Raw genomic sequence first — 72,089 nt, forward strand, 5'->3', positions numbered from 1 at the left:
TCGGCGGTCTCTTGGGGGATTCCTCCCCAGGGGGGAGTTCTCTCTGCTCTGCTCTGCTCTGCTCTGCTCTCTACAAAACCCCGCAACTCGGACTCGGGACTCCGGTTACTCCGGCAATTCCGGCAACCGCCTTGTTCTGCTCTGCCCACCTGCCCACTGCCCGCTTGCTTGGTGCGGAGGAGGAGAGGCTGTGCGGTGCGGGGGGGGGAAAGTGTAGCTGTGTACTGGGGGCCTTTCTACTTGTCACCCCCACTCATCATCATCGACCATTGACCAGCGACCATCAGTGAGGCACAAGGTCTTTCAGGGGAAGGCGAGTGTACAATCGCGAGCGCGGCTGCCGGTAGAGGCGGCCGCAAAGTAAGAGCCCAGGGGGGTCTGACAGGCAGTCCGACTAGGTCTTACTGACCCACGGCCCCTTTTCCGTGCTCCGCTCCGCTCACTTCCAACCAGCTCATATCTAGCCAGCATAGCTAGCCAGCTTTTCGGTAAAGCCACTCACAACAAGCCCTCTGCCGCGATCTCTGTTACATCTCCACCACATCTATACACCATCTATACACCAGTGGCTAGCATACTATTAGCCTCATCTGCTAGAGAGTCTCAGGTGCGGGAGCTCCCTCACGGGTCCTACAGCCCTCGTTGCATCGTGCTAGCGCGCTCAACCTAGCGGCTGCTAGCCCACGTTTCCAGTAGAGGAGAGGAGAGAGAGGAGACAGCTGCTCCACAGAGAGAGCGGGACGGCACCTTCAACTCTCAGACATAAAACAAGAGAGTCTACTATCATCGCTACTAACAACATGAGGTCAGGAAAGGTCAGGGGACCCCTGGAAGCTAAACCAAAGCCCACAGCAAAAATGGACGTAAAACTGGGAAATGGGAAAGGGCACAAGAAAAAGAAAAGGAAAACGAACGCAAATTCGACCACCGGCACGGAGCCGAATCTCTCTACATCAGAGCACGATCTGGGGCAGAGCTATAATACAACAGAGCAGGGATCTCTAATGGCCTTGATACCAGAGATCGTAGCAAGCGCTCCACAAACTGTTAAAAAACTCTATCAGCCTAAAATATACTCAAAGTTTGAATTCCTAAAGGACGCGGGTGCAGCTATATTTTCGAACAACGGTCATCTGCCCGGCCTGCAAACACCACTGCTTCCCGCTGCCTTGGGACCAGCTTGCTCTTCACCACCTCTGCATACATCTGCAAGTCCGTCGCGCCTAGGGGGCGTTACGTCGAATTTTGCGCAGAGCTGCACCTTAGGGCATGGGAACACGAGCATTCCTCTGGAGGCCTCAAGTGTAAGAGGGAAACCTCTTAACACTGTAGTTTTTAACCAGAACCCTCTACCTGCTCATTCAGCTGGCTTGGCCTCTTGCAGCCGGGAAAATACCTTACTACCCCCACTGGAAGATCTTAAAGCTAATGTGAACGAGGAACTCATCTTAGCGCAAAAACCAGCTGATAAACCAGACAGCTGCCCAATTGAAAGGGTTTCTGGGGTAGGCCTAGAGACATCAACGCCGGCTTTAATAAAAGAAACAGCACCCAGTCCAGCGCTGGACTCGCAACCTATGAGCTACATCTATAGCACACCCATCAAGTCTCATCTAACGGATGAATGCACTCCACCATCTATAGACCAGGAAACCCTCGACTTACCAAGAAGCGTCTTAGGCAGGGAGGCAGCAAGTCCCCACGACTCTAGCAGCAGCAAAGCCGAAGCAAGGGCATTAGTGTCCTACCTCAACACACAAGAATGGGAAGTCATGTTAGCCACTTACACACCTGATCAAAAAAAGACCCAGGCCCCCGAATCACCTTTGGTAGCTAAAAACATAAACACGCCCGCCAACGACTATTAAGATAATGAGCGGAGAAAGGAACAAAACATCGGAACGTGGAATTCACTGCTAAACACAATCCAACTAGCAGTAGATACCCTGCAATACCAATCAGAGAAAATGGAGCTTCAACTTAATCTTCTCAATACCTTGGCAGTCTTCACAGCTGGCATTGACGACAAGCTAGGCAACCTAAACAACCTGATACTGAGGGCACAATCAAACACCTACCTGAGCTGCAACTGCAGCCAGGCATTAGCCAAATTAGCCACATTTCCTTCAATGCTAACTGAACTAATAGGAGAAATAAAGATTCTACACAGAGGATACGCAACTAAAGAAATGGGCTCTACCAGCCCTGAAGAAGGAGACATCAGGAGCGAAGCATCCGGAAATATAGCAGAGCCAACCGACCATCTTGTATCCACAAATGAAGAGACAAGCCACACGGTACAGGAGTATTCGCAAAACCTCAACGCCAAACAACGGCGTCAACAAAAAAGAAAAGGGCGTAAGCAAAAATCTGCAACATCTACGTCTAAATACTTCTCCATCTTCTACGACATAAAGGAGAATTTCTTGGATGACACTAACAATGCTAATCCCACAGATAGTGAAAACCACTTTCCCTTAGGCTCAAACTTGCAGCCGCACAAAACAAATAACAGCCAGCAGAATCAAGAAGGGCAAGGGCCCCAGGATCACCGGCAAGAGACTGAACGGAACAAACAGACGGAGACAGAGAGGCAGCAGTAAAGCTCATACATCTTACACTACCAAACTGTGCCAAGATCAAGAACGTAAGGGCCTCTGATGATCAAGCGGGAGACTCAATGCTACAAAACAAGGAGCCCCCTCTCGTAATGGAAAGGGTAACGTCAGAACCAACTACCAACCTAGATTTATCATCAATAGATGCAAGCGACCATCCACTCAGGTCAAACTGTGAGGCAGGGAACAGGACTGGAAAACTCGGTTCAATACCAAGCCAAACTCATGAAGCCCATGCTACTGACACATTGGACTTTACTATCCACCCTGTCTCTAGTCAATCTGAGCGTCCCCAAGCTAAACGGCCATTTGAACCAAGATCAACATCAAAGCAAACACCTTCTCTTACAGCATCATCACTCATCGCCAATAAGCCAGGTGAAGGCTCTACCCCGGCATCTCATAAAACCCTTACAGGTCATGGCTCAACAGCTCAAGTACATCACTTATCAAAAAAATATAATGAGGCAGGAAGTACTAAACAATCAACAGAGATGCTGGTCTTTCTTCCGGAATACAAGTCACAAGGGCAGCACGACACACTGAATCGTGGCAATATTCTCAAACTAATGGAACATATTCCCAGGCCTGGAGGGGATAAGCACTAAGGACTTAATCTCGGTTGAATTTTTGCCTGCCGTTAACCCAAACAGCCCAGAGGGGACCAAGCCCACCTGGTCTTCTAATAATGTTGTAGATTCTATTGCAGCAGAAGCAGAGCAATTTAAGATCAGGGGCATTAAGCTAGCCCCCATATTAAAATCAGCTTACCCCTCTCCCCTTCAGAGGAGGACAATCTCAAAATCAGAGGCTAGACAGGCAAACACCTTTAGCGTTCTCAAAGGTGCCTTGGGAGGGAAACATCACTTACAACGCAACTTTTACAACGACATACCATTACAACGCAACTTTTACATCGCAAAAACTTTTACAACGCATGTATTTACAACGAATGTTTTTACAACGCAGGTACCTTTACAACGCATACCATTACAACGTAAGTATTGGTAAGTATATAAATATTTTGTATATGTTATATGTTGGGGTAAAGGGGTATTTTTAGGGTTCAGGGTCAGTTTTGGGTTTTTGGGTAAAGGGGTATTTTTGGGGTTCAGGGTCAGTTTTGGGTTTTTGGGTAAAGGGGTATTTTTGGGGTTCAGGGTCAGTTTTTAGTTTTTGGGTAAAGGGGTATTTTTGGGGTTCAGGGTCAGTTTTTAGTTTTTGGGAAAAGGGATATTTTTGGGGTTCAGGGTCAGTTTTTAGTTTTTGGGTAAAGGGGTATTTTTGGGGTTCAGGGTCAGTTTTTAGTTTTTGGGAAAAGGAGTATTTTTGGGGTTCAGGGTCAGTTTTTAGTTTTTGGGTAAAGGGGTATTTTTGGGGTTCAGGGTCAGTTTTTAGTTTTTGGGAAAAGGGGTATTTTTGGGGTTCAGGGTCAGTTTTTAGTTTTTGGGTAAAGGGGTATTTTTGGGGTTCAGGGTCAGTTTTTAGTTTTTGGGAAAAGGAGTATTTTTGGGGTTCAGGGTCAGTTTTTAGTTTTTGGGTAAAGGGGTATTTTTGGGGTTCAGGGTCAGTTTTTAGTTTTTGGGTAAAGGGGTATTTTTGGGGTTCAGGGTCAGTTTTTAGTTTTTGGGTAAAGGGGTATTTTTGGGGTTCAGGGTCAGTTTTTAGTTTTTGGGTAAAGGGTTTTTTTTGGGGTTCAGGGTCAGTTTTGGGTTTTGGGGGTACAGGGGTAAAGGGTAAAAATAAATTAAAATTAAATTTAAATTAAATTACATTACATTATATTTTTTAAAATTAATTTACGATTATAAAATTAACATATACTTACCAATACTTACGTTGTAATGGTATGCGTTGTGAAGGTACCTGCATTGTAAAAACATTCGTTGTAAATACATGCGTTGTAAACGTTTTTGCGTTGTAAAAATTGCGTTGTAAAAGCATGCGTTGTAATAACATGCGTTGTATCAACATAGATCCGCCTTGGGATGCTCGCCCAAAAAAAGAGAAAATATACCCTGGCAACAAAGAACAGGCTGAGGGCGGCAGCTGTTTTTCGAATCAGCGCCCACAATAAGTGGGAGAAGCCCAGTGCTAAAGGACCATCAGATCCTTACGCTTACCACTAGCAAGTCCCTGAAAGGAAGCCTGCCAAATAAAAAAACACGCAGCCCCCGGGGATGGACAGAAGCGAGCACAAGGGGTGCGCCACATCAAAATCGAGCATCAACAAGAGAAACTCTCTCTCAAATGATTTTCATACGTCCTGAAGAGGACTGATGCCATCAACAAATGAGAGACAATATAAAGGGTAGGGTGCCAACCATAGGCATTTGCTCTTGGAATATAAATGGCCTAACTTCAAAAATGGACGACCCAGACTTTCAGAAGTACATCTCTCAATTTGACATAGTAATGCTGCAGGAAACCTGGCTTACTTCCACACAACATATTACGGGTTTTACCTGCTACTCAACAGCAGCAGTCAGAACCAACAGATTTGACCACCAGTCAGGAGGCTTAGCTACATACATATCTAACACAACAATATTCTCGGCAGATCTCATGAACTCCTCCACGTCCTCAACCTTAACAGTAAAAATAAAACAAAAACTCTGTAACAAAGAAGAAGAGATATGCCTTGTTAATGCATATGTCCATCCTAAACACAGAGGCAACGACTCCAAAATAATTACCAAACAACTTGAGGAGTATATGACTCAGATGGAAAAGCCACTCTTCCTCCTGTCAGGGGACTTCAACTAAAACCTGCTTGGTTCATCAGCAGAAGAAGAGGTCCTGGCTCTAAACATAATGTATACGATACCACCACAAAGCTCCCTGCGACACAGGAGAAAGCATCCACTTAATGCCCTACTTAATGACTTAGAACATCTAAATCTTCAGGCATTAAACGGAAGATTCATGACAGATCGACCTCCAGTAGAAACATTCTACTCACAAACAGCTAGCTCCATCTTGGACTATACATTCGTCAGTCTGGCACTTTTCCCCCACATCTTGGAATTTAGAATGGGGGATAAAGGCGAAAGCGACCACCGCCCCCAGGAATGCTATCTGACAACAAAGTCGCCTACTGCAATCAGGCCAGACAAAACGTTAGGGGCAATCTATTCCATCAATCAAAAAAGGATCAAATGCACGCCAACCAACTTAACAACTTTGGCTGATATTGCCCTCCAACGATATAACACACAAAAAACAAATGCAGCTTGGCATATCCCCCACTGGGAGCAATACACAAGATCTTTGCTAAAAGAACTGGCAACTAGGATTCCCCCAAAAATTAACTTGCATAAAGAAATGAGTAAAACCAACTTAAAAAAAGGACCAAAAGCAGAATTAAGGCAGCACAAAAGATTAGTAAATTCGACCCTACGAAAGCTAAGATCAGCCCCCGACAACGCACAGCTTCGGACAGTGCTGAAGAAACAAAGAACTGAGCTCAAATGCATAAAATGGAACATAAAAAAAGATGCTGAAAATGAGACATGGGCAAAATTATTACATGACATCAAAAGCAGTAACAGCTCACGCTTCTGGCAATCAGTACACAGGATCCTATGACCACAGCATAAAGATCTAGGCTCGCACATTGTGGAAGAGTTATGGATTAATTATCTCTCTAGCCACTTCAATGACTTACCAGAATGCGCAGGAGCGCAAAAAACGAACATCACAGAGCCCAACTCCATAAAGCTCACGCTGAAGACCCTGACCAAGAGAGAGCAAGGCCTACCCAAAAACATACCGGATATAACAGCCGGCCAGCAAATAGCATTAATAAAAAAGCAGATTCGTAAGGGCAGGAAGGAAGGTGCTCCGGGACCAAATGGCATTCCGCCAGCCCTAATCAAGGAAACGATCACAGAATAGGCTATCAACATGCAACCGCTATTCTCGGAAGTCAGAATCTTAAATAAAGTCCCAGAATCTTGGAAAGGGTCAACGATTGTCCCTATATTTAAAAAACGTGACAAAATAGACCCAAACAACTACCGACTAGTAGCCCTCCTCGATAATGATGCAAAATACTTTGCGGGAACCCTCTTAGAGGAGATCGTGCTTTGGGCGGATTCAAATCAGATCACACCATTGAACCAGACCGGTTTCCGGAAAAATACTGGCCATCTCTCTAATGATCGATGCAGCAAAAATAAAAAAACTGCCGCTGCACATGTGCTACATTGATTTTAGTGCAGCGTTTGACAACATTGAGAGAGGCAGACTTTGGGGGTAACTGGCTCAATGGGGATTACCGCAGCCGATTCTAAGCATGCTGAAGCTTCTACACTCTGATACCTGGGTGCAGGTGAAGCTAGGAGGCGGCACACATCTGTCATCTAAAGTTCGCACCACTAAAGGCCTCAAGCAAGGGTGCGTGCTTGCCCCGACACTGTTTAATCTGTTTATGGCGGATCTATCAGGTTTACTCAACACATGCAACTCCCATTCCCCGAGGTTGGGAGGGAAAACCTTGAGTAACCTGCGGATGACGTTGTGTTACTCAGCCACACTTACATCGGCCTCCAGCATCTTCTGACCCAAATGAACAGCTACGCTACGGAAAACAAACTTAAAATAAATCTGAGCAAGACACGCACCATGTCTGCACTCGTCTACAAATACCTGGGAGTCCTCTTTAATAGAGATGACACTTTTGCACAGCAAAAGGTGGAAGCAAAAAGGAGAGGGGCGTGCATTGTCGTCACACTAAAAAACATAGCCAATCAATTGATGGGGCCAATTTTAACCCCCTATCTGAGAGCTATTCAGGCTAAGCTACTCCCTTCTATCTGCTACGGCAGCGAGGCGCTTAATGGGAGAGACTCCAAGAACCTGGACATAATCCAGACAAAAGCCTATAGAATAATGTTTTCGCTCCCGTCCTATACATCGCCTGCCCAACTCAGGCTGGAATTTGGTTTGCAAAAGCAAGTTGTTGCCAGACAGGGAGCATACATCATCTGCTGCCACAAACTTCGTTCGGCTACCACCAACACTCTAAACTCGCTGCTATGGCAAGATATTCAAAACAGAGACACATCTCAGGCAAGATCCTACCTGCAGGAAGCCCTGGGGGCCACCAATCTAACTGCGATTTGGGACATGCAACTTGGGCACAACCAATTAAAAAAACTAGTCTGGAAAACTGTCAAAACTCTATCCTTACTAGAGGATAAGGCCACATTCGCCAAAAGAAAACATGCTTGGATGACATTAAATTCGTATAAATCGTTGACATCACAACCATACTTCAGTCAGGGTTATCCTAAGACCACAAAACTGAAGTTCTTGAAATAGAGACTAGGGGTCTTGCCAAGCAGCGAGCATCTACCACCATTGCTCAGGAGCAATGACCACGAGGTTTGTCCGTTTTGCAACATAGACAAGGGCGACATACTCCATCTGACCTGTCTTTGTGAAGAGCTACAGCCAGCCCGCCAACAGCTTTTAAAGGACCAGTTCAAGCAGCTAGGGACTTGCACGAGAAGGCAAGCGGTGTTCGCCTGCCTGAACCCTTTGAACACGCAACTGAATATGTTAAGTTCCTTCAATGATCGAGCAAAAACTGTTAAAACAAAAACTTTCGATCATTGACATAGGCAACATGCTGCCCCGCCATAGGATAAATATTTTCGGTCAATCAGACTGGGTTCTTTAGTGCAAGCTCATTATTGATGATTACAATGTACACATTTTATGATATTTTAAAGTCTTTTTCTACTGTTTTGTATAATGTTTTTTGCACTGGTTTTAATTAACTATGCATAATAAACTTACTTACTTGTCATTACTGCTGTTCCCAATTCCCCATGGGGAGGCAATCGAGAGCGGATCCTGAGACATCTTGAGGCAAAAATGATCTTAGGGTTAGATAGCAAACATCCCAGGGGTCTTAACAACACTGAAGACCTCCACAATGTTTTGTAATGCATTGTACAATAAGCTGTATTTCTCTACTAACACTGAATATTACATGTTATATTTCTTTCCCCAGCTGTAATTTACCCTGCCCGTTCCCCCCATCTTCAATTTCTCTTAGACAATTTTAACATCCTTCGGTGAAGATTTTAATAATAGTATTTTGCACATTTGCACATAACTAGAACACTTTAAGCCAGTGCATTGCACACCATAGCTTCCAGAAACAGGATGCTATCTAATTGTTTACATGACTATATATTTGCTGAATTGGCACAATTCTATAGATTTATTGTCATTGTACATTCCATAGTAGATAATATTAATTTATTCAGAAACAGTTGAAATAAGGCTACAGGGGGACACTCTTGCTTATTTTGCACATGCAATTATCAATGAATGATTTTTAGCTATTTAAAATCTATTTACTGTTTTAGTATCATATATTTGATAGGGAAAAACATATACCCTTTTATTTATTATGTCCAGTATTTTTTCTGTAATTTATTGAAATAATACACCCTTGAAAAATAGCCATACTGATGTCAAAAACCATTATGATATCAATCATGCATTATTGCAGTCAAATATTTTTCATATACAAGCATTATGGCTTTTCAACAATGTATGTTTTTACTGAATTACATATTTTATGAACAAACCATGTACAAACATCATATATTGCAACTAAGACTCTTACCTGTACCGCAAACCAACTTGGTGAACAAAAGTATAGCGAGGCGCACTCATGCTAGTATGGTTTCCATGTCTATTGAAACTATGTGACACAGAAACTACCATAGAGTTTTTCACTTTCTGCACAAACACTGTGGGTATTTAAATAACTTGTGGATAGCGTTTCTGCATGTGAGCAAGGTTACAGAGGTAACCGAAACGCGTCATAGCTGCTGGAACAATAAAGACCTGATTTCCACAAAAAAATTGGTGTCCGTATCCTGTTTCCCTTTCACGACCGGCTGGCAGTGTAAGGAACGGAACTCTTTGTGCACATATATATATATATATATATATATATATATATATATATATATATATATATATATATATATATATATACATATATATTACCTACTGGCGGTCGCCAGTAGGTAGTTATAGTTAGGATTATTTTGTATAGGGAATTCGCAACATTCTATTGGGAATAACTTTGGCGCCGGTAGAGGAATCTGCCTGAAATTTTCCTCAAATTTGCCTCGCGGCGCTCCGCTCCTTCCCTGGAAGCTTGGGGGGGATTCGACAAGCGGGGGCCGAGATAAAAGGGGGGTCCCAAAACGTGTTTTCCCCATGTTAATTTCCATAGGGCGGTCAAACTCACTTTTAGCCCGAACAGATGAATAGATTTCCACCAAACTTGGCAAAATTGTAGGGACTGGTAGCCCGATGTGCCTTTGCTATGTCTCAAGATATGTGCTCCAGTGGATTTTGAGTAATTTAGGTTAAAAAAATATATATATCTATAAGTGCGCCCCGGTACGCGCACCGGGGCGCGAACCAGCGCGCTACACGAGTTCGCGCACGGAAAGCTGATTGGCTCTTTGGTGTCTGTCAACATTCCAAACAGTCCGGAGCGGCCCCCATCTTGTGTCTTGGTAGGATCGAGACACAAGAGGTGGAAAAAACAAAGGGGGAATGACCAAAAGGGGGCAAAGTAGACCCCCCCTAACCCCCTAGGTTTGATGTGGGGCCCTTAAAAGGGCCCCACGGGGCAAAATACATTTTTTTTTTCGATTTGCGCAGGGGGAGCGCCCAGTACGCGCACCGGGGAGCGTACCGGGGAGCGTACCATAGGGAAAAAAGAATGACAGAGTTTTTAAAAAATTTAGCTTTTTTTATAAATTGGAAATAGTTCTAAAAAGAACAGTTTTTTTTCTTCTTTTTGTTGTTTTATATTTGTTTATTGTTTTTTTGAACATTTTGTACTTTTTTTGGCTTTTATGAACAATTCTTTTTTTTTTGTTATTTTTATGGGGAGAAACAAAAAACAGGGAATTGTAAAAGGCTCAACTGGAGCAAAAAAAATCAAGAAAAAATTAAGGTTTTTTGGGGCAACTGCGGTTGTCACCAGCACGGTTGATGAGCTTTATGCTTTGCTCACCATAGGTAATTGTTTTACCACAAAAAATACAACTGATTTTGTATTCTCCAAACTGGGGTTGTATGTTTGGGACCATCTCCCTTGTCTCTGGTCCCGATGGAGTGGGTTGCTTTCTTTTGGAGGTGCTGGGTGAAGATTGGGGAGGTTTGCTGGCCAGTTCTCTCACCTCTGCCGCAGCATAGTTGTTAGGATGCCGGCGTTGCATGTGGCGAATCATGGTGTTATTGCCAAAAGAGTATTTCTTGTTAGGGTTCCCCCTTGAAAGTTCAGTGCCACAGATTAGGCAAGTAACCCTTTGCGCATTCACTTTTTTGAGGTCCTTTCGGATTGAAAAAAACTCCCAGATAATGTGCTGCTTTGGCCTATATGGGGTATTATCTTCTGGCAGGAACGTCATCCCCTCCTCCTCCTCCTCCTCTTCTTCATCTCCACCACTGTGGTGTTGTGGTGGTCCTCTTGGTGGTGGTGGTGGTGGTGGTGGCTGAGATGCTCCTGCTGCTGCTGCTACTGAAGCCATTTTTCAGTCCAAAAAGGTACAGAGAGGTCTATCAACAGGTCTTCTTCACTCAAAGTACAAAGTGAGAATGAGGAAAAAAGGTGGGGGCTTTCATCATTAGGAAAAAAAAACTGTCCTGAACCAATGAAAAGTGTTATTTTCAGGTCACATGACCAGGGCTTTCATCATTTGGAAACCAAAACTGTCCTGAACCAATAAAAAGTGTTATTTTTAGGTCACATGACCCGATGCGCTTACGCTACGCGCCCCAGGGCGCGCCCCGGGGCGCGTCGGATGCTTACGTTGCGCGATTGTATGCGCTCGAGTGCTTCCGGGTGCGTTTACGCCGTGCGTATCACGCGGACGCGGCTACGCGATACGTCACAATGATGTTTTCGTTTGCGGCAATAGCGCTATCGGGACGCTCACCGGTACGCGCCCTGGGGCGCGCCGCAAGACTGTGCTTACCGGTGCGCTCACCGGGACGCGCCCCGGGAGCGCTCTAGGGCAAAAAAATAAAAAATAAATAAACCATGAACAATATACATAAAAAAATAGTATTACATAAATATACAATATAGGATTCAATATAAAAAATATTACATTTCATAGCTATAGAAATTTGCTATTAAAAAACCTTTGAAATTCACTGAAAAAACCATAGGTTTCACACCAGTTATAGTTAGGAATTAGCATTTAAAAAACCTATGAAATTCACTGAAAAAACCATAGGTTTCACACCAGTTATAGTTAGGAATTAGCATTTAAAAAACCTATTAAATTCACTGAAAAAAACATAGGTTTCACACCAGGTATAGTTAGCTGGAAATTTTACTGACATAAAATCATTGAAATTCCCACGTTATAGTTAGTTGGACTCACTATAACTTGCGCGCCTGCAATGCACTGCTGATGACGTCACATATTACATCACTCATGACATGGTCAGTGACATCACTCATGACATCACTGATGACACCATCCAGTGAATATGTGTCTTTCTGAAAAATAAATATGTTTTAAATATGTATATGTAAAGGTCGATGGAAGAATAAATGTTTAAATAAGTGTCTAAATGGATTTTTAAAAAAACCAATACTAATGGTGCTATAAAGTGATACACTCATAGAACTCTTATAGTTGTATAATTACTCGGGATTTTTGTGCCTAAGAGTTACTTACATTATTTTTTGTAGGTGCACTGTAATGTTAAATAGTTTTGATTTTAACCCCTTCGCTGCGGCGGCTATTCCGCCGCAGCGCTAAAGGGGCGGGGCGGCCGCGCGGCGGCCGCATGCTGGTGACAGAACCACTCCGTCACCAGCCGCGGTTGAGCTATGCTGGTGACGGAGCGGTTCCGTCATGACCCGCCCCGCTCTTTAGAACGCCCGCGCAGGCGCGAAATCAGCGCCGCGCAGGTGCGGCGGCTGGGCCATGACGGAACCGCTCCGTCATCAGCACAGCGCACCCGCAGCTGATGACGGAGCGGTTCCGTCATCAGCATGCAAAGGGTTAAAATCTTCTCTAAGCAGATGATTATCACACTAAATAATAGTCAAAGGTCAGAAAAAGAAGACGTATACACACAGTTATTTTTTTAATTATCTTTTATTAAAACAGAAATAAATAAATAGAAACGTAACGTTAATAGAACAGTATAATAAACAAAACAGGAGATGGACTCCAGTGGTAGCAGCGTAGGTAACCTGCAAAAAAAAATGAAACATGAGTTCTTAAAATTAGATTGATGTGATTGAATGAGGTGAGAGATTACATCATTATGGAAGGCAAGATAATTTTTTCTCACATGCACGTGCACCCCACCCCTCCCACAGAATCACCCTCAACAGGAGTCTTTACGGCAGCGCTGCTCGTAGGCTTAGGCCTATGTTATGGTATACATGGTGCCCTAGCAGGGGAAGCGGAAGCCGCCAACGACCAAATCGCGACCGGAGGCGCTTAAAGCTGCACTGAGCCCCGGTGAAGCCGGGCAATCCTACGGTCGCTACCTGCATTGTTGGTGGGGACACTGATTGTGCCATCGTTGCTGCAGCCTGTTGCCTGCGCCCTACGTCTTCCGTCGCCGCCGCCTCTGCCGCAGCCACCATCATCGCGGCGCGGCCACGGAGGGAGGACTGCATCACCCAGGTGCCCTAGCGGCGGAAGCAGAAGCAGCCAACGGCCAAATCGCGTCCAGAGGCGTTTAAAGCTGCACTGAGCCCCGGTGAAGAGGGGGAATCCTACAGTCGCTACCTGCATTGTTGGTGGGGACACTGATTGTGCCATCGTTGCTGCAGCCTGTTGCCTGCGTCCTACGTCTTCCCTCGCCGCCGCCTCTGCCGCAGCCACCATCATCGTGGCGCGGCCACGGAGGGAGGGCTGCATCACCCAGGTGCCCTAGTGGCGGAAGCGGAAGCCGCCAATGAGCAAATCGCGCCCATAGGCGCTTAAAGCTGCACTGAGCCCCGGTGAAGCAGGGGAATCCTACGGTCGCTACCTGCATTGTTGGTGGGGACACTGACTGTGCCATCGGTGCTGCAGCCCGTTGCCTGCGCCCTACGTCTTTCCTCAACGCCGCCTCTGCCGCAGCCACCATCATCGTGGCACAGCCACCATCATCGTAGCGCAGCCACCATCATCGTGGCGCAGCCACGGAGGGAGGACTGCATCACCCAGGTGCCCTAGCGGCGAAAGCGGAAGCCGCCAACGACCAAATTGTGCCCGGAGGCGCTTAAAGCTGCACTGAGCCCCCGCGTCACGGGATCGCGTGCGGAACGTGCCGGGAGAAGCCCGGGACAAGGGCGGGACCGTCTGAGGCCGTCAGAGGACGGAAGTGGACGGGACGGGCCACCCCCCTTACATGCTTGTCTACTATTGCTCCCATTTCCTCTCTTGGGGCTAGGAGGGAGCGCTCATTAGGCAGGGACTACCCCTCTTTATTTCTTACCTGTAAAAATGAGCCTCACGGGTAAAAAGCAAAAACCCGTTGCACCTCGTCCCAATACCAGGCTTCAGGCAGCAACACCACAACCACTTCCTAGCCTAACGGCTATGTTGCAAAAAACTATCAGGGTTGTGGTAACCGCAATTGAAAATACAGAGAGAAGACTATCAATTACTCCGGCTATTTCCCTGCCCGAACAAGTGGGGAATTACTCAGCTATTGTAATTAATCACCCTGATTCAAGCTCCTTCCTTACATCGTCCTTTGCCGAGCTGCCTTGTGCCCAGGCTCCTATAGAGGCCCCTATAGATATAGAGGTTAGGTCGCCTGTTGTGAGTTCTCCTCTTCCCCCGGTAATCACTTTAGTAAACAAACCACACCCCAGAAGCAAGAAAGTCAGACTATCAAAAAAACGAGGTAAAAGGAGTATGCCTAAACATGACTTTGTAACAGATACTGTTAGCACTTCCCTACCGACTGTGGGCGTACTGGTCTGGGCTGCTAACTTGGTCTCTGACCTTCAGGCCCATATGGAACAGATTATTGCCACACACATTAAACCTTTGGCATCTAAGATAGATAGACTAGTTTCTACCCTTAACAATAGGGGTGTAGGGATAGTACAGCCTGCAAATCCAATGGGGAACCTTGCTCCTAGCGAGCTTGGTGGTACAGCAAAGAATAAATCAAATGATAGGGCAGCGCCACCCAAAAATGGTGTTATACGTAATAATAGTACAAGTGTTCCATCAGCTAATATTGAGCCTGCATGTGACCCGTTTAGCCCCCTACTTAACACTATTACACTTGCTCAAAACCATCAGGTAGTCGGAAATCCTATCCCCACTTCTGATAAAACCAAATCTACGCCCAGGGAGGGAAAAATAGGAAGTGAAGCAAACTAGTGAGGGAGGTACCTGCACAACGAAACATAACCAACAGAAATGGACCATCTAAAGTTATTCCATCGTAGTTGCCTATTATCAATCTCCCCCTGAATCCCTAATCTATGTCGTAGTACTTACAGGAATTCCGCCCTTAAGCCAGGGAAAAAGAGAAGACCACACCGATTTAAAAGACAAGTGTATACAATGGCTCAAATTAATAGGCCCTTACCTCCAAATGTTTCTGGGGAAATACTTACTGTTAGAAGAATAGAATGGATCGGGAGAGGACCCAAAACAATTGTAGGAGATAGCGTAGTAATAAACTTTAGGGACACCTCCGCTGTGGAATACATTTGTAGTACATCTCCCAATAGACCGAACAGCCAAATCCTCCCATTCCACTTGTCTTATTTCTACCCAGTTCCTCACTCGAGGTCAACCTATTCTAAAAGTGTCCATTATAGTGAGGGCCACAGGGGTCCACCACATAGAATGCAACAGGGGCAAACAACTTGGGTGGACACATATCCATATAATTCCTCACTCTCATTGTTAACTCACAGGAATAGTTTCAGTCTGGTGGAGGAGGTAGATTGACGCCTAGCGAATGAGAATTCTCCACTAAAAAGTGTTAGTGGAAAATTTATAACAGTAACTACACTGGAGGAAAATGACACAACTACTTCCCCCGGAGAAGACATAATACCCCAATCCTTGATTAGGGAGGGAAGTGGAGAAAAGGGGGAACTGGAGTATCAGTCAGGCAGCTCGAAATTCCATGGGGGATGTTCCTAGTATGGAAATAATGGATGTATTTAGTATGGAAAAAAGGGATGAGAACACTCAGTTAAGGGCTGCTGGTAGCGATAGCCCCCCTGTAAAAGGAATAGGGAAACCACAAGCTAATATTGAGGTTGCTGATGGATGTCTAAAAATCCTCTCGTGGAACATAGCTGGGTTGAAAAATAAATTGCTCATACCCGAGTAGGGCTCCTTCATGTCAACACACGACATTTGCCTGATGCAGGAAACTTGGGCACTAGAGGAGAGTGTTAGCCCAGGCTATGCAACCTTCGATATCCTGGCTGTAACTAGGGGTGGAGGCCGCCCATCAGGTGGTCTATCGATTTGGATAGGCACTCATTTGGGCATTCAGGCTACCCAAATACAAACCAATTCTCCAGATGTCCAATGCGTGCTATTATCACCACAAAACAAGCCTCAAATAGCTATAATAAATACCATAGGTTTCACACCAGGTATAGTTAGCTGGAAATTTTACTGACATAATATCATTGAAATTCCCACGTTATAGTTAGTTGGACTCACTATAACTTGCGCGCCTGCAATGCACTGCTGATGACGTCACATATTACATCACTCATGACATGGTCAGTGACATCACTCATGACATCACTGATGACACCATCCAGTGAATATGTGTCTTTCTGAAAAATAAATATGTTTAAAATATGTATATGTAAAGGTCGATGGAAGAATAAATGTTTAAATAAGTGTCTAAATGGATTTTTAAAAAAACCAATACTAATGGTGCTATAAAGTGATACACTCATAGAACTCTTATAGTTGTATAATTACTCGGGAATTTTGTGCCTAAGAGTTACTTACATTATTTTTTGTAGGTGCACTGTAATGTTAAATAGTTTTGATTTTAAAATCTTCTCTAAGCAGATGATTATCACACTAAATAATAGTCAAGGGTCAGAAAAAGAAGACGTATACACACAGTTATTTTTTTAATTATCTTTTATTAAAACAGAAATAAATAAATAGAAACGTAACGTTAATAGAACAGTATAATAAACAAAACAGGAGATGGACTCCAGTGGTAGCAGCATAGATAACCTGCAAAAAAAAATGAAACATGAGTTCTTAAAATTAGATTGATGTGATTGAATGAGGTGAGAGATTACATCATTATGGAAGGCAAGATCATTTTTTCTCACATGCAAGTGCACCGCACCCCTCCCACAGAATCACCCTCAACAGGAGTCTTTACGGCAGCGCTGCTCGTAGGCTTAGGCCTATGTTATGGTATACATGGTGCCCTAGCGGCGGAAGCGGAAGCCGCCAACGACCAAATCGCGACCGGAGGCGCTTAAAGCTGCACTGAGCCCCGGTGAAGCCGGGCAATCCTACAGTCGCTACCTGCATTGTTGGTGGGGACACTGATTGTGCCATCGTTGCTGCAGCCTGTTGCCTGCGTCCTACGTCTTCCCTCGCCGCCGCCTCTGCCGCAGCCACCATCATCGTGGCGCGGCCACGGAGGGAGGGCTGCATCACCCAGGTGCCCTAGTGGTGGAAGCGGAAGCCGCCAATGAGCAAATTGCGCCCATAGGTGCTTAAAGCTGCACTGAGCCCCGGTGAAGCGGGGGAATCCTACGGTCGCTACCTGCATTGTTGGTGGGGACACTGACTGTGCCATCGGTGCTGCAGCCCGTTGCCTGCGCCCTACGTCTTTCCTCACCGCCGCCTCTGCCGCAGCCACCATCATCGTGGCACAGCCACCATCATCGTGGCGCAGCCACGGAGGGAGGACTGCATCACCCAGGTGCCCTAGCGGTGAAAGCGGAAGCCGCCAACGACCAAATCGTGCCCGGAGGCGCTTAAAGCTGCACTGAGCCCCCGCGTCACGGGATCGCGTGCGGAACGTGCCGGGAGAAGCCCGGGACAAGGGCGGGACCGTCTGAGGCCGTCAGAGGACGGAAGTGGACGGGACGGGCCACCCCCCTTACATGCTTGTCTACTATTGCTCCCATTTCCTCTCTTGGGGCTAGGAGGGAGCGCTCATTAGGCAGGGACTACCCCTCTTTATTTCTTACCTGTAAAAATGAGCCACACGGGTAAAAAGCAAAAACCCGTTGCACCTCGTCCCAATACCAGGCTTCAGGCAGCAACACCACAACCTCTTCCTAGCCTAACGGCTATGTTGCAAAAAACTATCAGGGTTGTGGTAACCGCAATTGAAAATACAGAGAGAATACTATCAATTACTCCGGCTATTTCCCTGCCCGAACAAGTGGGGAATTACTCAGCTATTGTAATTAATCACCCTGATTCAAGCTCCTTCCTTACATCGTCCTTTGCCGAGCTGCCCTGTGCCCAGGCTCCTATAGAGGCCCCTATAGATATAGAGGTTAGGTCGCCTGTTGTGAGTTCTCCCCTTCCCCCGGTAATCACTTTAGTAAACAAACCACACCCCAGAAGCAAGAAAGTCAGACTATCAAAAAAACGAGGTAAAAGGAGTATGCCTAAACATGACTTTGTAACAGATACTGTTAGCACTTCCCTACCGACTGTGGGCGTACTGGTCTGGGCTGCTAACTTGGTCTCTGACCTTCAGGCCCATATGGAACAGATTATTGCCACACACATTAAACCTTTGGCATCTAAGATAGATAGACTAGTTTCTACCCTTAACAATAGGGGTGTAGGGATAGTACAGCCTGCAAATCCAATGGGGAACCTTGCTCCTAGCGAGCTTGGTGGTACAGCAAAGAATAAATCAAATGATAGGGCAGCGCCACCCAAAAATGGTGTTATACGTAATAATAGTACAAGTGTTCCATCAGCTAATATTGAGCCTGCATGTGACCCGTTTAGCCCCCTACTTAACACTATTACACTTGCTCAAAACCATCAGGTAGTCGGAAATCCTATCCCCACTTCTGATAAAACCAAATCTACGCCCAGGGAGGGAAAAATAGGAAGTGAAGCAAACTAGTGAGGGAGGTACCTGCACAACGAAACATAACCAACAGAAATGGACCATCTAAAGTTATTCCATCGGAGTTGCCTATTATCAATCTCCCCCTGAATCCCTAATCTATGTCATAGTACTTACAGGAATTCCGCCCTTAAGCCAGGGAAAAAGAGAAGACCACACCGATTTAAAAGACAAGTGTATACAATGGCTCAAATTAATAGGCCCTTACCTCCAAATGTTTCTGGGGAAATACTTACTGTTAGAAGAATAGAATGGATCGGGAGAGGACCCAAAACAATTGTAGGAGATAGCGTAGTAATAAACTTTAGGGACACCTCCGCTGTGGAATACATTTGTAGTACATCTCCCAATAGACCGAACAGCCAAATCCTCCCATTCCACTTGTCTTATTTCTACCCAGTTCCTCACTCGAGGTCAACCTATTCTAAAAGTGTCCATTATAGTGAGGGCCACAGGGGTCCACCACATAGAATGCAACAGGGGCAAACAACTTGGGTGGACACATATCCATATAATTCCTCACTCTCATTGTTAACTCACAGGAATAGTTTCAGTCTGGTGGAGGAGGTAGATTGACGCCTAGCGAATGAGAATTCTCCACTAAAAAGTGTTAGTGGAAAATTTATAACAGTAACTACACTGGAGGAAAATGACACAACTACTTCCCCCGGAGAAGACATAATACCCCAATCCTTGATTAGGGAGGGAAGTGGAGAAAAGGGGGAACTGGAGTATCAGTCAGGCAGCTCGAAATCCCATGGGGGATGCTCCTAGTATGGAAATAATGGATGTATTTAGTATGGAAAAAAGGGATGAGAACACTCAGTTAAGGGCTGCTGGTAGCGATAGCCCCCCTGTAAAAGGAATAGGGAAACCACAAGCTAATATTGAGGTTGCTGATGGATGTCTAAAAATCCTCTCGTGGAACATAGCTGGGTTGAAAAATAAATTGCTCATACCCGAGTAGGGCTCCTTCATGTCAACACACGACATTTGCCTGATGCAGGAAACTTGGGCACTAGAGGAGAGTGTTAGCCCAGGCTATGCAACCTTCGATATCCTGGCTGTAACTAGGGGTGGAGGCCGCCCATCAGGTGGTCTATCGATTTGGATAGGCACTCATTTGGGCATTCAGGCTACCCAAATACAAACCAATTCTCCAGATGTCCAATGCGTGCTATTATCACCACAAAACAAGCCTCAAATAGCTATAATAAATATCTACTCAAGGCCAGTTAGGAATGGGCAGGAATAAAATACAATCAATGCACTGGATCTCTTTATCCAGACGCTAGACCCATCAATCACTATAGTCCTCGGGAGTGACTTCAATTGCCAATTCGAGCCGGGCCCTGAGACGGGCGACCAGGATGATGAAGAAGCTTTTTGGCGTATCCCCGACCCCAAGATCCCCCCTGTTAGGGCATGGACCCCGTTGGTCCTGCAAATCAAATCCTTCTCCCTTGCAACGTCTCTTCGGGCGTGCAATGGGATATTGGACCCTGATTGTCCAGGGTCAGTCACGTTCAACAGGACAGATCAAACTTCCATCATTGATTATATTATGATGGAAGTAAAACATTGGGATAGCTTGAAGGAATTTAGGGTCTTACAGAGGCAAGATAGTGATCATAATGCCCTTGTCCTAACTCTTAAGCCAGGTACTTTTAGGCTGACAAACCCAGATCCCAAACCCAATACCGAGATCTTACCCCTTATGGTTGCAAACAACAGGCGCAGGGTCAAATGGCCCCACTTCCAGTACTCCCCTAGCTGGCTCGCCAAAATATACCAGATCGCCGTCCCTCGGATCATCGAGATGGGTGATCCTGCTTTTAATGGGCAAGCCGTTGAAATTCATAGGCAGTTGGCTGTGGCACTGGGGGTGTGTTTTGCCCAGTAAATGGAAACAAACAGCGCAGGACTAAGGCGCACCCTTGGTTTGATGACACCTGTAAGAAAGCAAAAAGGGATCTTCTCACAGCAATTAAATCCAAAGATAGCGTAGGAATTAGGCTATCTAGACTCCTTTACAAAAAGGCAATTATTAGGGGAAAGAGGGAGTGGGAGGAAACGAGGTGGGAGGACTTGAGATCTGCGCTCCTCTCAAAGGACGCCAAGACGTTTTGGGTGATCCTTAGCTCAGGTGCAAAAGGGGGAGGGCAGGCCATTTCATCGAATATTGCGCCCTCAGTATGGGAGGCACATTTCAGAGCACTTTATACAAGTTTGGAATGTGACAATTCTTTGCTGCTAGGTCCCAATCATGCCCGAGAGCCTAGAGTGACAGAGATGCCCGATCAGTTGCTGGAAGGAGCTTTGGCCATCCCCCACCCCAGACCCCTCCACGAGTATCGACTGGTGGGGGCCACGGGCGTGGGGTCACGGCGGGACCATCTGTATACACTGGAGGCGACTCCCCCCAATTCTAGAAGGTATTACCCAGAAGGAGGTGGAATCTGCCATTAAAAGACTGCTCCCAAACAAAGCTCCGGGCCTTGATAAACTGCCTGGAGACTTGTTTCGCTCCCAGCCAAAAATCTGGACACCTTCCCTCGCTACCCTATTCAATGCGGTCCTTAGTGGGTCTGACCTGCCGGACACCTGGTTGGGAGTTGAGATCGTCCCCATTTATAAGAAGGGTTGTCCGTTAACCCCATCAAATTATAGGCCCATTAGCCTTTTAGACACAACTCAAAAACGAATGGGTAGGATCATATTGGACAGGATACAAGGGTGGATGGAGGAACATGAAACACTGACTACTCTCCATGCCAGATTTAGATCTGGCATTTCGACCCTGGACCAGGTCTTATTTTGGAAAACTGCAAGAGTAGAGGGTGGCAGCCTCTACCTTGTCTTTGTGGACCTGCGGGCCGCTTTCGACCTTGTGCCCAGGGTAGGATTTTGGAAAGTGCTGGGAGATTAGGGCCTCCCGCCCTATCTACTTAGCGTCCTGATTAGATTCCACACTGGAAACTATGTCCAGGTTAGGTGTGGGAGACATGGGGATCTTTCGGCCCGTTTCCCTGTATCCAGGGGTGTCCGACAGGGGTGTGCCCTGGCCCCCACGCTTTTTAGTCTTTTCATCAATGGCCTTGTGGATGCCTTAAATGGTGTTAAGGATAACGATGCTCCCTGGCTGGCTACTGGTCGGGTACCCGCTCTGATGTTCGCGGATGACACTCTGCTGTTATCCAGAACATCAACGGGCATCCAGCGGGTATTGGACGGGTTTGTGGCATTCTGTGCGTCGCCGGGATTGGAGGTTAACCTGGAAAAAAACACGTCTATGATCTTCAATCCCCTGAGGCACACCCGTCCTAACCCTGTCCTGCACAGCATCCCCCTGGAACGGGTCAAAACTTTTGTCTACCTTGGCGTCACTCTGACTGAAGATTTTGAATAGGGTAACCAAATTTCTAAATCTGCCCTTAGCCTTTCTCAGATAGCAGGTGGTATAGGCAAACTCCACAATTCATCGGATTTCAAACCTGTTGCTCCTGTCCTTGAGATCTATGGACTCCAGGCCAGGGCAGCAGTTATGTATGGCGCTGAAATCTGGGGACATAAGAACACATCAAGCCTCCTAAGGGTTGAGCAGTCCTTTATGAGGAATCTGGTAGGCCTACCACAAAGTACACCGCTTGCACCCTTGCGACTTGATCTGGGCCTCGAGTCCATTAAGGAACTGGTAGCTGCACGGCCCATGCTCTACTGGAGAAGGCTCTGGTCTGTACCGGAGCTGTCAGCCTACTGAGCAGAATTCTTGGAGGTCTGGGGACAAATAAAAAATAAAAACATCCCTTGGTTTTCCCATATCAAGGCTCTTTCCATCTATGTAGGTTTGCACCAGTTATGGGAGACTCCTGAATTGAGCTGCTCGAGGACACCTAGGTCAGAGTTGCTATCCTTGGTGAGACATCAAAACCTTCTTGCCCTACAACGTTCAACAACCTTGGGCAGGCTGTCCGTAGAGTTCCTGCTAGTAAAAGTTGATTTTTCGGGGGGAGGAATTCCGAGATCTAGTGCAACCCCCTCTCACGAGGAAACTATACACACAACTGAGGCATAGGTGCCTGCCTATCAGGGCATTCACTTAGAAATGGAATAAAACAGAAAACGGAACCTGCCCAGCTTGTAATTGTTCCCGTGAAGATGTGGTCCATGTTATGTTTTTCTGCCCAGCGTATAGTAAAATACAAAAAAGTTGGTTGGTCCCAATATGTAGAAATTTGGGACTTAGACAATGTGTACAGGCGTGTAGAATGTTAATGTACGACACCTCCCCCCCTATTGTCTTCGCTGTTTCCCGTTTCCTACATGGTATGTGGCGTAGAAGGAAATGTTTTGTTTAAGGTTAATGGAAACATTCTGGATTAATTGCCCTTTCTTTAAAATACTTTTTTCAGATTTGTCTTTGATAACTTACTGTTTAATAACTTTTTATCTTTAATATCAACTGCTCATATTTATTGCTTTTATCACTGTGCTTTGTATATATTTTATCAGCACTTTATGGTCTATGACCGAAATAAAGTTATCAAATGAATGGGACAGAGATGTGACTGCATGAGGTCAAAGATCACAAATTAACATAACACTTGGCAATATTGCTTACTCGCATGTGTGCAGTGTGCCTGATGCATACCACCCCTCTCGTAGGCACGGGCTGCAGAGGTGTCTGTAGGGAAGTGCCTGCTGGTTCAGATCTAGAGTATGGTCCAGCAGGTCTTTCAAATGATTTAGAGATGAGACAGAATGAGGTGAGAGATCACATCATTATGAAGGACAATATCGTTTGTTCGCACTGCGTTTAATTGGAGGCCTTGTGCACCTAGGCCGCTCTGCTTACCTTTTGCAAACACTGCATTTAGCAGAGGTCACAATTTGAATTCTGCTTTGGATCTTTGGATCTTTACTGCAGACAGTGTTAAATTCAGCCTTGATTTATTTATCTGCAGTGTGGACAGCAGGGTTCATAACTTGAAAAGAGAAAGAGAACCAGTGTGAGAGAGAGGAATAGAGAGAGAGAGAAAGAGGGAAAGAAAGACGTTGAAAGTGTGAGAAAGAGAAAGTAATAAATGAAGTAGGAGAGGTAGTGTTGATACTGGAGAAAATCTTTGCAGCTCACCTTGTTGCCACCGGTGTGTGTCCAACCGCGTGCCGGGTTATAGTGCACCTTCAAGTTTAGTGATCTGAAAGTTGGTATACAATTGGTAATTGAGAGTACATACAACTGCACCCGTGTATTTCTGCATTACGCCTTTGCACACCCAGACTACTGTATTACATCAAGATCCACTGCAAGGAGGTGTCTGTGTGCTCTTTTCTTCCCAGTGTGCTATACCCCATGCACTCCCACTGCATAGCGGTGAGTTCTCATTACTGTGCACCCAGACTGCGGCACCCCATCCATTCCCAGTGTTCGGAGGTGAGTGCCCTTTCCTGCACACCCAGACTGTTGCAACCTATCAACTCCCACTGCCCGAAGGTGATTGTATATTCTTACACACTCAAGTTGCTGCACACTATCCACTCTATCTGCCAACAGGTGACTTGTCGCTGCTTCGGAAACAAGCTTCTATGCTCACCGTGTGCCACTGGCGTGTTTCAAGGAGGGTCCACCACGTGTTCAAGCAACCTTCTTATGTGGTAATACGATGGCCACGCATCATCGCAGATTCCTCAAACGTTGAGCTTTGGAGGTGTTGGGAGGGACGCTAATTTGTGAAACACAACCTGTTAGATAAAAAGGAAGATAAGATTGTGCGTCATTTGTTCATCAAAGGAGAGAGGAAGTGAGAGAGTGACTCTTAAAATAATATTCGCAGCTCACCTTTCTGTCACCGGTGTGTCTACCACCACTTGCACTCTGAAGGTCCACATCTAAAAGATAGTAAAAGAAAGATGTTATGATTGGTAATTGCCACTATCTTAATGTGGAGTAGAATAACATCATCCTTTTACACACCTTCCCTCCCCCATTTAAAATACAACCATTTGTACGGTTCCAACTTGTTTAATGGGCTTTGATCTATGAACAATTAGTAGAGTAGTAATGTTTTCCATCCGGTTATAAAAAACAAGTGGTGCGCATTCATACACGTGGTTTCAATCTTCATGCCCGTGTCTAGGCACGATAGTTGAAACCTCATGCGCTATTGGAGTCTATTACGCGCAGCATGCGCCTAATAGATACCAATAGGACATGGAAGGAGCAATGGCCCCTCCTCTGGCCAATTGCGTGCAGTCTTTTAGAATAAGTCACACACAAAGGCCAATGGTTTAGCACAGAAGGAAACAGACATACACGAGCGTGTGCGATTCATAGGTTAGGTTTATATCCCCGTTTTTTCACATAGAAAATGTCTTGTGCTGCGGGAGCAGTGCTGTGCACTCCAACGAAGGCACAAGCTGTACTGCGCACAGCAATAGAGACGCGAGTGCTAAATGAATTGAGAAAGTAAAGGTTGTCAAAATAAGATGGTATATTTAAGTGTACATAGTATAAAAAAATAAATACTCATCTACTTCGCTACGCATGTGGGAGCGACGGACATTTGACCGACTATAAAAACGTTCCTGCTATTGGGAATAAAAAAACAAATGCAATAAGATAGGGTATGTAGGACTACGTACGCCTAATCGCTGTGTTGCCTTTTTGTATTTAGTCTGCTGTATCACATCTGCTTCCTTCGGTGCGTACCCAGGGATCACTGCTCACCTTTTTGTGGACAGAGCACCCTCAACATCATGAAGTCCCGCTCTGCCAACAAGAAGTCTCACTTTTGGTGCTTGATATCACCATGGCTAAGGACATACTCGTGCACCCATCATCATCGCAGGTTGCTGACCCGCTCAGTCCTTCCGGTACCACTAACTCAGTGAAAAAGGAGGCCACACACGTAGTGGTGGGCCTCCGTGCTCGATGGTTCGGGCCTACATGAGGCATACGAACTACCAGGACGGGCCATGACAGCGCTTGCGATGGGAGCTACCCTAAAATGTTGTAAGGCTTGTGCGCTCAGTCTTTTTTATTGGTAGGGTCATGTGTCTTGTGATGCCTATGCTGGATGGGTGTGGTGTGGGCGTATATCAGCCATTAGGAAGTGTTTGTGCCGTTCTGAGAACTAGACCTATAACTAGTAGATCACTAGAATGAAAATATGGGCTATGTAACGTTTTTGTGATTTCCTGTAAGCGTAACCAGAGTGGGCTGGCCTGACGTATGCCAGTGCTGCACGAGATTGTGAACAATGACTCTGTGGGCGTGGCTCCGTTATGAGCTATTTTGAGAAATCAAGTGATTTGGGTGTTCGTGTTGTAGTTATGCTTTCATCCGGATCTTAAACGCAGATGTGTGAAGTCCCACCACATGGAAGGTACGGGGTATCACTGACCCTACATTCATCCATAGTTTCACACATAACAGATGCTGGATATGACACATTTCTGAGAATATGAATGTTTGTAGCTGTAGCAATACAGGGCTATAAAAGCTTTAGGATGCAGTTTTTGGCACATGAAGGGCAGCTAATATATATACCGATGTGGTCATTCGGGTATACTGTCGAACTTGGTGCTTGTGGACAAATCACGTAATCTACGCATGCCTGAAATTATACTGTAAATATGGTGCACATGTAAACCGCTGAAATAGTTTTGGGTCGACTTCGTGCTATATAAATATGCTACAAAAAAAACTCGAGCAATCGCACACACTTATAAATTTAATATACACTTTGCCTGCAGTATTGTAATGATCGAGTTTCTACGTTCGTAGTTGTAGAATGAGCGAGAGAAAGTTATATAACCAAAGTTTTTGTTTCTGCCAGAGGTAAGATGGTTGCATACGCTGTTTACGCTGTTTACAGCGGAATATAATGTGGTAGGGCCCAGGGTCAGCATTTTAGAAACATAATGAATACGCAGACACAGATAGATAGTTGAAATCGGTACGGGCACATTTATTTATTTATTTATTTATTTATAACATTTATAGAGCGCACTGTTACCAATCGGTGTCCTGGCGCTGAATGTGAGCTCCCCTAGCCTAGCCTATACTTACCGAATGAAAAGCCATGTTTTCAAGTTTTTGCGGAAGGTCATTAAATCTGTAATCTGTCTAAGCGCCAAAGGCAGAGCATTCCAAGCCCTAGCAGCTCCCAGTATAAAGCTTCTGCCACCCCATCGAGCTTTCCTTATCCGAGGGGTGGTGATCAACCCCAGACTTGCTGACCTAAGATGTCTACCCGGCTGGTACCATTGAAAGTACTGTGTTAGAAAAGCCGGGCCAAGCCCCCGAAGGGCCTTGAAAACTATGCACAAGGCTTTGAAGGAGATGCGTTTCCGCACTGGGAGCCAGTGCAGCTACACCAATTCCTGGGAGACGGAGGCAAACTTTGGTACGCCTGTAATAAGATGAGCTGCTGCGTTTTGCAGGGCTTGTAGTTTGTTGAGAAGTCCTGTTGGGCATTGAGAAGTAGTCGAGGCGAGATAAGACCAAGGCTGTCACCACTGTTTTCCTGCACTCGTCGGGTATAAAAGGAAGAATTTTCCTGATTGTTTTCAGTGTAAAATGAATGGCTGATGTCATAGCATTGACTTGGGGCCTAAAGGTAAGTTTATCATCAATCAGAACCCCCAGGTTCTTGACCTTGGTAACTGGAACTGGGGGTACACCCAACCCTTCCGGCCACCAGTTAGGGCTCCAAAAATTAACACTGGAGCCGAAAAGTAGAACTTCAGTTTTAGCCGAGTTTAGCTTTAAACAGTTCCTAGCCATCCAGTCGCTAACTTCTAACATACACTCTTGGAATTTACTGGCTATGCCTTCCTCTCTACCTGGTAGCAGTGAGACCACAATCTGCGCGTCATCCGCATTTGATGTAATCTCGAACCCGTAGGAACGAATGATTGGGGCCAAACATTGAAAAGGGTGGGATTTAGGGAGGATTCCTGGGGAACCCCGCAGGGAATCACAAATGGTTTAGACTCGAACTCCCCCAGTGCTACCACCTGGATCCTGTTGGGAAGAAAGGCTTTCAAGTTCTTAAGGGCTTTCCCCTGTATCCTGCAGGCCTCCAAACGGTCCACCAAGATCGTATGATGGACCGTATCGAAGGCCGCTGACAAATCCAGCAGGATCAGGGCTGCTCTACCCCCCAAGTCCATCACTTTCCTGATCTCCTTTAATTAGGGCAGATTCAGTACTATGACCCGCCCTAAAACCATGTTGCGATGGATCGAGGGCTTGTGTGGACCCTAAAAATGCACTAAACTGGCTATTCATGGTTCTCTCAATTAGTTTGGCCGGTAAAGTGAGTCTGGCGATGGGACGATAGCTGTTGGGGTCAGTGATGTCCAGGTTGAGTTTTTTTAGCAACGGTAAAGTCGAGGCTAATTTCCAACTGGATGGAAATTCCCCCACCTCAAACATGTTGTTAAACACAGCCGTTAAGATGGTTGCTATAGGAGCCGCCGCTAGCTTAGCCACTGAGGCAGGGAATGGGTCCCGTGGAGAGCCTGATTTGGTACCTACTAATAGTTTCTTAATCTCCTCCACACTCACCGGGGAGAAGTTCCGAAACCTGATCTCATTTGAGTGGGAGGTAGAAATCTCAGGCCTGTCAGCTGGCAGGTTAGCCCTGACTTGAACTTCAAGGGTGTTAAAAATGGTCTCCACCTTGTTTAAAAAGAACTGAGCTGGTCCCTCGCACAGTTCGAGACTGGGAGGTGTAGTGGCTGGCTTTGGGGTGGCCAGACTACAAACCGTTTGGAATAGCTCCTTCGACAAGCACCTAGCATCATTAATGCGGTTAGTGAAATACCTTTGTTTAGCCATTCCAATCATGTCTTTATATAGTGCCAGGCTCAATTTGATCTGCTTTTATCTCGCGTTCGAGTTTCTTGCAGATGAGCTTATGCTCTCTGAGCTCCACTGAGAACCAAGGGGCCGAAGGGGTCATACGAGTGGGGTGGCAACTTTTGGGAGGAGCTAAGATGGTGCACGCATGGTCCACCCAGTTAGAATAAGAGACCGCCGCTTTGTCCACATCTGGTGGGGGCACCCCCATGGAAGATTCCAAAAGATCCTCCAGGGAGGCTCCCTCTATCTTATTCCAGGCCCTGCAGGTCCTAGTTGTTTTACTGACCTGCCTGGCCCTGAGTGATTTAGCCGTGGAGATATTAAAAATGCACAGCCGCGTGATCCGACCAGGTAACTGGAAAGATTGTGGGGACCTGAAAGTCCGGGCAATTCGAGAATATTCCATCCAGGGTATGACCTGCACTGTGAGTGGGGCCTAGCGCCAACTGTTTTAGGTCGACACCGTTCATCACCTCCATGAGAGCTAATGTGTCCGGGTCTGAGCTGTTCTCTAGATGAAATTTAAAGTCCCCTAGGCACAGAGGGCCTCCTCTAGAATATTCTCCCAGTGAACCCAAGAAAGACGTCTTGGTACTGGGGGGCCTGAAAGTAAACAGCCCCTAAAGGATTGATGGTTGGACAAAATAAGATTAAAAGCCAATGCTTCACATAGTTCAGACGCCACTAGTTGAAAACTACCCTTAATTGAGTTATGGTAAATGACCGCCAGGCCGCCTCCTCTTTTCCAAGGTCTATCCTGAACATAGCTTAGATAGTTTGGGGGAGTGGCCTTGACAATGTCAGGCCCGATGCCGCATCTGTCCAGGATTTGGTGACAAATGCAATTTTTATATTCTTGTCCTGTAGCAGCTCCGCGAGATCCGTGCTATGTTTAACCAAGGATCTAGCGTTGACCAGCATGCAGCTAACATTCTTCGTTGTGAACTCGGCTGTCGCTTTGTTTATATTAGCGACCGACCGGACTAAGCTTAAAAAGATAGTCGGGATAGCCATATTACATGATGGACATACCTCGCCAGCATCCCGAGTATCCTTGTAGAACTCCAGGCATAGAAGGCCAGATAACCTACACCTCCCCCACGGCTCAATAGAACCTCACAGTCGTAAGCTAAGCGTTGAGACTTGCCTGCAGCCCGCCAACCAGGGGTCATGGCGCTAGGCGCGGGTCCGGCGTGGACGGGCGCAGACAGGCTTGTCTTTGGCGCGCCTTTGGATTTTTAAGTGCTGGGGAGGGAAAAAGGCTAGAGCGCTCCCCTTGGCCCACTCAAGATGGCGGCCGTCCGGGTGAGTGCTTGTTCGCCTTTCCCTCCCTTAGGTGCTTTGCAATAGTGAAAGAATGAGCACCTTGGGTTCCCCATTGATAAACCTCCCAGCCAGAGCCTAAAACCACCTCCCGACAAAAGATTTAAAATGTATTCAAAGACGGTCTAAAATTCGTGGCAATAGCAGGAAACAGTAACTGTGCACATTTTTAAATAATCAATGGCTCGGTGACATGAGTAATCAAGTAAGCTCCCGGCTCACGCCTCATGCTCTCGACTCCATTTTATTACGTTGTTGTTGGTAACAAGTACAATAGTAATCATCGTATCATACACAGATATTCCATCTTAAACGGTGTATGACTTCTGCTGTACAAAGGTAGGAGCACTACATGTGAAATAATACACAGAAGATTCTATCAGAAAGGGTTCATGAGTTGTGGTGCACTGAGGTAGGTGCGGTTTGTGTGGAGCCTGCGATGATGCGTGGTCCAGGCAGACCGCACTGGTAACTAAGGGCCCGATTCACAGAACTAACTTAAGACAAAATCCTAAACTCACTACCATTTTGGTATTCACGGAAGTCACTTACTCATTTTGGTATTCACAGAAGGCACTTATTCATTTTGGTATTCACAGAAGTTAGGAGTCCTAACTTTAGGACTCCTAAATGCCTTCTGTGAATAAAGAAAGTCTTAAAGTTAGGATTTTTCTCAGTTTAGGAGTCCTAAAGTTAGGACTCCTAACTTCTGTGAATACCGAAATGAGCAAGTGCCTTCTGTGAATACCAAAATGAGTAAGTGCCTTCTGTGAATACCAAAATGGTAGTAAGTTCAGGGTTTTCTCTTACGTTAGTACTGTGAATCGGGCCCAATGTCTTTTACCAACTGAATTTTGCCTTAATAAGACCACGTGGCAATTATTTATGGTGTACTAAGTTAGTGGTACGTCTGGTGGTCAGCGTGTGATCACCCTGCAATGATGCGTGGTCCGAACGAGCTGCAATGGAAGCAATCTCTGTTGCCTATTGGACGGCATCATCTGTAATTATGATTCAAATAAAAGACAAAACATAAATGGAATACATTGTCAAAGTATGAAAGGTTTCAGGGACATTTTAGTTCAAATTGTCAAGTCAAGTCAAGTCAGAATATTTATATAGCACGCTACATACCCAGAGGGTCTCAAGGCGCTTGAGGAAAGGTGGGGAATTACTTCTCGAATATCCAAGTTTTAAGTTGTTTTCTGAATGCTAGGTGATTCTGAGTGAGACGAAGTCGAGTGGGAAGTGAGTTCCAGGTCTTAGCTGCCAGGTAGGAGAAGGATCTGCCTCCCATGGTGGTTTTGTTGATGCGAGGTACGGTAGCAAGGGCTTGGTTGGTGGATCGTAGCTGGCGGGGGGGTGTAGAAGGAAAGTCTTGTGTTGAGGCATTCGGGTCCAAGTTCGTAGAGTGCTTTGTGTGCGTGGGTTAGGAGGCGGAAAGTAATCCTCTTGTTGACGGGGAGCCAGTGGAGGTTTTTCAGGTGGCTGGAGATGTGGTCTTTACGCGGGATGTCTAGTATGAGTCTTGCTGATGCGTTCTGGATGCGTTGGAGTTTTTTCTGGAGTTTTGCGGTGGTACCGGCATATAGGGTGTTTCCGTAGTCCAGTCGGCTTGTAACCAGTGCATGGATGACCGTTTTTCTGGTTTCGGTGGGGATCCAGCGAAATGTTTTTTTGAGCATGCGAAGAATGTTGAAGCAGGATGAGGAGACGGCGCTGACCTGTTTGTTCATAGAGAGTGAGGAGTCCAAGATGACGCCCAGGTTCCGTGCGTGGTCTGTCGGGATGGGTGCTTTTCCAAGGGCCTCTGGCCACCAAGAGTCATCCCAGGTGGAGGGGGAGTTACCTAAGATAAGGACTTCTGTTTTGTCTGAGTTCAGTTTCAGACGGCGTTGCTTCATCCACTCGGCAACTTCTTTCATTCCTTCATGTAGGTTGGTTTTGGCGGTGGTCGGGTCTTTGGTGAGTGAGAGGATCAGTTGAGTGTCATCGGCGTAGGAGATGATGTTGAGGTTATGTTGGCGTGCGATGGTCGCGAGGGGGCTCATGTATACGTTGAAGAGGGTGGGGCTGAGTGAAGATCCTTGTGGTACGCCGCAGATGACTTCGGTAGCCTCTGACTTGAATGGTGGGAGGCGGACTCTCTGGGTTCTTCCGGTGAGGAACGAGGTGATCCATTCCAGTGCTTTTCCTTGGATTCCGATATTTTTGAGGCGCTGTAGAAGGGTGCTATGGCAGACTGTGTCGAAGGCTGCGGAGAGGTCGAGGAGGATGAGGGCGACTGTGTCTCCATTGTCCAGTAGAGTTCGAATGTCGTCTGTTGCTGCGATGAGCGCGGTCTCAGTGCTGTGTTTGGCTCGGAAGCCGGACTGTGAGGAGTCGAGGGATTTGTTGGTTTCGAGGAAGGCGGCGAGCTGGTTGTTGACAACTTTCTCGATGACTTTGGCCGGGAATGGCAGGAGCGAGATGGGTCGGTAGTTTTTGAGTTCGGTGGGGTCAGCTGTGGGTTTTTTCAGAAGGGCGCTGAGTTCTGCGTGTTTCCAGCTTTCCGGGAAGGTGGCGGAGTTGAAGGAGCAGTTGATGACGTCTCGGAGGTGTGGTGCTATGATGGAGTCTGCTTTGTTGAAGATGTGGTGGGGGCATGGGTCTGTGGGGGATCCTGAATGGATGAAGTTCATCAGGCGGATGGTGTCCTCAGTGGAGATTGGGTTCCAGTCATTAAGGAAGTTCAAGGGGGGTGAAGGTCCTGCAGAATGTTGGGTGGGTTGGTCTCCGGGTTGGTTGTTGAAGCTGTTGTGGATGTCTGCGATTTTGTTGTGGAAGAACGAAGCTAGGGAGTCGCAGAGGGCTTGAGAGGGGGTGATGTCGTTGGAGTTGGCTGAGGGGTTGGTGAATTCTTTGACGATGTTGAATAATTCCTTGCTGTTGTGGGCGTTGTTCTCTAGTCGGTCTTTGAATGCGGCTTTCTTGGCAGATCGGATTAGTTGGTGGTGTATGCGGGTGGCGTTTTTGAAGGCGTCCCTGGTGCTGGTGTTTGGGTCTTTTTTCCAGGCCTTCTCGAAGGAGCGACAGAGTTTCTTCGATTTCTTAAGATCATCGTTGAACCAGGAGGCGTTTTTGCTGCCTAGTTTGATTTGACGTTTTTTCAACGGTGCTAGGATGTCGGCGCTGTTGGATAGCCATTGGGTGAGGTTAATGGCTGCTTGGTCGGGGTTTGAGGAGTGGACAGGGGGGTTTTGAAGAAGCGATGAGGAGATCTGGTCCGTGGTGATTTTGTTCCAGTTTCTTCGCAGAGAAGGTTGAGGATGGTTGTGAGTAGTGGTCTTATTGTAGATAAAGTGAACGCAACTGTGGTCCATCCAGTGTAGAGTTGTGGTGTGACTGAAGGAGACATGTTTGCTGGAGGTGAAGATAGGGTTGAGTGTGTGACCAGCGATGTGGGTGGGGGTAGTGACAAGTTGTTTGAGTCCTAGGTTGGCGAGATTGTCCAGAAGGGTGGTGGCGTTGCTATCATCGCTCTTTTTCCAGGTGAAAGTTGAGGTCTCCCAGTAGGATGTATTCCTTGGAGGGGAGGGCGTGAGTCAGTGATGTCGTCGCTGAATTGTGCGCGGGATCCTGGAGGCCGGTAGAGGAGGGTGCCTCTGAGTGTGGTCTTGGGATCGGTGTGGATCTGGAAGTGGAGGTGTTCGGCGCTGGTGAGGTTGACGTCTGAGCTGGTTGAGATGCGGATGGAATTTTTAGGGACGATAGCGATGCCTCCTCCTGTATGTTTGGTGCGGTCCTTACGGATGATCTTGTATCCTTCCGGGATGGCAATGGTGACGTCTGGAGCTGAGGAGGCGTTCATCCCTGTTTCTGTTAGGAAGGCGACGTCGGGAGAAATGGTGTCTAGAAGGTTCCAGAGGTCAATGGCGTGTCTGTGGACCGAGCGGGTGTTGAGCAGGATGCATTTTAGGTGGTTGGAGTCAGATATCTGTTGCGTGTTCGTGGATGAGGAGTTGTTCTTGTTGCCTTCGAACTTGCAGAAGTAGCAGGAGAAGGGTCCATGGGTGTGTCCAGGGGCGGCTTGGGCACAGTTGGGGAGTCGGCCGGAGTTTAGGGCTAAGAGGGTGGAGGCGTCGTATGTAATGCGGGTGGGGTGGGTGGTACGGGGACCAGGGGGTCTGGCGCTGGGCGCGGCGTGGACGGGCGTAGACGGGCTTACCTTTGGCGCACCTTCGGCGCGAATGGGGCGCGATTGCTGCGCGTGAACGCTGCGCGTAGCTTGTACTGACATAAATGGAAAGTGGGGGGGGGCGGAGCGAGGGGGGTCAGCTGGGAGGCGGGAGCGGGGTGGAGCTACGGGCTGGGACGAGGCACAATCAGCAAACGGCGGCAGCAAGGCTAAAGTGAAACCAGGGTGAGTTTCTGAGTAAAACGTGGGCAGAAGCACCGTCACAAAGGGCAAAAGCTCCTCTCCCCACTCACAGCGCACCAGCAGATAAGCGCTACAGATGTGCAGGAGCAAGCAGCAAGTTCCAATCAGGCACCAAATTACACTGCAGGCAAGTAAAGCGCTACGCTGATATCACAAAGCAGCAAGTATGCAAATAAGCCAGGCGCTATGATTCCAGCAGTGAACAAAGCAGCAGGTATGCTAATAAGCCAGGCGCTACGATTCCAGCAGTGAACAAAGCAGCAGGTATGCTAATAAGCCAGGCGCTATGATTCCAGCAGTGAACAGAGCAGCAGGTATGCAAGTAAGCCAGGCGCTACGATTCCAGCAGTGAACAAAGCAGCAGGTATGCTAATAAGCCAGGCGCTACGATTCCAGCAGTGAACAGAGCAGCAGGTATGCAAGTAAGCCAGGCGCTACGATTCCAGCAGTGAACAAAGCAGCAGGTATGCTAATAAGCCAGGCGCTACGATTCCAGCACTAAACAAAGCAGCAGGTATGCAAGTAAGCCAGGCGCTACGATACCAGCTGAGGGAGCGACCGTTCCTATGCTGTCCTCAGTGTAGACTGTTATTCAGTATTCCTTTAGACTTGCAGGGTTAATGTTGTTATTAAACTAAACTTATAACTGATATAAAAGAAGTTCTTGAAGGAATGATGCTAAAGGGATATTGTGTAGGTTTGAGGGACGTTATACTTAGTTTGGTACTGCACTCTGCAAATAATGAATGAAGAGTCAATTCAATTGTGAGGTCTGATGACAGCAGTGCAGGCAGGAGGCAGCGGTTAGAAGGTGCCCACGGCCACGTGGCTTCGAATAGAGATGCACAGTACTGGTAATTTAGAATGTCTGCAACCAGTGATGATAAGTGGTGCACTGAGTTAGTGGCACATGAAGCAACAAGGTTCTGTTGAGGCTGCGATGATACGTGCACCGGCCAAGCCGCACTGGTAGCTATGTCTTTTGTCTGTTGAATTCTGCCTTATTAAGGCGACGTGGCGATGATTTATGGTGCACTGTGTTAGTAGTACCTTTGGAGGTTAGCGTGTACGTACCCTGCGATGATGCGTTGTCGAGGGGGCACAGTACTTGGACTAATCTCTTTTGTCTATTGAATTCTGCATCAATTCGATTTAAAAGTGATAGTATGACTCATTGCTGACCTAAAACTGTTCAGGATTCTTTGCAATGATTTATGAGACACTGAATTAGTAGTATCTTTGTCGCTCAGCTTGCACGTACCCTGCAATAATGCGTGGTACAGGGGGGCCGCTTTCAGACCAATGTCTTTTGTCTGTTGAATTCTGCCTGAATACGGCCATGTGGCGATGACTTATGGTGCACTGAGTTAGAAGTACCTTTGGTACTGAGCGTGTACGTAACCTGCGATGATGCGAGGTCCGGACAGGCCACACTGGGAGCAATGTTTTTGCCTAGTGATTTCTGTCTTAATAAGGCCACGTGGAGATGACTTGTGGTGCAGTGAGTTAGTGGTACCTGAAGAACTCAGTGTGTGTGCACCCTGCGATGACTCGTTGTTCGGGCGGGTCGCATTAGTACAATGTGTCTTGCCTACTGGAATGCGTCATGCGCAATCGCCATTCCACCTGAATCGTGAGCCCTCACAATGTAGATCGAAGGCAGTAGTTAGCACAGACATTGAGGAATGGTTTTTGTCACATCCTTTAACAAAATCTGAAGACATATAGTACAATTGTCTCTGCCTTAAATAAATCAAGGCTAAATTCAATGCTGTCCGTAGTGTAGTTCCAAAGCTGAATACAAGTTGTGAACCCTGCTGTCCGTAGAGTAGATCGAAGGCAGTAGTCAAGACAGACATCGAGGAATGCTTTTTGTCACATCCTTTAACTAAATCTGAAGACATATAGTACAATTGTCTATAAATTAAATAAAGCAAGGCTTGATTCAATGTTGTCCGTAGTGTAGATTCAAAGCTGAATTCAAGTTGTGAACCCTACTGTCTGCAGTGTCGATCAAAGACATAAGTCTGCGGTGCTGTGGCGCTGAGTTCACAATGGGCCTGTATCGAGGAGGCACGTACTCATGGCAGCAGCCTAGTGGCAGGGCGAGGACCTTCGCTGTGGCAGAGTCTTTTGTCTTTGCACAAGTGAACCACGCCCAAGGCGTAGGCTATGTATTTATACTCTTACGCTGGAGTTGCGTACATTGGACCAGCCCACTCCGCTTCTGCTTCAAGGGTGGAACAACACAGCTACATGACCAAGATATTCCTCAGTGTCTGAGATAATATGGTTGCGTCCACCGTGCAGTATACTACAAGTAACAATAGTATATCTACACACGAAAAAGTTTTTGGTTTGTATAGTGAGTTGTGTATAGCAAACCACCAGTAGTCTTGGGATTGTGTAAATTATTGTTGATGTACAAGCTCTCTCCCTTATACATAGTTTCTTGCCACATCTCTGAACATTCAGCTAGTGTGTCGTTGTGGGTATATATTATTTTGGGAAGGTTTGTTGCTCCTGTTTTGTGCTGCCTCTGAGATAGTAGGGGGAGAGGAGTCAGGAGGGATGGTTTTAGTGGTGGTGGTGCTGGGTGTTGTGACTTTGTTGGGTGTTGGAGGTGCATAATTAGTACCTCTATCACATATTCGTCTTTAAATATTGGTGTGAGTTGGATGTAATTCACGCAGTAGATAGTTGACCTCCGTACACCAGTTAAATGTTGATGTTAATTTGTTAGTGCTAAGTGAAGCTATCACCTGTTTTTTTAAGTAGCATTGCAGATTTGGCTTGTTGTTGAAAATATGGGGAAGTGGTGTTTTTGTGTTTTTTTTCTACGGGAACGCCTAGTTTGTATATCATTGACGTTAGATTGGGTTCTGTTTGTGGAGATTTTGTTGGCGAAAGGAAACAACTGAAGGCTGGTGATATTTGCAGTTTTTACAAGGTTGAGAATGGGATGATAATTAAAAAAGATAGAAAATAAGAGATATGCTTAATGAACACTATAATAAGAAATTAGCATTTAAAAAATCTTAGAAATTCACTGAAAAAACCATAGGTTTCACATATGTTATAGTTCGGAATTATCATTTAAAAAACCTTAGAAATTCACTGAAAAAACCCTAGGTTTCAGGGGTGTTATAGTTAGCTGGACATTTCACTCATAAAAAACCTATGAAATTTCTCTGTTATAGTTAGTTGTACTAACTATAACTCGCGCGCCCGCAATCCACTGCTGATGATGTCACATATTTCATCATTCATGACATAGTCAGTGACATCACTGATGACATCACTGATGACATCTCAAATGACATCACTGATGACATCACTGATGACATCATCCATGTGACAATCTGATACACCTGATCATACACTACTATAACTTTTCATCACTCACTAAAAAATATAAAGTACAATTTTTAAAAGAATGACACACCAACATAACTTTCTAAAACCCACTCACTGCTTTGTAGATGTACACACACATCTGAACACTTACATATATATTTTCTAATACATGCTGACAAAGATCACTATAACACTATTAAATATACTTATAGACTTATATTGAAATTACCCAACAGCACACATTTTATTAATTTATATAGTCATCTGTTCCGCCTGCCAACCAGCCAAACACCGCAGGAGTGAAGAATGTCCCAATCCCCTACACCTGCCGTGACTCCCCAACACCCGCAAGTATACTCCAGGTGATGGAGAACACGACGCAGGGAGAGGGTGGGTAAACAAAACAGGGAAACACAAAGTCTTGGGGAATGCAGCGTGTCTCTTCGGATCCCCCAGTAGTGGACTACTTGACCCCAGCCAAGACCTTAAAAAGAAAAGGGGAACAAGATTAGACACACCTAACCCGCCCAATATGTGCCAAGTACACACACGAACTCACCAACTTCCCAGCTTACCCCAGTCACTGCTCAGGAGTAGCTCAAACAAAACAGGAAACAATTGTCTACTTTTCTTAATAGTTTTCCACTTGGTAACCCAGACCAACCACGCCCCCTCGGAAAACACCGAGAGTAACAAAGGGGGTGGCACAAACAAGAGAAAGAAAGTAATATGGTAAGATAGGGTAAAAAAGGTGTCCACAAAACTAGGAAGACACCCAAAAAACCCCTGTAATCTAAAAACACGAAGGTAGCACAAAAAACGGCCGTTGTTCAGCCCCTTCGTGAAACCACCCAAAAGATACACAACAAGGCGGTTGGTCTACAAAAGACCAGGAAGTCGAGACGCCCAGCTCTTGATGGAACACGCAGCCGCGTGTCCCCTGGCGTCACCCATTAACAAAGAAGGTCCCCACTGAATGTTCACAAAAAACCAAAAACCCAGAAAAACAATAATAAAAAAGTGAGGAAGGGATGTCAACAAACAACCCACCAGAGGCCAACAGCCGTGGACCTCACTAGAGAAGGAACAAGGTAGGGAAACAGGAACAGGAAATCCCAAGGCAAGGGACCATCATAGAAACCAAGCAACAGTTTCCTGGAGGCAGGCCCATTTAAAGCGAGCCCAAGGGAGCGTCCATGAATTCATGCATGCACTTGGTACACGTAAATAAAACCGGAGGACGGGGAACTAGACAGAAGGCACCTGCCCCCCCTGAATCCCAACATCATCATACTCAATTAAGCAAATCATTCATTATACTTACATTTACTCAGCTACACACTCTTACAAACACCATTTTATTTATTTAAATAGATACTAACTCATACTTAGTGTGTTATAAAATCAGTATTACAAGTATACAGTTTTCCATACAGTCACTCAGACAATGTCTGACTGTTATGTCTACTTATTTATGTAGAACAACTGTCACATACACTGTGTTTAATTTCTACTCTCTTGTGACGGAGTGGTTCTGTCACGGCCCCACCCACTCAATTGAACGCGCCGTGCAGGCGCGGAATTGATGCCGCGCAGGTGCGGCGGCCGGGCTGTGACGAAACCACTCCGTCACCAGCACAGCTCGTCCGTGGCTGGTGACGGAGTGGTTCCGTCACCAGCGCTCAAGGGATTAAGACTGTTAGTGGAAACAGTTATTTGGGTGACTGAGTCTTTTTATGGGTGTGTTGATCATTAAATACATTTCTCAATGATACAACTGTTTCCACAAACAGTCTTAATCCCTTGAGCGCTGGTGACAGAACCACTCCGTCACCAGCCACGGACGAGCTGTGCTGGTGACAGAGTGGTTTCGTCACAGCACGGCCGCCGCACCTGCGCGGCATCAATTCCGCGCCTGCACGGCGCGTTCAATTGAGTGGGTGGGGCCGTGACAGAACCACTCCGTCACAAGCACAGGGTGCCCGTGGCTCGTGACGGAGTGGTTCCGTCAGGAGCATGGCAGCGCTGCGCGGCCCCTCCATTTCCCAGCGCCGCAGTGGAATTACCGCCGCGGCTAAGGAGTTAACCTCATATATCTACTAAATCAACTATTTACACATCTTTGAACAGTCACATACATCTCCCACCCAACCACACACACATTTAGTATCCCATACAAATACTAACTTAACTAATTAATACATAATATAAAGTTTACATAGCTAGTAATCAACTTATACAATAGTTTACACAACAAGAGACAGAGTGATACAGATATTCACACAGTTAAATCACTATTCCTTATATTTAGTGAGACACTTTAAATTAGGGACTTAGACAGTCAATTCAAGTGCTACTAAATTGTTCATCCAGTCACTTATACATTCACTCTGTCTTCAATGCAGATTCCTATGTATATAATACTTATTTAATTATGGTAGCAAACCACATTCACTGGATGATGTCATAAGTAATTTCATTTAAGATGTCATCAGTGATGTCACTGACTATGTCATGAATGATGTTATATGTGACATCATCAGCAGTGGATTGCGGGCACGCGAGTTACAGTTACTACTAACTATAAAAGAGGAATTTCAATGGTTTTGTATGAGTGAAATGTCCAGCTAACTATGACACCCCTGAAAACCTATGTTTTTTTCAGTGAATTTCTAAGGTTTTTTAAATGCTAATTCCTAACTATAACATATGTGAAACCTATGGTTTTTACAGTGAACATATATATAATCCACAAGAGTTGCCTCAAATGAAGGAGCCCACACATGGGTAAAAATAGCTCTTCAGATGTAATCAGGGCTGCAGTGCAAGTAGAATGGAAGCGCACTGCATATTAGTCCAGCCGATGCATTTCGGGCCCCTTGCCTTTTGTCATAGGCTCATTAACACTGGTGTGCGAAATCAATGGTCCGTTTCAATTTAAATGAGTTCCCTGCCCCAGTGGGTACGGTCGCTCGCACAGCCTACTGGTCCTCGCAGTGCAGCCTTGTTTTGCCCATGTGAGCCGTCAAGCAGTCCAGTGAATTAATTTAAAATAACTTCCCAGTGGGTTGCGCTGTCAGCTTTCAGTACAAGCAACTGATGAACACCGCGCGGCAACATCCAGGTCTACTAATGTAGCAGATCCACTGTCCTTTGTCATAGCTCATTAACATATATATATATTATATATTCTTTTTTGTAGCCCAAAAGGTTGCCGGGTTCCAGAAATATGCATACACAACATCCAATCTGTTATGCTATTTTAAAGTTTTGAAACAAAAAAACAAGAATTGAAGATTGCTACACACATGTGCACTCGCAGGCAGCCATCTTATTCTTTTATTCTATTCATAATCATTCCAAGCTGGCTGTGGTGTATGGTCTCAACCTTACATTATTTTTTGCCTTATACTTTCTTATTAACTTTCCAAGATAGCGGGCGGACATTTTGGAATGATGAAGGCAGTATAGTATGCTTTAAAGTGTGGTATGGATGCTGTGCAAAAGCAGAAAAGCATATGATGCAGCTGCTGGGCATATGGAAATAAATAAATAAATATATAAAATGAAAATAATCAATACAGGGTGGAAATCTCCCTTGGAGCAAGCCACCAGCGGCCAGTAGCAAGATGGAGCTTCCAGGTCTCCTGAAGTGTATATATATATATATACACGTATATATGTATATATATATATATTCACTGAAAAAACCATAGGTTTCAGGGGCGTTATAGTTAGCCGGACATTTCACTCATTCAAAACCATAGAAATTCCCCCGTTATAGTTAGTTCAGCTAACTATAACTTGCGCGCCTGCAATGCACTGCTGATGACGTCACATAATACATCACTCATGACATGGTCAGTGAAATCACTCATGACATCACTGATGACATCTCAAAAGACATCACTGATGACATCATACAGTGAATGTGTGTCTGTCTGAAAAGTAAATATTTTTTATATATGTATATCTCAAAGTCGATGTAAGAATAAATGGGTAAATAAGTGTCTAAATGGATTTTTTTTGTAAAATGTATTGTATAGCTGACTAAGTGTATCTTAGTGAATACATGGGTTAGCGAGTAATGTTAAAATATGTAAATATCTGTATCAGTCTCTCACTTTGTGTATAAGTGGCTGCATGGGTTGGTGAGAAGCTACATGAGTGTCTATATGGGTTATTAATTGTTTTTCTGAGTACCATTATGAGTGTCTGAACGTCTTTATGGTTCGGTGGGGGTATTACTTAGTGCATAGATGCATGACTGAGTGACTCACTGTTTGTATGTGTTGAAGAGAGTATGTGTGCAGGACTGTATAGGTGGATGAGTGTGTGTATGGGAGTGTTAGTGTGTGAAGGACTGTCTCAATAGTGTATTTATGAGTAACTACATATGTTTTAAACTAGTATATGTGAGTATTGATGTATATAAGTGTGTATATGTGAGAGTGAGAGATTGGAAGAGTTCCTGTAAAAATGAGTATGTGTTTCTATAATTGATTGTTTAAGAGAGTAAGTATGTGTACGTTTCTGTAGAAGTAAGTGTAGTGGAGTGTGCATCACTGTATATAAGGGTGGGCGTAGTTCGCGAAGTAGCGCTACGCGTAGTGCACTTCGCACTACGCGAACTTCACGTAGCACTACGCGAGCTGCGTAGTAGCATGTTCGCACTGTGCAACATGAGTTTTCAATGATTGCACAGTGCGGACAAGCATCCGGCACTGTGCAATCATTGAAAATGGCATCTTGCACAGTGCGAGCTGTAGTTTTCTGCTGCTCGAGTAGATTTTTACTCGAGCGGCAGCTTTCTCAACGCAAACTGGTAGTTTCTCATTGCGAGCAGTCGCAAGCATGCGCAACCACTCGCAATGAGAAACCTGACCTCCCCGCGTTGAGAATCTTGCCGGGATGTCATTTCGCTTGCTCGCGGTCACGAACATCACGTTGAGGACCGCGAACAAGCAAAAAATGACCGCTGCACTACGCTACGCACTGTGCTACGTGCAACTCGCGTAGTGCGAAGTTGCGCAAACTTCGCAAACTACGCGAGCGTAGCGTAGTGCTTCGCCCAGGATTAACTGTATATGCAAGTAAATGGATTTTTGATTCTTTATTAGCATGAGTGACTATGTGAGTGAGTAACTCTATGAATGAGTGGTGGTGTGTAACAGGATGTATAGGTATATCAGTACATATGATGAGTGAGTACATGTCTGACTGACTATAGAGAACTGTTGGTGAATGAGTGGATGTGTATGTAGATCTTGGAATTACTGAATACGTTGTTGTAACTGGTATTGGTATGTCCATTTTTTGAAAATGTTAGTTTCTGTTTTTGAAGGTGTGTATCAAAGGTTATATCAGGGTGAGAGGAGGTCTGCCACTCTATCACAAGGATGATGTCATCAGTTATGTCATTTGAGATGTCATCAGTGATGTCATGAGTGATGTCACTGACCATGTCATGAGTGATGTAATATGTGACCCCATCCCCCGAGGCATGGTTCATTTGTTTTTTAAATAATCTTTTTGGAGGGGGGCTGCTTTGCCCCCCTCCTTAGGCCATTTACGGCCCCGGTGACCCCATCCCCCGGGGACGGCCTTTGTATTTTTTTGTTAATTCTAGATTCCTACCGAGCAATCTTTCAACTTCGTATATTCAGAAGAAATCACAGTGTGATATTTACATCAAAAAATTATTACTAGATCACTAGTATAAGAGCAAAAGTCCCAATTCTCTTCCAGTAAGCATGCAGACACCCGAGTCTTGAAATACGTCTGGTCCAAGTTTATTCCAAGTTTCAAAGTTCAATCCAAATCTTCCTTGATTCAATCATAGAGTCTATTCAATTCCAATTCAATTCCAAAGTTCATTCCAATTATTCAACAAAGTTCAAAGAACATCCACTGCAGCCAACACGTGTTTCGTTGGGCATTAATCTCATGCCAACCAACTTCCTCAGGGCTAAGCAATAAGCCAGTATTCTCCAATCTCAAGATCCTTTCAGCAAAATTTGTGCAAAGACTTTACTATATCTCTGCACTTCTTTACTTCCACGTTGATATTAATTGATAACAGTGTAATTGTCCTCTGCGAATCTTACCTATATCTCGGTATGGAATTATCTAAGTCTCTGGTCCCGTAATATCCGTTTTATTTCTCGTATTTAACTCTCGGGTCTATAACCCGGCTCCGGTTTCGGCGTGTATCTCCGCCTGTTACCTAGTATCGGCTTAGCCCTGAGGAAGTTGGTTGGCATGAGATTAATGCCCAACGAAACACGTGTTGGCTGCAGTGGATGTTCTTTGAACTTTGTTGAATAATTGGAATGAACTTTGGAATTGAATTGGAATTGAATAGACTCTATGATTGAATCAAGGAAGATTTGGATTGAACTTTGAAACTTGGAATAAACTTGGACCAGACGTATTTCAAGACTCGGGTGTCTGCATGCTTACTGGAAGAGAATTGGGACTTTTGCTCTTATACTAGTGATCTAGTAATAATTTTTTGATGTAAATATCACACTGTGATTTCTTCTGAATATACGAAGTTGAAAGATTGCTCGGTAGGAATCTAGAATTAGTTTACATCTTGGACTAGTCCAGGATACTTAAGGAAGTTTGGTAACCTTCCTTTTCTGCCTAGTAGCAATCACTGTCATTATTCTTGAATCTTAAACTTAGCCATACTCATTGCTGTGCGCCCCTTATCCTTGTTACCAATTTATTGTTTACAGTTGTATTTTTTTGTTATTTTAATTTTTTTTATTTTGGGGCCATGTGGCCCCCCTCCCGGGCCACTTATAGCCCCAGGTACCCCATCCCCAGGGGTTGGCCCTCTCCTTTGGGGACTGTGGAGGGGTCCTGTTAGAACTGGGGGTCTCTAGTTGGCAGGGGTAGGTACCACTGTCCAAATAGGGACCCTTGCTTCTAGTCAGGGCAAGGAGATAACCCTCTTAGATAACCCCTGCTCGCCCTCTAGGTAGCTTGGCCTGAGCAGTCTAGGCTAACCAGAGGCAATGCGTGAAGTATTTGTACCAACACTCACAGTAACACAGTGAAAACACCACAAACTGATTCCACAACAGTTTAGGAAAATAAAGATATTTATTCTAAACTACACAAGACCAAAACGACAAAAATCCAACATACACAGTTCAAGGATATGGTTTCAAAAGAGTTCTTAAGGTTGCAATCAAAGTTCTTTAAGTTGCGTTAAAATAATCCACAGATGCGTGAAAAGTTCACAGTTGCGTCACGTTTACTCACAGTACCTTTTAGATGCAACAAAGTTCCACAAGCAGGAAGCTGGTGCGGTGGAAACAAGCGATGCGTCACTCCTGAGACCCTGGGGAGGCGATGCGACAGCCCCGCTGCAGCAGCGGGCGTGTTGCGACGAATCCGGTCTGTATGGGGAGGAAGGCAGCTTGCGTAGATTCCGGTGCGTAGGTTCCGTAGGAAGTCTGTTCTCGCAAAGGCACGATGCGACGATCTCGTAGGGGCTGCGACGATCTCCGGGGCGACGATGCGCGGTCCAGCGGTGATCCTCTCTCTCGCAGCTCCTCGATGCGATGGTTCTGCAACGATGCTCGCAGCGACGTGATGCGGTCCGCAAGCAAGCGGTGCGGTGATCTCACCCAGCGACGACAGGCTCTGCGACGACACTCGCAGCGATGTTCGATTCTCCCGCACCGGTCTGGTGCGTCCCGCAAACGAAGGATGCGACGGCTCTGGCAGCGGCGTCAGGCGCTGCGACGATCTCGGCCTTCGTAGCGGCGGGAAACTTCTCGCACTGTCGGGGATGCGCTCCGCAAGCGAGCGATGTGACACTTTTCAGCTTCAAAAGTCTCTCAAGCTTAGTTTCAAGCTTCCCAGCTCAGGTACAACTTCCAGAGGCCCCACAACTGGATCAAGCACTCTAGGAAGGACAGAACTCTCTCAGCAGAGTTCAGGGAAACTGGGGGTGAAGTCCTTTTGTTCCTGGGACTTCAAAACAGGGAGCCAGCTCTTCTCAGGCCCTTGGAGATTCCTTCAAGACAGGGGACACAGCACACAGCAAAGTCCTTCCCCTCTCCTTGGCAGCAAAGCAACAGCAGGTCAGTCCAGCAGAGCAACAGCAGGACAGTCTTCCTTCTTCAGAGTCAGCTTTCTCCTTGGCAGAGGTTCCTTCTTGATTTCCAGGATGATCTAATTTTCTGTTGTCAGGGGTCCTGTACTTATACCCCTAAAGTCTTTGTTCTCTCTGTGCATGTGGGCCCTGAGCCCGGTCTGAACCAGTTCTGGGTGGATCCTGAGTACTTTGTTTTGCTGGCTGCATCTTTCCTTTCAGAGTGAGGGGCAGGGTCCTCAGCCGCCCAGCAGGAGGTGGAGCCAGCATTGTGGCAGGCAGGCACAGCCCTATTCAGCCCAGGTGCTAACTCCTCCCACCACTCAGGTTGCAATTGCTTCATTCAGCCTAGTGCTGACTCATCCAGCCTCTGGGGGGATTCCCCAGCCCCTGTCACTCACAAACCAGACAGTCAATACACAAACAGGCCCAGGCACACAGAAGGGTCAGACAAGAGAACAGCAACTTTCTAAAAGTGCTGTTCTCAAACACAGGATTTAAAAACCACCTTTCCTAAAAGATGTATTATTAAATTCTGAGTTCAGGGATACTAGATACTTATGTCCTATCTTGTTCCTATGGGAAGAAATGCTGTTAACCACTGTAGCCAGCATCCCCCATGTTAACCTATGGAGCAAGATAGCCTTACAATAGTGAAAAACGAAAATGGCTGTAATTCACTACCAGAGCATGTCACCTGCACTAGTACATGCTCTACCTTTCACATACACTGCACCCTGCCCAGGGGGGTACCTTGGGCCTTCCATAGGGGTGACTGATGTGCATGAAAAGGGAAGGGTTAGGCCTGGTCAGTGGGGACACTGACCAGGAGGGCATGGCAGTTCTAAACTGCCCATAGGCACTGCAGTGGCAGGCCTGAGACACCATTTTAGAGCTACTCCTGTGGGTGGCACAATCAGTGCTGCAGGCCCACTAGTAGCATTTGCCATCACCAGCCCTGGCACACCCAGTGCACTTTACTAGGGACTTCATGGTGATACAAATATGCCAAACATGTATATCCAATCAGAATAACAATTTACATAGGGAGCACTTACACTCTGGCACTGGTCAGCAGTGGCAGAGTGTCCAAAGCATCTAAACCAGCAAAAACGAAATCCAGCACAGCATCAAAAATACAGGAGGCAGAGGCAAAAAGATGGGGGTAATCACGCCAAAGATGCCAGGTCTAACACGTGTCCCCTCCAGCTGAAAGTGGGGAGAACTACCCACCCTCTTGGGAGTTCTCTTCACTAAGGCGGAAAAACCTGGACAGACCATCAGCGTTGGCGTGTTCTGTACCAGGGCGGTGTTCCACCGTAAAGTCCATTCCCTGTAGGGAGATGGACCACCTCAACAGTTTTGGATTCTCGCCCCTCATGTGCATTAACCACCTGAGGGGCCTGTGGTCGGTCTGAACACGGAAGTGAGTCCCAAACAGGTAGGGCCTCAACTTTTTCAGAGCCCAGACCACAGCAAAAGCCTCCCTTTCAATCGCACTCCACTTCTGCTCCCTGGGGAGTAGTCTCCGACTAATGAAAGCTACTGGCTGGTCTCCATTCTCCTCAGTGGCTTGTGAGAGTACTGCTCCCACACCATGCTCTGAAGCGTCCGTCTGAACTATGAACTCACTGGAAAAGTCAGGTGCCTTGAGCACCGGTGCTGTGCACATCGCAGTTTTCAGGGCATCAAAAGCAGTTTGGCAGGCGTCAGTCCAGTCAACTCTTTTGGGCAACTTCTTGGAAGTGAGTTCTGTCAAGGGGGCGACAATGGTGCCATATCCCTTGACAAACCGTCTGTAATACCCGGTGAGTCCTAAAAAGGCTCTCACCTCTGTCTGGGTCTTGGGGGGCTCCCAAGCCAGAATGGTATCAATCTTAGCCTGTAGGGGCGCCACCTGGCCGCTCCCCACCTGGTGTCCCAAATACACCACAGATCCCTGCCCTATCTGGCACTTGCTGGCCTTGATAGTGAGGCCTGCCTTTTGCAGAGCCTTCAACACTTCGCAGAGGTGTTGCAGGTGTCCCTCCCACGTGGAGCTGAACACAGCAATGTCATCCAGGTATGCGGCGCTGAATTCCTCCAGCCCGGACAGTACCTGGTTAACCAGTCTCTGGAATGTGGCAGGGGCATTCTTCAACCCAAAGGGCATGACACGGAACTGGAAGTGCCCCTCTGGCGTTGAAAATGCTGACCTCTCTTTGGCCCCATCAGTTAAGGCAATCTGCCAGTACCCCGAAGTCAAATCAAATGTACTGAGGTACTTGGCAGCTCCCAACCGATCCACGAGCTCATCAGCTCTGGGGATAGGGTGTGCGTCAGTCTTCGTGACCGCATTGAGCCCACGGTAGTCCACGCAAAACCGGAGTTCTGGAGGGCCACCGGGGGTAGCAGCTTTCTTGGGAACCAAGACCACTGGGCTAGCCCAGGGGCTGCTGGAGGGCTCAATCACCCCTAGCGCCAACATCTTGGAAACCTCTTCCTTGATGCTGGCCCTGACCTTGTCAGCTACCCTGTAAAATTTTTGCTTCACAGGCAGACTGTCTCCAGTGTCCACGTCATGGACGCACCAGTTGGTGACTCCTGGGGTCAGGGAGAACAGAGAGGAGAACTGACCCAACACTTGGCGACAGTCACTCTGCTGTTCTGGGGTCAGAGTGGGCGAGAGGACCACACCATCTACTGACCCATCTTGCTCTTTGACTGCCAGGAGGTCAGGGAGAGGATCACTATCCTCTTCCATTCCTGCATCTGTAGCCAGGAGCATGGTTACTTCAGACCTCTCAAAGTGTGGTTTGAGGCGGTTCACGTGCAAAACTCTCAGGGGCTGCCTGGGAGTTTTCAGGTTAACCAGGTAGGTTACCTCACTCTTCCTTTCCACCACCTCGTATGGCCCAGACCACTTGTCTTGGAGCGCGCAAGGCTCCACTGGCGCCATCACCCACACTTTCTGCCCAGGTTGAAATTCGACCAGAGTGGTATTCTGATCGTACCATCTTTTCATTTCTTCCTGGCTTGCTTCTAGGTTCGCCTGAGCGAGTTTCCTGAAGCGTTGTGTCTGGTTGCGGATGGCCAGCACATAGCTGAACACATCCTGGGGGGTTTTCCCACGGGACTTTTCCCAACCCTCCTTCACCAGTGAGAGAGGTCCTCTGACAGGGTGGCCATACAGGAGTTCAAAGGGACTGAACCCTAAGGACTTCTGAGGCACCTCCCTGTAGGCAAACAACAGGCATGGTAACAAGACGTCCCACTTCCGTCTCATGGGCTCCGCTAGGCCCATAATCATACCTTTCAGGGTCCGGTTGAACCTTTCAACCAGCCCATTTCCTTGAGGGTGGTAAGGAGTGGTGAACTTATAAGTTACCCCACACTCCTCCCACAGAGACTTCATGTACCTAGAGATGAAGTTGGTACCCCGGTCGGAGACCACCTCTCTGGGGAACCCCACACGGGAAAAGATCCCCATCAATGCACGGCCCACCACGGGTGCTGTGATTGTCCTGAGAGGGACTGCTTCCGGGTACCGGGTGGCATGGTCCACCAAGACCAGGATGAACCTGTTGCCTAAGGCTGTCTTGGGGTCCAGGGGCCCTACGATATCTATGCCCACCCGCTCGAAAGGGGTGCTCACCACTGGGAAGGGTTGAAGGGGGGCCTTCAACTTCATTCCAGTCTTGCCACTAGCTTGACAGGTTTGGCAAGATCTGCAAAAGGAACCAACGTGCTTTCTCATCTGGGGCCAGTGGAAGTGGGTGACAAGCCGGTTCAGGGTCTTGTCTTGCCCCAGATGTCCTGCGAGAGGCACGTCATGAGCCAGACCCATTAGGAAGTTTCTGAAGCGCTCGGGTACCACCAGCACACGGGCTGCACCGGGCTCAGCAAACTTAGGCTCGCTATAAAGTAGGTCACCTTCCCAGTAGACATAGTGATCTTTGACTGCTCCACCTGCTGCCTGATCTACAGCCTGTTGCCGCAGACCAATGAGGGAAGGGCATTCCTTCTGCGCCTGGCAGAACTCCTCCCTGGAGGGACCACCTTCTTGCTGCCAATGGGTCAGCTCAGGTAGGTCTCCCAGTTCGGCTACCTGTTCCCCTGTAGGTTCCAGGGCATCCCCCTCAGGTTCTGCTTCCTCCTGGACCGTGGGAATGGCTGGGGCTGGTTTCCCGAGCCCTCTGCCTCTTCCTCTCCTGACAGGTCTCTGGGCCACTGTTTCAGGCTCCAGTTCTGCTGATTCACCCTTACTGGCTGCCATAGCCCGCGTGGTCACGCAGATCCACGTAGGCAGACCCCACATCTCCAAGTGAGTTCGGTGTTCTATGTCCTTCCATGGAGAACTCTCCAGGTCGTTGCCTAACAGACAGTCTACAGGCAAGGCATCACTGACAACTACCTCCAGAAGACCAGAGACTCCTCCCCATTCAAAGGAAACCTTCGCCAGCTTGCATAGGCGCACTGAGCTGTCAGCGGCCACTACAGGGCGGAGTACGCCAGGGATGATTTGCTCGTCAGACACCCACTGACACCTCACGGATGTCACACTGGCTCCGGTGTCTCTCAGAGCCTCAACCTCCCTCCCATTGATGGTCACCTTCTGCCCATATTTCTTAGTGTTAGAGGGCAGTAAGGTTTCCTGGACCATCTCTCGGTCTCCTAGAGAGACAAGGGTCATAACTGTTAGCTCTCCCCAGTCACTAGAAACCAAATCCCCACCCAAAGCTACACTAGCTAACGCTGGGGCGGGAGCACCAGTGGGTGCGGGCTTCTTCTTGGGACATTTTGGAGCAATATGGCCCACCTCATTGCAGTGATAGCAGGTAGGAGGACCCTGGTTATTCCTCCTGTCTCTATTGTCCCGCCTGCCCTTAGAGGGCCATGGCTGTTTAGATTTGGGGGGTTGGGAATCCTTTTCCTGGGAACTATTTTGGGGCCCTTGTGAGAACTCCTTTTGGTTACCCTTGTCCCCCCCACTCTTCTGCTGGGGACCCTGCCCACCTTTGGCTGTGGTACCCACAATTCCTCTGTGGACCCTGGTGCTGGTCCAGCGGTCCGCCTCCTTAGCAAGCTCAATGGGGTCTGTCAGCTTGCTGTCTAAAAGATGCTGGCGCAGCTCTGGAACACAAAGACTACTCAAGTGCTCCCAACTGATTAAATGCAACAACCCCTTCAAATCAGTTACTTTACTGCCCTTCATCCAACCTTCCAGTGCACGCGAGTACCCATTCACACACTCCATCCAGGTCTCAGACTCTTTCTTCTTGGAGTTTCTAAACTGCAGTCTGTACTGCTCTGGAGTAAGGCCATACCTGAGACATAAGGCCTCCTTCATATTGGGGTAGGTCATGGCACCTGTCAACTCTAAGGGCTCTAGAGCACTCCTCCCAGAAGCCTCAAAATGTTTCCACAGGCCCGCCCCCCAATACTTATCAGGCACATCATTCATCTTCAATGCAATTTCATACAAAGTGAACCAGGCATAAATATCCTCACTCCTATGGTAATTCTGTACCAGGTCCTTGGGAATATATACTTTACCCCCATGCACTGGCTGCGCGCTGCCACCATTTGAACTGGCATCCACCTCCTTGTTTTTCAGATCCAGCTCTTTCAGTCTCAACTCATGAGCCAAAAGCAATTTCTTTTCCTCTAGGGCACGGGCCTCTCTCTTGTCTTCCGCTGCCCTTTCTTTCTCCAATTCCAATTGCCTCAGTTTCATTTTCATGACTTCCAAGTCATATTCTCTCATTCTCTGATTTTCCTGTAACTCTTCTGGGGTGAGGCCCCTACCGGAGTGGTTGCTGCCAGCTCCTGAGCCTACTCTGCCCACTGGCAGATCTTTGCTTTGAAAACCATTTTCTACATCCACATCATTTCCCTCTTGTGCCTCCCAATGGGCTCTCAAGATTCTCTGTAGCTCCTCCTTTCTGTAGGCGCTTTTTATGGGGCACTCAAACTCAAGGCAGAATTTCCTCAGTTGCTCAACTTTGTATGAACACAAATCTTCAATGCAAAACTCTAATTCTGCTTCTGCCCTCTCACTGGGTGCCTTCCCATTCTGAGACATGATGCTTTTCGAAGAGTTACTCAACAATAGAATTCAAAAACTCAAAAACCAATAGTATGCGGTGGCGTAGTGGTCTGCACTCACTAGTGATGTACACCAATTACTGTGGGTCAAGTACAAATACAAGTTCAAATCCCACCGCCTGACCACCAATGTTAGAGCTGGGGGTCTCTAGTTGGCAGGGGTAGGTACCACTGTCCAAATAGGGACCCTTGCTTCTAGTCAGGGCAAGGAGATAACCCTCTTAGATAACCCCTGCTCGCCCTCTAGGTAGCTTGGCCTGAGCAGTCTAGGCTAACCAGAGGCAATGCGTGAAGTATTTGTACCAACACTCACAGTAATACAGTGAAAACACCACAAACTGATTCCACAACAGTTTAGGAAAAAAAAGATATTTATTCTAAACTACACAAGACCAAAACGACAAAAATCCAACATACACAGTTCAAGGATATGGTTTCAAAAGAGTTCTTAAGGTTGCAATCAAAGTTCTTTAAGTTGCGTTAAAATAATCCACAGATGCGTGAAAAGTTCACAGTTGCGTCACGTTTACTCACAGTACCTTTTAGATGCAACAAAGTTCCACAAGCAGGAAGCTGGTGCGGTGGAAACAAGCGATGCGTCACTCCTGAGACCCTGGGGAGGCGATGCGACAGCCCCGCTGCAGCAGCGGGCGTGTTGCGACGAATCCGGTCTGTATGGGGAGGAAGGCAGCTTGCGTAGATTCCGGTGCGTAGGTTCCGTAGGAAGTCTGTTCTCGCAAAGGCACGATGCGACGATCTCGTAGGGGCTGCGACGATCTCCGGGGCGACGATGCGCGGTCCAGCGGTGATCCTCTCTCTCGCAGCTCCTCGATGCGATGGTTCTGCGACGATGCTCGCAGCGACGTGATGCGGTCCGCAAGCAAGCGGTGCGGTGATCTCACCCAGCGACGACAGGCTCTGCGACGACACTCGCAGCGATGTTCGATTCTCCCGCACCGGTCTGGTGCGTCCCGCAAACGAAGGATGCGACGGCTCTGGCAGCGGCGTCAGGCGCTGCGACGATCTCGGCCTTCGTAGCGGCGGGAAACTTCTCGCACTGTCGGGGATGCGCTCCGCAAGCGAGCGATGCGACACTTTTCAGCTTCAAAAGTCTCTCAAGCTTAGTTTCAAGCTTCCCAGCTCAGGTACAACTTCCAGAGGCCCCACAACTGGATCAAGCACTCTAGGAAGGACAGAACTCTCTCAGCAGAGTTCAGGGAAACTGGGGGTGAAGTCCTTTTGTTCCTGGGACTTCAAAACAGGGAGCCAGCTCTTCTCAGGCCCTTGGAGATTCCTTCAAGACAGGGGACACAGCACACAGCAAAGTCCTTCCTCTCTCCTTGGCAGCAAAGCAACAGCAGGTCAGTCCAGCAGAGCAACAGCAGGACAGTCTTCCTTCTTCAGAGTCAGCTTTCTCCTTGGCAGAGGTTCCTTCTTGATTTCCAGGATGATCTAATTTTCTGTTGTCAGGGGTCCTGTACTTATACCCCTAAAGTCTTTGTTCTCTCTGTGCATGTGGGCCCTGAGCCCGGTCTGAACCAGTTCTGGGTGGATCCTGAGTACTTTGTTTTGCTGGCTGCATCTTTCCTTTCAGAGTGAGGGGCAGGGTCCTCAGCCGCCCAGCAGGAGGTGGAGCCAGCATTGTGGCAGGCAGGCACAGCCCTATTCAGCCCAGGTGCTAACTCCTCCCACCACTCAGGTTGCAATTGCTTCATTCAGCCTAGTGCTGACTCATCCAGCCTCTGGGGGGATTCCCCAGCCCCTGTCACTCACAAACCAGACAGTCAATACACAAACAGGCCCAGGCACACAGAAGGGTCAGACAAGAGAACAGCAACTTTCTAAAAGTGCTGTTCTCAAACACAGGATTTAAAAACCACCTTTCCTAAAAGATGTATTATTAAATTCTGAGTTCAGGGATACTAGATACTTATGTCCTATCTTGTTCCTATGGGAAGAAATGCTGTTAACCACTGTAGCCAGCATCCCCCATGTTAACCTATGGAGCAAGATAGCCTTACAATAGTGAAAAACGAAAATGGCTGTAATTCACTACCAGAGCATGTCACCTGCACTAGTACATGCTCTACCTTTCACATACACTGCACCCTGCCCAGGGGGGTACCTTGGGCCTTCCATAGGGGTGACTGATGTGCATGAAAAGGGAAGGGTTAGGCCTGGTCAGTGGGGACACTGACCAGGAGGGCATGGCAGTTCTAAACTGCCCATAGGCACTGCAGTGGCAGGCCTGAGACACCATTTTAGAGCTACTCCTGTGGGTGGCACAATCAGTGCTGCAGGCCCACTAGTAGCATTTGCCATCACCAGCCCTGGCACACCCAGTGCACTTTACTAGGGACTTCATGGTGATACAAATATGCCAAACATGTATATCCAATCAGAATAACAATTTACATAGGGAGCACTTACACTCTGGCACTGGTCAGCAGTGGCAGAGTGTCCAAAGCATCTAAACCAGCAAAAACGAAATCCAGCACAGCATCAAAAATACAGGAGGCAGAGGCAAAAAGATGGGGGTAATCACGCCAAAGATGCCAGGTCTAACAGGTCCCAAATCCCCCCACGGTCCCGCCAACTCCCCGCCTCCTGCGGGAGCCGGCATTGTTTTTCCACATGGGGAGCTGTTAAGAGAGAGCAGGTTTCCCTGCTCTCTCAAAATCCAAACCAAGGTTGCTATGGCAGGGCGGGAGCCATGAGAAACTACAGTGTCCCGTGGGTGGGCACCCTGGGACACTGCTGGAGCCTGCCCTGGGGGATGGCGGTCCACATGGCAATCAAGGGCTCCAGGAGGAGGGCCACGTGGCCCCCCTACCAACATTTTCAAAGCCCTGGGGGTGGTGGCCCTCGGGGCTTGCGGGTCCATAACGGCCCACCCAATTTAAACTCTTAGTGCCCCGCGGAGGTGGCAGTCCCCGGGGCCCCCCCCCCACACAGGTGTTATATTTTTTTAAAACAGCCCCACGGGTGGCGGTCCCCGGGGCTGCAGGGGGCTGTGAGCCCCCCGCATATGTTCTCAAAAAGCCTGGGGGGGTGGCAGTTCACGGGCTTGGGGGGGCCTTGAGCCCCCCAACCATATATTTTGAAGCCCCTGGGGGTGGCGGTCAGCAGTGCTAGGGGGGCTGTGAGCACCTCACACATAATTTGGTAAAGCCCCAGGGGGTGACGGTCTCCAGGGCTTGGGGGGCCTTTGAGCCCCCCACCCATGTTTTAAGAAGTCCCGGGGGTGGCGGTCTCCAAGGCTGGGGGGGTTGAGACCCCCCCACATAATTCAGGAAAGCCCCAGGGTGTAACGGTCCCCAGGGCTCCTCTGACCCCCCATTACATAAAACATATTGCCTCCGGGACTAGGCCCCCCTGGTGTCTAATTAGCAACGAAGCGCTGACATTTTTTATTGGCAGGATCCGCGCACCATGCACGGATTTTGCTGATTTAAAAAAAGAAAAAAGTGGGGGGCCCTGGGGGTCCTTGTGGGACCCCATAAGCAGGCCTAGGGGGTCGGGTGTTTCTACCCTGCCCCCTAGGCTAAAGGTTCCTATGGGAAATTGAATAGAGAAAACATGTTTTGGGACCCCCTTTTTTTCTCAGCCATCGCTTGGTGAATCACCGTGAAACCTTAGCCCCCCACACATTCTGAAAATTTGGCGAAGATTCGTCAATCGGCGCCAAAGATATTGGGAATAGAATGTTGCATATTTCCTATGGAAAATAGGTCCTAACTGTAACTACCTACTGGCGACCGCCAGCAGGTAATATATATATTCACGTTCCAGTTTCTGTCTTTTGTTCCCATTCACTCAAGGCCGGGTGCTCTCTAGCGTGATGACAGACTCCACGCAACAATTCAGGCTCAGGGTAAAGAATACCAACACTCATGGGACCATTTATATCCCATATTTTTTTGGGATTTTTCGAACACAACAATATATATAAAACATGGGCGGAAAATTTGTTCCGCTCGCGGAATGTGCGGATTTTTGGCAATTTCGCGATCCGCGAATAACGCGAATTGCCCAAAAATTCGCAATTCGCGAGTTGGCAAATTTATTTTGCTTGTTCCCGCTTCAAAAATACAATTTTGCGCGCGCGGCATTGACGCACCATGATTCTGCGTTTGCTGATGAGCTTTCCTCCCTGTTCGCGTGCGCTGCGAGATTTTGGTAGCTGGCCGAGCAACGCTGCGATCGCGAACACGTCATTGCGACCCGAAACAGGAAATTGCGAACGCGAACACATCATTGCGACCAGAAACAGGAAATTGAGAATGCGAACATGTCATTGCGACCCAAAACAGGAAAAAGGCATCGCGAGCAGGCTGGTTAAGTGGAAACAACATGTTCGCGACTGTTGCGATTGCATGCGCAAGTTCGCATTCCCGAACAAGTAAAAAAAATCTCGTGAACTCGCCCCCCCAAAAAAATCGCGAATTCGCAAAATCCGCCCATAATTTTTATATATATGCATTATGCCAGAAAACTTACTTGTGCTGTCTGAATAAAGCTCCCATCTCATCCATTTACATGGCCTCTGCTTCTTCAACTTGGAGGGGTTTCCGTGGATATTGTGCGTGGGAACCAGATACATGCTTACAGAGGTCCCGCTCTGCAAAGTTGACCTAGGCATCACTGGCACGCTGCTTCTGCAGCCCTTTTTCTTTCCGAGGTATCGGTAAGCCCAGGTCCGCCGGAGAATTCGTACAGAAACAAGGGTGGCTGCGGTTGAAGCAGGCTGTTATTACACATTGGATGGGGTGCATGGCCATCCCTACCCCTACCTGGTGGAAGCTCGAATTCAAAGGTTGGAGCGTCGAGGGGACCCGAGGGGGATAAAGACATTGCACCAATTGGGACTCTGAAAAACATCCACACCGTGAATTGTCACGCAATTTGCTCTAAACCACATGGACTTTACAAACAAAAAGCCACGTACCACTTAGCCAGAGAGATGCATGCTGGGACTGGTAGGACCAAGCAACAACCAGTCGGTGCACGATGAAATGGTTGGAGGCGGAGCAATGTTGTCCATCAATGAGAACTGTGCATGAAAGCATCAAAACGGTTGGAAAAGAGAATACTGAAAGGACCGGCATCTGAGGAAGGCCAGAACCGGCCGAAATGCATTATGCCAGAAAACTTACTTGTAAAGCTCCCATCTCATCCCTTCACGTGGCCTCTGCTTCTTCAATTTGGAGGGGTTTTCGTGGATATATATATATATATATATATATATATATATATATATATATATATATATATATATTTCAAGGACAGTAAACAGCACTCACAGTGGGTAAAACCCGCTAAGGTTCATTGCACAAATTCAAATTATATATATGTATATATGTATATATGTATATATATCTATATATATATATATATATATATATATATATATATATATATATATATATATATATATATATATCTATATATATCTATATATATATGGACATATATATATAGATATATATATATATATCTATATATATATATATCTATATATATATATATATATATAGATATATATATATATATATATATATATATTCAGCACACTTGTCTTTAAAAATTGTACAAGACGGTCGGCTCAATTTTATTCAGCGTGTTTTCATTTGAAGGCAACAATTGAAATTGAAATTGAGCCCTGACCGTCTTGGACAATTTTTAAAGAGACATGTGCTGAGTATTGAAGGGGTTTGTCATCCCGTTAGGGCTGCCGGCATGAGTGGTGAGGAAATCGGCATTTGGAAGTTAGAATATATATATATATTACCTACTGGCGGTTGCCAGTATGTAGTTATAGTTAGGAACTTGTTTCTATTTAAAAAGCGTTTTTCTTTTGCCAGTATCTTAGGACCTCAGGACAAAAGTGGATTTTATCCCCTAACCAGCAGTGCACCAAAAGGGGCATTTGCAGAGTGGTGTAAAAAGGTGGTGTGGCCTCGGATCACTCCCAGCAATCCAGCTATGTGGAACTTACTGGAGGTATCTGGTGGGCTAGTTGGCCCCTGGAAACCATAAAGGGCTCAAGGGGACTTAATCCCCCAACCCAGAATGCGCCAGGAGGCATGTTTACAGCGTGGTGGAGAAAGGGGGCATGGCCTGTGTGTGTCCACCTTTCAGCAATCCCACTATCTGGGACATACTGTAGGTATCAGGTAGGCTAGTTGGCCCCTAAGGTCCCCCAGCAGCCAAGGGGACTTTAATCCTCATTCAAGACCATGACAGGAAGTGCGTTCACTGAGTGGTGAAGAACGGGGGCGTGGCCTGCTATGAGAACTTAGCAATCATGCTGTGTGGGACTACCTGGAGGTAATAGGAAGGGTAGTTGGCCTCCAGAGTTCACCTTGGGGACCAACTACCCCTCCTGCTAGCTCCAGTAAGTCCTACACAGTGAGGGTTGCTGAGAGGTCTTCGGAGGCCACGCTGACCTTTCTCCACTACTCTGCAAATGCACCTCCTGGCACAGTACTGGTTGGGGGATGAAGTCCACTTTACTCCTGAGGGACTTTGGTGGCCAAGTAACCCTCCTGGTGTCTCCTGTATGTCCTACTCTGTAGATTTCCTGTGCGATGTTTGGAGGCCCAGCCCCCTTTCTCCACCACTCTGCAAACATGACTACCAGTTAAAGAAGCATATGTAATACAAATGGGTCTCTCATTTGCAAGAGTTAGAGCTATTAGCGTCTTAAATCCAAAAGTTGTTTACTAATGTTTTTGGGAGTGGAGTGGATGTACTTTGTGGAATTATGTGGTATGTTGTGCAGTGAAATTATGTGGATAGAAAGTATGTGGTATTTAGTGTATAGGAATTATGTGGTATACTAGTGTGTGTTGTGGAGTGGTAACCTCAGATTTAGTCTTCCTCGTTTCCATGGAAGCTAAATTATGAACACAATGAGAAAAAAAAGAAGGAATCACTGAGGAGCACTTCTGGACCTAGCCAGAGGTATAAGCAGGGCCACTGGAATTATCCGACTGTTTGGCTGCACCGACCTTGGCACAATTATACATTTTCGGCATTAGCCCTATAATCCATCATCTGCTGTCTAATCTGCAGATTCCAACAAAAAAGCCTTGTTTCTAGCTCAAACTGCTCAAACATTACCAAAAATGCAGTGACAAGTGTTACAGCGTGGTGGAAAGCCCTTTGCAAACATAAAATAATCACCTGTTACTTTATTGATAAATGTGGGTGTTAAATTGGAATGTCTGACATAATATCGACAGACAGAATATCGAAATACAAAAATATCGGAGCAAAAATATCGACATCAAAAATATCGGAATCCTATCTTCATAAAGGTAAGTACAAAAATATAAAAAAAATAATATCGTAGTACAAAAATATCGGAATCAAAAATATCGTTTTTTTAAATGTATTAATAATAATGTAAAAATATTTTTAAAATACATATAATTTTACAAATATTAAATAAAAATATTAAAACAAAATTAAAAGTAATACATATACATTTAAAATAAATAAAACACTTAATAATTTAATGTAATTTTTTTTTTAATGTTATTTATTTGATTTAATGTAATATTTTTTTGTTTTCCCCTGTACGCCTGTACCCCAAAAACCCAAAACTGACCCTGAACCCTAAAAATATCCCTGTACCCCAAAAACCCATAACTGACCCTGGACCCTAAAAATACCCCTTTACCCAAAAACTGAAAACTGACCCTGAACCCTAAAAATACCCCTTTACCCAAAAACTGAAAACTGACCCTGAACCCTAAAAATACCCCTTTACCCAAAAACTGAAAACTGACCCTGAACCCTAAAAATACCCCTTTACCCATGAACTGAAAACTGACCCTGAACCCTAAAAATACCCCTTTACCCAAAAACTGAAAACTGACCCAGAACCCTAAAAATACCCCTTTACCCAAAAACTGAAAACTGACCCTGAACCCTAAAAATACCCCTTTACCCAAAAACTGAAAACTGACCCTAAACCCTAAAAATAAACCTTTACCCAAAAACTGAAAACTGACCCTGAACCCTAAAAATACTCCTTTACCCAAAATTAATTAATATTATTTAATTACCAATTAATTATTAATTAACAATAACAATAAAGTAAATATATTAGCACATTAGCTGTAATTGATTTAATTTAATAATTAATATTATTTTTCCCAATTAATTAATTAAGAATAACATAAAATTATATATAAAAAAATTACTATAATTAATGTAATTAAATAATTAATATTAATTAATTACCAACTAATTAATAATTATAAATATGTACAAAATTATATTAATTAATTAACTAATTAATATAAATTAATTACCAATTAATTATTAATTAAAATATGTACAAACATATATTAATTAATTAATTAATATTAAATTACTTCCCACCCTATTCCCCTATAAACCCATAACCCGCTACAGAACATATTTATCAATTAAACAATTAATTAAAATTAATTAAAAATTATTTCTCAATTAATTAATTAATAATTCCTACTAATTAATAATTAATTTAACATAATTAAATTACTTCCCACCCTATTCCCCTATAAACCCACAACCCGCTATAGAAGTAAAAGACAATATTTAATTAAATTACATTAAAAATAAATAATAAAACATAATAAATACAATATAATATACACTAAATTTATTTAAAAATTGATATTAGTAACATCGAAGTTATTTATTTCGATATTATTGACATCGATATTTAAAACTTCGATATTACTGATATCATACTAATATCGATATTAAGACTGTCGATATTACTTACCTTCGATATTTTGTCCCATCGATATTTAAACTTCGATATTTTTGTATATCGATATTTAAAAATCGATATTTTGTCTGTGTACCGTTAAATTGGTACTAATGGTATGCAAACCACTCTTGCTTCTTTTTGCGCCTCTCTTGCCACTTTCTACATTGCTGTTGCTTCTTTCAGCAACTTTCTTTTTTTCTGAACTTCTTTTGCCTCTTTCTGCTCATCTCTTCCACTTTCTGTACCTCTCTTGCCTCTTTCTGCACCTCTGTTGCTTCTTTCTGCACCTTACTTGCTTCTTTCTGTACTCCTCCTGCCTCTTTCTGCACCCCTGTTTCCTCTTTCTGCACCTCTCATGCTTGTTTCTGTACCTCTCTTTCCTCTTTCTACACTTCTCTTGCCTCTTTATGCAATAATCTCTCCTCTTTCTGCACCTCACTTGCTTCTTTCTGCACCCCTTTTGCCTGTTTCTGCACCCCTCATTTCTCTTTGTTCAACTGTCTTGCCTCTTTCTACACCACTGTTACTTCTTTCTGCACCTCTTTTGCTTCGTTCTGTACTTCCCTTTCCTCTGTCTTTACCCCTCATGCTTCTTCCTGCACCTCTGTTGATTCTTTCTGCACAGCTCCTGCTTCTTTTTGCACCTCTATTCCAAATTTCTGCATTCCTCTTACCTTTTTCTGCACCCCTCTTCTCTCTTTCTTCACCTCTCATGCCTCAGTCTACCCACCTGTTCCCTCTTTCTGCATACCTTTTTGCCTGTTTCTGCAACTCTCTTGCCTCTTTCTGCAGTTCTCATGCCTCCTTCTGCATCTCACTTGCCTCTTTTTGTACCTCTGAAGGTTCTTTTGCACTGCTCTTGCTTCTTTCTGCCCTTCTCTTGCACATTTCTGTAGCCCTCTTGCCTATTTCTGCACCCCTCTTACCTTTTTCTACAACTCTCTTGCCCCTGTCTGCACCCCTGTTCCCTCTTTCTGTAAATGTTTTCCTTGTTTCTGCAACTCTCTTGCCTCTTTCCACAGTTCTCTTGCCTCCTTCTGCACATCTGCTGCTTCCTTCTGCACTTTCCATGCTTCTTTCTGTACTTACCTTCCCTCTTTATGCACCTCTTTTGCCTCTTTCTGCACTTCTCTTGCATCTTTCTATACATCTGTTCCTTCTTTCAGCAATTCTCTTGCCTCATTCTCCACTTCTCTCTTTTTTTTTAAAATTTGTTTTTATTGTTGCATCATCAAGCATGGGTACAGAGTAGATCATCTGCTGGCGTGGCGTCAACATTCAGCCGCGGTCAGCCGTGCGCGCAACTTTTCTGTACATAAACCTGTGTAATTTGGCATTTCATCCACTGAACATTACAGACCAATCAGACAAGTATTCAGGCTGGGATACAGGAAACAATCTCCGCAAGGGAGAAAGAAGATTAACAATAGACATGTGAGTCCCCACCATAGGGGTCGTTGGATCGGGGCCTGTATAGTTCGCACAGTGGTGTTGCCAGGTAACTGGGGGGACGGAACTGTGGGAGGGAGCATGTAGGCGTTAGCAAGAGCATAGCAGAAGGAGACGGGTGTCGGGCGTCGGGTGGCAAGGGGGTCCACAGTATTCGCTCACAGTGAGGTATAGCGGCCAGAGGGTGGAGGCCTCCCGTGCATGTGGGTAGCGGGACGGTCGACATGGGGGCGGGGTGTTGACGAGGGGGCGTGGAGCACCGGAGTCCGGCACAATTAAAAGGGCATCAGTCAAGGATTATGGGCTCACTCGGGCAGGGGAGAGGGGGAATGGTCGGGGCTTGTGTTGGGGGGGGTGTAGATGTAGGCGGGTCATCAGTGCGCAAGGACTGCCGGAAGCTATGGAGGAGCATGGCCCATTCCATAGAGATGGGATGTTTACGTGCGCCCTTGCCTCCTCCTCCCGAAGGGCATCTTCCTCTGCCGCCGCCCACTTACAGACTGCACCTGTCCATGCCGCTATGGGGGGACCTTCCGGAGATCGCCAATGCATAGCTATACATCTTTTCGCCAGTAGCAGCGCTAAGGATACAAAGCGTCTGTGTACCGGGTCCTGTTTAGGGATGTGAAAAATGCCTAGTGTGCTGGATTCCCAGGAGGCCAGGGTTGCGAGGCCTGTGAGATCTTTCAGTGTGTCGTGTACCGTCTGCCATAGGGATTGGAGGTCGGGGCAGCTCCAAAACATGTGGCGGAAATCTGCATCGGGGGAATGACATCTGGGGCATAGGAATTGTGTTGTGGGATAAAACTTTTGCAGTCGCGCCGGTGTGAGGTATGCCCTGTGTAGTATGTAGTATTGGATGCTTTTGAAACAGGCGTTCCTAGAGACGCGTTTCAGGGCCTCAAGCGCCTTGGTCCACTCCGAATCATGTAATGCGCGCCCGACGTCTTCCTCCCATGTGGCCCGCAGGGTCGCCAGGGGAGCGTACGAGAGTTCTCGGATCGATTTATACAGCCAGGTGACTAAGTGGCGTCCAGTTCCCATGCGCAGGATAGTGTGTATAACTGGATGCGTGTCAGGTTCGCCGGCCTGGAGATTATGGTAAGGACGGAAACCCTCAAGTAGCTGTTGGTATCTGAGGAGTTGACCTGGGGGGAGTTCGAACTCAGCGACCAACCGGTTGATCGATTTCAGCTGACCCTCCTCAAAGAGCGACTCCATGTCCGTGATGTCGCAGTGCGTCCATTCAGCGAGCATAGGAGCCGAGAAATAGGAATCCCGTCTGGGGCAGCCAACCAGCGGTAGTAACGGGGAGTAAGGGGTCCTCCCGGGGGATATCCGGTGGATCCGCATCATGAATTGAAATAGGACTCAAAGGAGGGAGCTCCGAGCCCGCCCTGTGTTGTGGGGAGTTGGAGGGTTTTCAGGGCCACTCTGTGTCGACCTGAGCCCCATATAAGGGTGCCAAGGAGAGAATTGAGGTCTCGGAAGAAGGACCTAGGTGGCACCACTGGTAGGTTAGTGAAATGATAGAGGAGCCGGGGGAGCATCACCATTTTAGCCAGGGCTATCCGCCCTATCGGGGCTAGTGGGAGCTTGGTTCAGAAGGCAACAGTCGGGCGAAGGCCAGCTAGCGCTCTACGGTGATTACCGTCGAAGATGTCGGCCGGAGAGTGATACAGGCAGACACCGAGGTACCGGGGGGCCTCCGTGGACCCTGAGAGTCTATGAATCCTCAGCCTAACGTCACGGGTGGCAAATCCGGGTGGAAGGGGTAGATCGTGGACTTGTCCCAGTTCACTCGGAGTCCCGAGGCATCTGCGAACTCAGTGAGCGTCACCCCTATGGCGGTAAGGTCAGCTTCAATGTCCCGGACGTACATGAGGAGGTCATCTGCGTACATAGAGACGCAGTGTTTGACGTCCGCGAGCGGGATGCCCCAGTGTATTCCCTCCTGGCGCAGTCTGATCGCCAGCGGTTCGACTGCTAGGGCAAAAAGAAGAGGTGATAGGGGGCACCCTTGTCTTGTGCCTCGCCGGACCTCAAATGCAGGCAATATGTGTTTCCCAATCCGGACTCGTGTTGTCAGATCGGTGTATAGAAGGCGTGTGTATGCTATGAGTATCGGGCCAACGTTGAGACGACGTAGGACCGAGAAAAGGTACGGCCAGGTGAGGGTGTCGAACGCCTTCTCCAGATCTAAGATGAGGCAGGCGGCGCGAGGGAATCTCTCCCGTACCTGGTCCTGGACATGGAAGACTCGGCGGATGTTCTGTGAGGTGTTCCTCCCCGGAACGAATCCGCTTGGTCAGGGTGGATCAGTGGGCATATGACCTGGGCGTATCTGTCAGCCAGTATCTTCCCGAGGATCTTACAGTCCGCCGATAGGAGCATGATGGGGCGATACGAACCCATGTGGTATGGGTCTCTGTGTGGTTTGGGAAAGGTAACGATCACTGATTCTCGCAAGGAACAGGGTAACACTCCTAGATCAAGGGCCGCAGCGAACACCTGAGCCAGGCGAGGGACCACTAGGGGGGAAAACGTCAAGTAGTATTCTAGCGGGAAGCCGTCTAGACCCGGGGCTTTATTACGAGACAAGGCACGCAGTGCTTGGGTGATATCTGAGGGTGCTATTTTAGCATCGAGCGTACACTTGTCAGCATCCGATATCGTGGGCAACGACAGTGGATCGAGGTAGTGGTCCACGAATGACGGAGAGAACCAGGTTGGGGCCCCGTACACCTTAGCGTAATAGTGTTGAAACGCCAGGAGGATCTCAGCTTGAGATCGCACTAGCACACCCTCCAGGTTGATGATGTCCGTGATCGGTTTGATCTCGGTGTCTTGCCTCGCCATCCAGGCAAGCAGCGCTCCCGTTTTGTCTCTGTCTTTATGGACTCTGGTGGCATAGGCCCTGAAATTATATTTCCTGAGATCAGCACAGGCTGCCTGGTATGTTCACTTCGCCTCGGCTGTGAGCGCGGCGTGTTCTTCTGAGTTAGCGGTTTGTTTAGTGAGTGTAGCTATGCGCTGTTCCTTGGCTGAGAGTGTCTGCTCCAATGTGCGGCGAACCCCTGCGATCTGTTTCATGCCTCCTTCACCCTGTCTGCCAGCTTACGATGGTCGTCGCGGATCAGGCTGATGTCTGTCGTCAGGACACCCATTCGTTCCTCCATTGAGAGTCGGGACAGTTCTATAGCTGCCAGCACCTGGTCCAGTTTCGCCGATAATGTGGGGTCAGTGTGTGGCGTGTTGACCTGCATCCAGACCCGTGTGCGCGGCATGTTCTCAAGTGCCGTTTCAGGGACGGCGGTCACCTGCGAGCCTTTCGGTTTCCCCATGGGGCCGATGGGAAGGGCCCTGTACCGCTGTGCATTCAGGGATCAGCGGGCCGCCAAACACCAGTTCGCTGGGGCAGACAACAACCCGGTGGGGGTTGGTTACGCAGTCTTCGTTGGTGCAGGGGTGGTTAGGGGCTCGCCCGCTCAGTGGTTCCACCCCAGCGGTGCGCAGTGCAGTAGAAGGGCGCCGATAGCGAAGACAGTAGGTGCCCAGACGTGGCCAGGCAGCTCTATCCACCCGGAAGTCCAGGATCACGGGGGGTTGGAACCAGGGGGCCTAGATCCGGAGTGTGCCGGCGGTGTGCAGCCGTTGGTGGCTTCAGTGGTGTAGTAGGGGGTTATGTGCGTATCCACGGGCACGCACGATCTGGGAGCTTTACCCCACTGTCAAGTTTCTCCAGAGGAAGGGGCCTTTCGCGGCCCGCGATGAGGCTGTGTGAAGGCGGCAGGTTCCCGCCCCCCTTTCTGGCACTCAGAATAGTCTATGCACCGGTCGCTGGGGCCGGGGGTCAAGTGGCAAGGCCCAAGGGGTCCGGGTGCGGTGGTGGGTCGTCCTCGGTGTGGCGGGCGGCCGCTGCTGATCCGGGAGGACCGCCGCTCTCAGAGTGGGGATGAGGCAGCATGCACCGAGCCCGGCTCCTGGGTCCCCGCAGGCGCCATGTTGGGGTCAGGCGCAATGACCCGGAGAGCTGCCCGTGGGTCCAGGAATGTCTCGGCCCGCCCGGGGGATGTAGAGGCGGGTGTCCTCCGATGAGCCCCGGAGAGTGCAGGAGGCAGCTGGGGCACTGGAGCTGGAATCCCCGGGGGGACAGGCACTCACCGCCTAGAAGAGCTGCGGTCGTCAGGAGGGTCCGGCGCCATGAAGTAGGTGTGACCGTAGGCACAGTCAATCTGCGGTGGCAGGCGGGGTTGATGCAGGAGTCGGGTCAAACTCCCGTCTGGGAAGGGGCGTTGGTGAATGGAGCCTCGGACCTGTGGCCGCCATCTTGCGCCCGAACGTGCGGCTTCGGTAGAGAGCCCGGTCGTGGCTTCACCTCACGGGGCTAGTTGCGCCTCACAGCTCAGATCTCTGTGGCGGCCGGCCCGCCGCACCGCTCAGGGCCACCGATCGGGTGACACAGGTGCACAGTGGCGCAGGCATCAGTGGAACGGAGCTGCGACCACCATTTTGTAGCTCGGCGCGCGGCTCCGGTGGGAGGTGTCTCTGGAGATTCTGCACAGTAGCGCAATCCGCACCTCACCAAGGGGGTGCCGCTTGAAGTGGGGGCACTCCGGGTGCCGAATCTAGATGTTGAGGCTCCCGGCGATCGCTGGAACTGGGCAAGATGCTAGCCCGATCGCGGAGCCTCAGCAGAACACAGCCGCCATCGTGGCTTGCTAAGCCACGACCCTCTTTCTCCACTTCTCTTGCCTGTTTCTGCACCTCTCTTGCCTCTTTCTGAACCTCTCTTGCCTCTTTATGCACCTCACTTGCTTCTTTGTGCACCCCTGCTGCCTCTTTCTTCACCCCTCGCCCCTCTTTGTCTAACTCTCTTGCCTTTCCTACACCTCTCTTTCCTCTTTCTGTGCCACTCTTGCCTCTTTCTGCACCCTTCGAAGCCTCTTTCAGCACCCCTGTTGCTTCTTACTGCACTTCTCTTCCTTCTTTCTGTACCCCTTGTGCCTCTTTCTGTACCCTTCTTCCTTTTTCCTGCCCGTCTCCTGTTTGTTTTTGTACTACTCTTGCCTCTTTCTGCAACCCTCTTGCCTCTTTCTGTATCTATGTTGTTTCTTACTGCACTGCTCTTGCTTCTTTCTGCACCTCTCTTGCAAATGTCTGTACCCCTCTTGTCTCTTTCTGAACCTCTCTACTCTCTTTCTAAACCCCTGTTCCCTCTTTATGCACCTCTTCTACCTGTTTCTGCACCTCTGCTGCCTCTTTCTGAACTTCCCTTGCCCACCTATTTTGCTTCTTTCTGCACATATCTTGCTTCTTTCTGTACCCCCTTGCCTCTTTCTGCACCCCTGTTAGTTCTTTCTGCACTGCTCTTGCTTCTGTCTGCAACTCTGTTGTTTCTTTCTGTACTTCTCTTGCTTATTTCTGTACCTCTTTTGCTTCTTTCTGCACCTCACTTGCCTCTTTCTGCACCCTGCTTCCCTCTTTGTGCACCTCTCTTTCCTCTTTCTGTACTTCTCTTGCCTCTTTCTGCACCCCCTTAGCCTCTTTCCACATCTCTTTTTCTTGTTTCTGCTCTTCTGGTGCCTCTTTCTGTACCCCTCCTGCCTCCTTCTGCACCTCTGTTGTTTTTTACTGCACTGCTCTTGCTTCTTTCTGCACCTTTCTTGCAAATTTCTTGCCTCTTTTGACACCCCTCTTCTCTCTTTCTGCACCCCTGTTCCCTCTTTCTGCACCTCTTATGCCTGTTTCTGCACCCCTGCTGCTTCTTCCGAACTTCTATTGTCTCTTTCTGTACCTCTGATGGTTCCTTCTACACTTCTCTTCATTCTTTCTGCACTCTTCACCTCTCTTTCAACACCTCTGTGCTTCTTTCTGCACTTCTCTTCCCTATTTCTGCACCCCTCTTCCATCTATTTGGACCTCTGTTGGTTCGACTGCACTGCACTAGCTTCTTTCTGTACCTCACTTGCCTCTTTCAGCACTTCTCTTCCATCTTTCTACACCTCTGTTGCTTATTTCAGCAATTCTCTTGCCTCTTTCTGCACTTCTCTTCCTTATTTCTGCACCCCCCACCTTTTTCTGTACCTCTCTTGCCTCTTTGTGCACCTCTCCTAACTCTTTCTGCACCCCTCTTGCCTCTTTCTGCACCCCTTTTTTCTCTTTCTGTACCTCTCTTTCCTCTTTCTACACCCAGTTCCCTCTTTCTACACCTTTTCTGCCTGTGTATGCACCTCTCTTGCCTCTTTCTGACCTCTGTTAGTTCTTTCTGCACTTCTCTTGCTCTTTCTGTACCCTTTGGGCCTCTTTCAGCGCCTCTGTTGCTTCCTTCTGCACCCCCTGCCTCTTTCTGTGCCTCTCTTGCCTCTTTGTGCACATCTTCTACCTTTTTCTGCACCCCTCTTGCTTCTTTTTGTACCTCTGTTGGTTCTTTCTGCACTGCTTTTGCTTTTTTCTGCACCCCACTTGCCTCTTTCTGTACTTCTCTTGCTTCTTTCTACACCTCTTTTGCTTATGTCAGCAATTCTTTTGTCTCTTTCTGTACTTTTCTTCCTTCTTTCTGCACCTCTCCTGCCTCTTTTTGTACCTCTGTTTCTTCTTTCTGCACTTCTCTTGCCCGTTTCTGCATCTCTGACTTAGAGGTAATTTTAATCCTCCTGCCCTATTATGTACTACAAAAGGGGGTGGTGATGGATGGAGCATCTGAATCAATCAAACACTCACACCCAGTCAAAAGATCTGGGTTTAATCCATCACCGTTCTTTAGCCCACTCTGCCACCCCAGTTCAAACATGGCTATATGCAAATCAGTCTGACACTGTGTCTCATGGGAACAGTCCAGCCCGAACTGCCAAGCCATGTCTTTCCTGGACCGGAAAAAAGCTTCCGAGGACCGGTTTCTTGCATTCCAGCCGTCTTCAGCCCGGCTTGCTTGAATCCAGTGGCAAAGTGAGCAAGGGACTCACGTCTGAGCATACCCTGCCACACTTATGGCGGCCAAAAGCGGTACTAAAGGGGGTGGTGATGGACGGAGCATCTGAATCAATCAAACACTCACACCCAGTCAAAAGATCTGAGTTTAATCCATCACCGTTCTTTAGCCCACTCTGCCACCCCAGTTCAGACATGGCTGTATGCAAATCAGTCTGACCCTGTGCCTCATGGGAACAGTCCAGCCCGAACTGCAAAGCCATGTCTTTCCTGGACCGGAAACAAGCTTCAGAGGACCGGTTTCTGGCATTCCAGCCGTCTTCAGCCCGGCTTGCTTGAATCCAGTAGCAAAGTGAGCAAGGGACTCACGTCTGAGCATACCCTGCCACACTTATGGCGGCCAAAAGCGGTACAAAAGGGGATGGTGAGGGACGGAGCATCTGAATCAATGAAACACTCACACCCAGTCAAAAGATCTGGGTTTAATCCATCACCGTTCTTTAGCCCACTCTGCCACCCCAGTTCAGACATGGCTATATTCAAATCAGTCTGACCCTGTGCCTCATGGGAACAGTCCAGCCCGAACTGCCAAGCCATGTCTTCCCTGGACCGGAAACAAGCTTCCGAGGACCGTGGCTCTCCACACCACTGGAGTCAAGCTATCCAGGCTGATGAAGGCTGATAGCCAGAAACCGGTCCTTGGATGCTTGATTCCGGTCTGGGAAAGACATGGCTTGGTAGATCGGACTGGACTGTTCCCATGAGGCACAGGGTCAGAGCTGATTTGCATATAGCCAGTGTCTAACCCAGGGTGGTGTGGAGTGCAAAAAAACGATGGATTTAGGCCCAGATCCTTGTACTGGGGTGAATGTATGACATTGTTTTATATTCTGTCCATCAACTGTGTTTTTTGCTATTATGTACTACGGCCTTACAGGGGAGTATATGCCAATCACAGGGTACCCCAACCCTTAGTGTACCCTAGTGTATGTAGGTGTTTTCACTGTATTCTAAGTGTCTTTAAGCATAGCACTGACTCCGGGCCTGGATAGTCAGAGTCAGTTACCGCCAGTACCTGTCAACAAAACAATGGGGACACAGGATAACTTTGCAACAAGGCCTCTTTCAGCACCTTTGTTGGTTCTTTCTGCATATCTCTTGCTTCTTTCTGCACCTTTCTTCGTATTTCTGATCTTCTGTTGCCTCTTTCTGCATTTCTCTTGCTTCTTACTGCGCTTTTCTTCCTCTTTTTGCACATGTCCTACCTCTGTAGGCATAGTTAGGAATTAGCACTTGAAAAACATTAGAAATTTACTGAAAAAACATAGGTTTAAAGGACATTATATTTAGCTGGACATTTCACTCGTACCAAACCAGAGAAATATGGCCGTCACAGTTAGTTGAGCTAACTATAACTCGCGCCCCCCAAAATGCACTGCTGATAACTTCACATACTACATCATTCATGACATGGTCAGTGACAGCACCGATGACATCACTGATGACCTCTCAAATGACATCACTGATGATGACATCATCCACGTGATAATCTGGTGCACCTCTTCATACCCTAATATAACCTTTGATACACCCACTGTAAAATACAGACTACCATTTTCGAAATGATAGACACACCAATAGCAGCTAATACATACCCACTCACTGATTCCTAGGTCTACACACACATGCACTCATTCACCCATACAGTCACTCATACATGCAGTCATTCATCAATACAGCACTATCATAGGCACTCTTACACCTATACAGACACTCACACACCACCACTCATCCATAGAGTTACTCACCGACCTAGTCAGTCATACAAAGAATCAATCACACTCCCATGTACTCACCTATACAGTTATACACCACCTTACTTTTTCATACAGATACTAACACTTACTCTCTTAAACAATCACTGATACAAACAAACTCCTCCCTACAGCCACTCTCACAATCAATCACTCTCACATATAGTCATTTATATACTCTAACACTCACCTATACTGCCTTTAACATATGCAGTTACTCATACATGTACCACTGAGATATCCATTCACTTACCAACAAACCCATACACACACTCACCCACCCATACATCCCTTCACAGATGTACTCTTGAACACATACTTCCAGTGAATCACCCACTCACATATCTATGCAAAGAGTCGCACACCTCCCACCCACCCACACAGACACTCAGGAACCCATTCAGATACCCAGACAACCAATCAATAACCCATATAGACACTCATGTAACTACTAGCCTGCCCATGCAGCTGTTTAAACACCAACAAGCAGACTGATACAGATATTCACACAGTTTATTCACTAACCCATGCATTCAGTAAGACACATTTAATCACTCACTTATACAGTCAGTTACGCACCTACTAAATCATCCATTCAGACACGTATACACCCATGCATTCTTCAATACACCATGTGATATATATATATATATATATATATATATATATATATATATATATATATATATATATATATATATATATATATATATATATATATATATATATATATATGGTGTAAAAGGGGTATTGTGTGTTTAATACCGGTGAGCAAGGCGGCGGAGCCCGCCGAAACGCGTATGGTGTTTTTTGGAGGCACAGCACATTGCACTTTAAATTGAAATGAAAAAATAAAATATTACCTGCAACTGAAGAAACTTGAAGGGTCAGTTTCTCCGTTTGTTGCCGAGAGTGAGCACTGTGGAGTTTGGAGCGAGATATATATATATCAGCATCAGCAGTGATGCTTTACACATTTTTTAACTCTGTTAATAGTTATAATCACTTGTGCAGGTATAATGATTTGATAGTTTGAAATCAATTGATCATAATATTTGAAAAATCATTAATATGTACATACTGCGAGCATATTGCGCACTTTTAAGCACTTTAGCACGTTTTTTTGAATAACATCCTATGGGTTTGTCTCACATTTTGGGACTTCGTATTATAGATCTGAATATACCATTTTTTTGCACA

The sequence above is a fragment of the Lissotriton vulgaris genome, chromosome 2_1 (assembly GCF_964263255.1).
Source record: "Lissotriton vulgaris chromosome 2_1, aLisVul1.2, whole genome shotgun sequence".
Taxonomy (NCBI): Eukaryota; Metazoa; Chordata; class Amphibia; order Caudata; family Salamandridae; genus Lissotriton; species Lissotriton vulgaris.